The 72,089-nt window shown below is 41.2% G+C and overlaps 1 protein-coding gene across 3 annotated transcripts; it reads left to right on the top strand.

The window, feature by feature from the left end:
• The first annotated feature begins 15,698 nt into the window (after positions 1 to 15,698).
• Positions 15,699 to 37,006, top strand: C1D (C1D nuclear receptor corepressor). 3 transcript variants are annotated; one of them, XM_054728119.1, is made up of 6 exons: positions 15,740 to 15,772; positions 27,411 to 27,523; positions 29,133 to 29,279; positions 29,992 to 30,058; positions 30,366 to 30,421; positions 33,584 to 37,006. In XM_054728119.1, exons 3-6 carry the CDS (start codon positions 29,142 to 29,144, stop codon positions 33,746 to 33,748), a joined length of 426 nt encoding a protein of 141 aa, XP_054584094.1. In that variant the 5' UTR covers positions 15,740 to 15,772; positions 27,411 to 27,523; positions 29,133 to 29,141; the 3' UTR covers positions 33,749 to 37,006. The 3 variants fall into 3 exon arrangements, with proteins under 3 accessions (XP_008145749.1, XP_054584094.1, XP_028010296.1); XM_008147527.3 differs by lacking the exon at positions 27,411 to 27,523 and having other exon boundaries at positions 15,699 to 15,772; XM_028154495.2 differs by lacking the exons at positions 15,740 to 15,772; positions 27,411 to 27,523 and adding an exon at positions 25,243 to 25,322.
• Positions 37,007 to 72,089: the final 35,083 nt, after the last annotated feature.

Here is a 72,089-nt window from a genome sequence, read left to right as displayed (position 1 = left end):
AGCGTCGCCGGGCCCCGCTCAGCAATGCGCCCTTTAAATGCAGCTTTAAAGGCGGCGGCATTGCGGGAGACTCGGATTAGAAATTGTGTCGCTTCATCCTGCCGTTTTCCTTTCCCCGGCGTTTCCCTGGGCCTCGCCCCGGAGCCTCCTCCCTTCCTTTCCGTGCCCCGTGCACACGCGGAGGTGGGCCACGCTTCACGCCTGCAGACTTGAGAAGAGCGGAGTCAAGGCGATGGGACCGACTGCACAGCCGCCGGCGCCCCTTGCTGTGGGGAGGAGAGCGTGCGCGGAAAACCCGCTGCCCCGCAGGGAGGGATCTGTCTCCGCTGTGATTGCTCCTTTTCACCCACCCTTGGGGCCCGACCGGAGCAGATTACGGAAGAGCTGGCCCCGCGGTGGGAAGCCCTCCCAGCAGCCGCCCTGCCCTTCGGTGGGCCCATCCCGGCCTCCTCGCTCTCGCCCAGGCCCCCCAGCGCAGGCTCCCTGGGTCTCCTCTCAATTCCCTGACCTCCCCTGAGGTTCTCCCTCGGCTCCAGCCCCTGGGCTCCTGGCGGCTGAAACAAAACCTCAAGTGTGGGGGGTATGGGAAGAGACTGGACAAAAATCATACACCTATGGATAAGGACAACGGGGGGGGGGGGGGAACCGGGTGATGGGGAGATATGGGGGGGAAAAAGGAGAAACAATTGTAATAATCTGAACAATAAAGATTTATTTAAAAAAAAAAAAAGAGAAATCGACTCAGCTCTCTGCACAGTGCTGAAAGCCCAACCCCCTCCGCTCCGGGCATGGGGCTGCTGGAGCCACCAGGCCCAGAATCCTGAGCTCATGGTCCTGGCGAACAGGAGGCCAAACTCTACATCCAGAAGGAAAGAGCAGGTTCAGGCCCAGCCCGAAGCCGCCTGTTTCCGGAGAGCAACCTCCCATCTCAGACTTCCCGGAGCGGTCCTGTTTGGAGCATTTGGGGATCTCTGAAGGGTCTCCTGCCGTTATTAGGGCACGTGTTCGAACTGTGGCAGGGGCTGGGGGGAGAGGTTGGGAAAGATGTAGGTCTAGGAGCTCACAGAAATCGAGGTCGCAGTTCATAGTGTGCCTGGGGAGCCCAACGCAACTGTTAGGTCACTGGGTGACTAAGAAGGACCGCGGGCTGGGACAGCTCTATGTGTTTAGTCCATTCCCAGTCTCGGCAATCACACAGAAACTGGGATGAAGCACGGCAGGATGTGGAGCTGGGAGCACTACTAGGGCCTCTGGTCGCATTGCATGGGGGCAATTCACAGGCAGAGGCTCTCCGGGGGGCCTGGGGGCCTGGGGGCCTGGGACAGAGGCTTAGAGGAAAGGGAGACCCAGCTAAAGGGAGGACTGGGACAAGCAGTGCCTGTCCCACTGTTTTGCTTAAGTCACCCTTAACCCCTGGGATTTAACTTTTCATCATGAATTAAAACTCTTACCAGAAACAAATGACCTCAGACTTTGATACCGATGATGTGACACGTTGCTAGGGCCACTGGTCAGTTCTTAGCAGTCTTACTGGCATGTGTGCTCAAAGATGAGAAGATACCACTGTGGTGTGCCCCAAAGGGTTTGGCAATCTGGCCCCAGTCCATCTTTTTTTAAAAAATACATATTTTATTGGTTTTTTTTACAGAGAGGAAGGGAGAGGGACAGAGAGTCAGAAACATCAATGCGAGAGAAACATTGATCAGCCAACTCCTGCACACCTCCTACTGGGGATGTGCCCGCAACCAAGGTACATGCCCTTGACTGGAATCGAACCGGGGACCTTTCAGTCCGCAGGCTGACGCTCTATCCACTGAGCCAAACCAGTTAGGGCCCCCGTCCATCTTTCCCAGTTCATCTTTCCCACCTTCCCATCAACCCCTTGCTCTTTTTTTTTTAAATTGTTTTTTATTGATTTCATAGAGGAAGGGAGAGGGATAGAGATAGAAACATCAACGACAAGAGAGAATCATTGATTGGCTGCCTCCTGCACAGCCCCAGCCTGGGATGGAGCCCTACAACCTGGACATGTGCCCTGACCTGGAATTGAACCGTGACCTCCTGGTTCATAGGTTGATGCTCAACCACTGAGCCACGCCAGCAGGACAACCCTTTGCTCTTGTCCTTCCGAACTCTTCCTGGTTCCCATGCACACCTGCACTCACATTGCTGTGCTGAGGGCATTGTTGTGCCTGAGACAAGTCCCTCTCTCTCTACTCTGGAAATTTCTTATTATCTATTCTTCATGTTCCCCATCGAGGTCCTTCTATCATGATTTTTCTAACTCCCCAGACAAAATTAATCCAATCCTTCTCTGAACTTTCATTTTTATGCTACTTTAGCATATGCAGAACTATAATTATTCTTCATTGCTATTGTTCTGCTAGATCACGTATGCTTTAACCAGGGAGACTGGTTAAAGTTAAACTGAGTTGCCTTGTCCTTCATTAAACTAAATAAACAGTCTGAGATACACAAGTGTTCTCTCAGTATTTGGCAGGAGGGAGAGAAGGGGGGGTAGAGAAACTCTATCTCTGCTATCAAGGTTGCATGTTGGCATACACACATACTAATTTAAAAATATTTGTGTGTATACACACACACACATATATAGATGTATAGAGATATTTATTATGTACCATGTATGTGCTAAAACAATTTTCCAGGCATATTTTTATTTAATCCTCACAAGGCAGGAAATGGTACTGCCTCTATTTTAGAGGTGAGGACATAGAAACCATTAAGGATTTAAGTAATTTGACCAAAGTTATATAGACAGTGATAGATATAAATTCAAGTTCAGATAGTCTGGCTCCAGAGCCCAAGACTTAATCTGTTATTAATTACCTCCCTTAATCACACCTGTAATGGGCAGCTGTCATTTTCTTAGCTGCCTATCTCCTACTTTAGAAGTTGGAAAATCCTGACATTGTCACAGCTTCCCTTGCAGCTAGGGAGTAGGCACGTGGCTCAGGCTTGACTAAACAGATGTACCTGCTAGAGACTTTGGCTTGGGAGCTGGTGACATAAAGAGGCAGAGCCAGTGGGGAATCCAGAGGAACCAAGGTGATGGCAACAGGAGCAGCATCACCCCAAGTTCAGTGCCTGTGTTTGCTGGGCAACCTGCAGCATCCATTGTTCAGTGGTAGGGGCAGTGGTGGTGCTTCCCTCACTAGAGGGGTTAGGTGGTATGTTTTGGCTGGGTTCCACCTGCTGCCCAGCTTTCCTTCTAAGCTCTCTTTCCTAGCCTGGTCCCAAGAATGCTGAACTATTCAACAACAAACACTTTTTTTTTCTGCTTAATCAGCTGGACTATAAGGTGCTTGCAGCTAACAACCCCGGCTGCTGTAATGTTGAATACAGGTTGACCCTCACATACATCATTCCTACCTCGAAGAGAAAACACATATATACCCAGAATTTTATCAAAGTTCAACAGAGTGGAGGGTGAAGGTGGCAGATTGTGTATCACTGGGAACGCCTTCCAGCTCATCTATGTGACTACCTATTTATGACTTATATTGCTGTTTGCATGGATGATTATGAGACTTCTCAATATGTTGCAAAACTACTATCCAGACATGGATTTTCACCTTCCAAGTGGAATTTGATCTCCAAGTCTAGCTCTGGGCTTTGACATTTTTGTAATGAATTTGGCTTTTACTTTACTAAACCTTGCCTTCTCATTATAGGCAAAATGGCTTCCCCAAATTGTAGTATTTAAAATACTAAGATCACAGAGACAGTTGAATTGCTGAGTTATGTAATATAATCTGACTCATTAGAGCCTTGGCTTCTGAGATGGAAAAGATATGATAGCTTAAGTAAAGGTTATCGATCAATTCCAAGATGAAATTCACTTTGAAGAGAATGAAATGTGGTCAGCGGGGTAACTAATCTCTGTGGCCTAATGCAATGAGGGAATCAAGTTTACGGTTTGACCAAAGGTTTATAATTACAAGGCATCTCTAAACTTCTGGAAGAAGCTCCTGAATCAGATGGCCAAGTGGTCTACTGAGATGTCAGATAATAGATAGGAATAAACCTTACAGAAGCCAGGGGTTTGACCTTGGTAAGTCTAGACATGCTAACCTGATTATCATCACCCTAATTAGATTATGAAGTAAACACATACACTCTACAAAGCAAAGAAACTCATGAGGTTGTTATTTAGAAAATGATGACAAGCTGCTTTCTATCTCTGTTGAGGACACGGCGAGAAGGAATGGGGTGGTTTGCATCATAAGAAATTTTTTGGGCCAAAGCCGGTTTGGCTCAGTGGATGGAGCGTCGGCCTTCAGACTGAAGGGTCCCGGGTTCGGTTCCGGTCGGGGGCGTGTGCCTTGGTTGCGGGCGCATCCCCAGTGGGGGGGTGTGCAGGAGGCAGCTGATGGATGTTTCTCTCTCATCGATGTTTCTAACTCTCTGTCTCTCTCCCTTCCTCTCTGTAGAAAATCAATAAAATATATTTTTAAAAAAAAATGTTTGGTTAGATCAATGGCTCCCAACCAGGGATGATTTGGCAGTGACAGTGCGGGGTGGAAAGGGAGGGCACTAAACATCCTACAGGGGACAAACCCCCACAACAAAAAGTTATCTGGCATCCAAACTGTCTGGTTGAGAAATCTCAGGTTAGATGCAAGTAAGAAATTTCTGAATCTGAAGTTATATAAATGTCGAAATGGGTTTACAGGTCCAGGGCTAGGGTGAGGTGAGGAAAGCACTTGACTCAGGGTGCAAAATTTAAGAGTGCCCTGAACTTTAGGATTCCAGATAAATGATATTTTAACAAACCAAAGTCAATGCAAAAAAATCCCTTATGAACAACATATCAAAATTTTAAGCAAAGAGCATCCACAGAGATGGGGTTTGGGTAGAGGGAGTTAAAATATTCTTTATCTTGATTACTAAGGTTTGGGATATCTCCCCTCCACCTCCCCCCTACATTTTGTGCCAGGAGCAAGTGCCTCCATCCCCTCACCCGAGTCCTGGCCTGTTGGAGGATGAAGTATGGAATCGTTTTAGCTAAAAGGTGATTTCATGTGATTATTACTAAACGGGGGGTAATTAAACCTAGTGAAGGCAAATGAGGTCTTTTCCAGCTCTAGACTTTCAGATTTCTGTGACTGTGTTAAGGAAGTGACCCCGTGTTAACTGCATAGAATTTCCCTAACATGGATTTTTAACTTCTCTGATTTATAGCCTGACTTGATTAGCCAATAACATCGTCATTGTGAAGGGTAATATATGAATGGCTTCCCCAAGAAATATGTGGCTTTAACTGTGGTCTTTACAGCACCCTTCTATTGTAACTCATACTTCCAGAAAAAGAACCACCGTGTGACTTTTCCACTTTACTTCGCAAGTAAACTAGTCCCACTTCGTTGATATTGACATTATTCCACATGACTTGCCCCATTTGCCCCCCAAATGCCTTCAAGGGAGGTATGTTAAATATTTTTTCTTCTAATAGGGTTAGGGAAATTGTCTGTCTATATCTAATTACTAGGTTTATGCATGTGGAATACAGAGTACTTACAGCATAATGCTGACCCCTTCAGAAATGTCAGATGAAAGATTCAAAAATAATTTACTATCCAGGGCAGGGCAAGATAGACAGTTATAAAAAATTATAGCAATATTACTAATTAGGAGAAATGTGGTCTTGGATCCATATCAGAACAAACACTCTAGCTATTATAGATCGCCCTCCATTAATTTCCCGGTTTCCGTCTATGCAAGGCTAGCCCGTTAGAGGACCTGCATTTATTCAGCAAATGCACTTGTGCATAAAGTAACTGGATATGGGACCCACCACTTCCCCACATCCTGCCACTTAATCTGACATACATACAATTCTTTTTGATCTATGCTAACCATCTTTATCTCAATGCAGATCTCAGCTTTCTATCTGTTATTTTTAAAAATGCTTTAATCAGAGGGTAGTGACAAGTTGGGTTAAATTATAGGGTTTGGGTTTAGGATTTTTTTTTTTTAATCCTGTTAGAAACAAGGCAACATCAAACTTGGGCTCCTTCTTCCCAACCTCTTAGTCATTGCTATTTTGATGAGCTATTTTGTGTTTATTTATTTTTAAAAAAGAAAAAAAGAGAAGAAAGAAAAGAAAAAGGAGCTAAGGAACTAAGTGGTAGATGGGTGGGTAAAGAATAATTCTAATTTAATTTGAATTATCAAAGCTAGACATATCCAAATGATTTCTTCTCCTTTTTCCTTATTAATTTTCCTTTTTCTTCTCAGTCCAGAGGTGAATGGAAGTTCATGTATGTCTGCCCACTTACTGCTTGAGCAAAGGTTGCATGTAATTGCCTAGGATTTGCGACTCTGAGCTACTTGGATGTGCCCTTGACTGCACCAGGAGAGGGCAGTGCAGAGTACTGAGTGGAAAGACTTTGGGCAGAAGTTCCTTTAGGATAATGCATTTTGACTAAGGACACGTTATAGGATCTAAATTATATTTCCTATTCACAAAATGGTGATGAAAATGCTTAAAGGTTCTTCTATAATAAACTGTCTATGTGAATATTAGGTTTGTGGGCTGCCTACTGTTCCGTGGCAGGAAAGAAACTATAACCCCTGGAGAATTTTAGTGAGATTTTCAGAAAGATAAAAAAAAAAAAAAAAAAAAAAAGACAAATTGGGTGTTTGTTCTTGTTTTCTATATTCCTGTCCTCTAAACAGATGTTACTCCACCATTTTATACGATCGTATAAATATAGACTGAATAAATAAAGGAGCAAGTGAGTGAATCAGAGTTCCTTGCAAATAGTAAGTATTCTTTCATCAAACTGTGGTCTTGGTTATACATAAAGTATGGATCATAAAGTAATATGTGTTTCTTACTGTGGTTCGTGCTAACCACTACTGATAAGAGAGTATCGGACACCATTTTTAACAGAATCCTAGAACTACGGTTGTCCCTTAAATGACACAGGGGGTAGAAGTGCTGTGTCCCACACAGTAGAAAATCCATGTATAATTTTTCCCCTCAACTGAGGATATGTTTTTATGGATTTTAGAGAGAGATGGAGTGAGAGTGAGAGAGAGAGAGAGAGAGAGAGAGAAGGAGAGGAAGAGGGAGAGAGAGAGGGAGAGAGAGAGAGAGAGAGAGAGTGAGAGAGAATCATCGATCAGTTACTTCCTGTACACACCCCGACCAGGGATTGAACCTGAAACCTAGGTATGTGCCCTGACCAGGAATCGAACTCACAACCTTCTGGAATGATGCTCCAACCAACTCAGCCACCAGCTAAGGCACCACGTATAACTTTTGACTCTCCACTCTCAATCTACAAGTGATAGAAGAGTAGTGGTTGCCTAGGACCCCAGTAGGGAGATTAACTGGAAAGGGACATGAGTGAACTTTCCAAGAAATGCTTTATAGCTTGATTGGAATGGTCTCACATTTGCCAGAACTGACTGAATTGCACCGTTACAAAGAATACATTTCACTGTATTTAAATTATACCTCGATAAAGTTAATTGGGGAAAAAAAAATCTTGTGACCTAAAGTGCTTTTCCCCTTAGGTGCTCATAATATGTTCTCAGCTTTTGATACATTTCTGTGTGTGGGCAGGCATACACTGGTTTTAAGCCTAGACTTCCTGTTTGGGCCACCTCTGTAGCCTACGGAGCAAACTCATCGTATTCATTTCCCAGGGCTGTGCTAGCAACGTACCACAACCTGGGTGGCTTAAACAACAGAAATCTGTCTCAACTTCTGGGGCCAGACGTCCGAGAACCAGATGTTGGCGGGGTTGGCTGCTTCTGAGGCTGTGGGGGCGAATCCCGTCCATCCTCTTCCCTGCCCTCTGGTGACTTTCTGGCAGTCTTCAATGTTCCTTGGCTTCAGGTCCATCACTCTGATTTCTGCCTCGCCCCTGGCTGTCTCCGTGTCCATTTCCCCCCATTTTATAAGGACACCAGTCATAGTGGATCAGGGTCCACCCCAATGACCTCACCTTAGCTTGAGCATCTTTAAAAAAAATCTTATTATCAGATAAGGTCACATTCACCGGCACTGGGGGTTAGGACTTCAACATGCTTTGGGGGGTGGGGTGGGGTCGAAGGACACAATTCAAACTGTACCAACTGTTTAAAAATTAATGTAGAGATATGGGATGCGGTCTTATGACTGGTCATGTCAACTAGTTCACTTTCCCTTAAGCCACAGTCTTTGGAATCTTTGACTGTCTTTTCTGGCTATGACGTTATCTTGATCTAGGCCAAGTTCTACAATGTTAGCGTAATTGAATTGATTCGGTTTGAGGCAAACATTTAAACAGAGAAAAGGCAAACATAGGTACTCAATGCTCAACTATACTGTTCATTCATTGAGTGGTTTACATTAGGGCTTAAAGTAAATACCACCTAAGTCAGAAAACTTGCTTTATCTGAAATAGTATGGCTGCAGCTGCAGTTGCCCTTACCAAGTCTATTTTTGAGACCTCTGAAGCTGTAATATCCTGCATGCCACCCACTGGGGATTGAGCCTGCAACCCAGGCACGTGCCCTTGACTGGAATCAAACCCGGGACCCTTCAGTCCACAGGCTGATGCTCTATCCACTGAGCCAAACTGGCTAGGGCCCTTTATATTTCTTAATTTCAATGTAACAGAAAACTCTCACAGAATATTTGGGAAATAGAATAAAAAATTCACCTAAATGTCATTACATTATAGAACTAGATATTTTTTCTAAAGTTCTTTGCACATTACATTTATATGTACTTACTGAACAAAACATATTCTTTTCCTTCATAATGTGGATGTAGTTCTTCCTGCTAACAACTTTATTAGTATAACATTTCCACTCTATTTTTGTTCAAGGTGCGGAAAATGATGCCAGGTTTCTTTTTTTATACTAACCAGTTTACATCCTTCTTAGTCTTTTCTTTGTATAATAGCTGAAATGATCAAAATCTAATGGTCACAAAAATCTAACCGGTCAACAACCAGATGGGATTATAGTAATGTATCAGGTACTGAAAAAAGAGAGGCAGAAAGAGGTCACTGTCCTTAAGAACCCCAAATCTAGGTGAGGAGTTTACAAATGAAGCGCCAGATCTGAGCGCAGATCGAATTCCCTCCTGCGTTTATCTGCACATTATACTTTTATGCCACCTGCTCTCAGTTGCTATTAGATGGTTGCAGCGAGGGCCAAAGACACGGAGAAAAGTGAGAGTGAGAAGGAAGCAATCAAGGAGTCAGCCTGCGGTGGGGAGCAGGCTACCGTAGGAGACAGTCAGTGCCACTTGACCTTGTCAAGATTTTTTTCTCTGGAGACTAACAGGCACTTGGGGGAATGTAGTGAAAATAGTATTAATAAAGTAGTAAGATGCCATCTTATTACTTGATATGAAAGGGAAAAAATGCTATTGACATAAGATAGAAAAGCAGATATTCTGGCCCAGCCAGTGTGGCTCAGTGGTTGAGTGTTGATCTATGAACCAGGAGGTCATGGTTTGATTCCTGGTCAGGGCACATGCCCAGGTGGAGGGCTTGATCCTTAGTGGGGGCATTCAGGAGGCAGCCGATCAATGATTCTCTCATCATTGATGCTTCTCTCTCTCCTTTCCTCTCCCTTCCTCTCTGAAATCAATTAAAAAAACAAAACCCAAAACAGAGATTCTACCCCCATTTGGAATTAAAGAAGCAGGATGCTTGCTAGTGAAAATGAGAAATGTCCATTACTCATTCTGTAAAACAAAGCAAAACAAGCAAATAAAGTTACACACACCCTATCTGTCTTTCGCATTAAATACTTTGTGTCTGAATGTGGAGAGTTCATTATTTTGTTGATAAGATTGAGCCAGTTTTGGTAATTAGAATTTTCAAGACCATTATCTCTGGTATCCATATGCAAACATTTTACTCCACGGACAGGGATTTTATAGAAGATATATCAGAGAACGAGGCCCTCTTCATGGATAGCTATTTATTTTTTAATTAGCAAAAGTCATGACTTAGAGCAAGTCTGAAATAGTACAAATTACTTCAAATGCCTCTACTCAGACATTTCCAAGGTGAGGAAAATGATGGCAGGTTTCTTTCTTTATACTAACCAGTCTACACACTTCTTAGTCTTCTCCTTGTATAATAGCTAAAAGGATGAATCTAATGATCAACTAACCAATCAACAACTACATGGGATTATATAGTAATGTATCAGGTATTGAAAAAGATGTTAGAGAGGCAGGAAGAGGTCATTGTCCTTAAGAAACCATTGTCCTTAAGAACAAACATTGTTTGTTACCAGGATAATCATTTCTACATTTTAGTTTATTTTAGCATAAACAGGTTTTTGAGTTTATCTGGATACTGTTTTCTTTTCTTTTTAAAATATTTTATTGATTTTTTACAGAGAGGAAGGGAGAGGGATAGATAGTTAGAAACATTGATGAAAGAGAAACATCGATCAGCTGCCTCCAGCACACCCCCTATTGGGGATTTGCCCGAAACCAAGGTACATGCCCTTGATGGGAATCGAACCTGGGACCCTTCAGTCCGAAGACTGACGACGCTCTATCCACTGAGCCAAACCGGTTAGGGCTGGATAATTTTTCAACTTCAAAGTTTCTTGGCTTGTCCGGTACCAGCCTTTCTCTAGGAAAGGGCACAACTCAGCATCTCTTCAAATATTCATAGTAATTTATGATTCTACTAGAGGCCCAGTGCACGAAATTCGTGCACAGAGCGGGGAAGTCCCTCAGCCCAGCCTGTACCCTCTCCAATCTGGGACCCCTCAAGGGATGTCCGACTGCCCATTTAGGCCCGATCCCAGGGCAGTAGGACATCCCTCTCACAATCCAGGACTGCTGGCTCCCAACTGCTTGCCTGCCTGCCTTCCTGATTGCCCCTAACCACTTCTGCCTGCCAGCCTGATCACCCCCTAACCACTCTGCTGCCAGCCTGTTTGCCCCCAACTTCCCTCCTCTGCTGGCCTGGTTACCCCTAATTGCCCTCTCCTACAGGGTTGATCACCTCCAACTGCCCTCCCTTGCAGGCCTGGACCTTCTCAAATGCCCTCCCTTGCAGGCCGGGTGCCTCCCAACTGCCCTCTCCTGCTGGCCATCTTGTGGTGGCCATCCTGTGTCCACATGGGGGGCAGGATCTTTGACCACATGGGGGCAGCTATATTGTGTGTTGCAGTGATGATCAATCTGCATAGTACTCTTTTATTAGATAGGATAGAGGCCTGGTACAGGGGTGGGGGCCAGCTGGTTTGCCCTGAAGGGTGTCCCTGATCAGGGTGGGGTTCCCTTGGGGCGGGGACAGCCTGAGAGAGGGGCCTGTGGTGGTTTGCAGGCGGGCCACGCCCCCTGGCAACCCAAGCAGAGGCCCTGGTATCTGGAATTTATTTTCCTTCTACAATTGAAACTTTGTAGCCTGGAGCAGAGCCAAGCCTGGGGATCCTTATGAGGCCCACAGCTATTGTGTTGGGATTATAATTGAAACTTTGTTGCCTTAAGCGGGTGGGCCCGGCCAGGGTGTGTGGAAAGCTTTGCTTCCCCTGTTGCCGGCAGCAACCCTGGCCTGCTCTCTCAATCCATTCTGCCGCCGTTTGTTTGAATTTGTTTACCTTCTATAATTGAAACTTTGTAGCTTGAGTGGAGGCTTAGGCCTGCAACGGCTATGGAAAGCTTGGCTTACTCTGTTACCTGGGAAACCTTGCTCTCTGTGGCTGTAGCCATCTTGGTTTGGGTTAATTTGCATACTTGCTCTGATTGGATGGTGGGCGTGGTTTGTGGGCGTGGCTTGTGGGTGTGTCAGAGGTATGGCCAATTTGCATATTTGTCTATTATTAGATTAGATAAATTAATTTGCTCGATAAGGGCTACGGGGGCTTGAGTTTCCAGCAAGGGCACTCCAAGTTCCCAATATATTGAAGACATTTGTGTTGACCTGCAGTTTTCTCCTGCTTATTCCCCATGCCCAAGTTTTGGGGTGTGTGAGCTTTGCCCCGCTAAGAGGCTTTCTGTTTTTGTGGAAACTGGCAGATCACCCAACCCTCCCTTCCACATTAGCCCAGTTACTGAATCACAGTCATAATTAGCAACATACCCATTTTTCCATTTATTTTGAGGACCAGAAGTACTTTGTAATCATGAATTACTGAGCCAGGCCAGGTCCTGGTCTTGTTGTCCTATCACTGTTGCTAAAACTAAGGAGAGTTTTTAATACATATTATCGTTTGCAGATATCTTCGCCCAAACACTTATTGGTAAAGATGTATGTACTTCTATGTTCATTGCAGCATTATTCAAATAGCCAAGGCATGGGAACAATCTAATGTTCTTTGACAGATGATTGGTAAAAAAGATGTGATCAAGATGTAATGGCTTGATCACAGACAACAGGGGGAGGGGGGCTTGCGTGTGGGGGGGATTGGGAAGGGAATGGGGGAAGGGGGTTGATGACAAATATGTGATACCTTAATCAATAAAGTAATTAAAAAAAAAGATGTAATGGTGTCCTAGTCAGCCATAAAAAGATGAAATATTACCATTGGCAACAATATGGATGGATCATGAGGGTATCATGCTAAGTGAAATACATCAGATGGAAAAGGACAGGATAGTATGATTTCACTCATATGTGGGATGTAAAACAAAAAGCAACAAGCAAACACATAGATAAGAGACAACAGAATGGTGGTTACCAGAGGTGGTAACTGCTGACTACAGAAGGAAAAGGCAAAAACAGTGTTATCAGAGCTCCTTTCCACCTTTGAGGAAGAAAGTGATAAAGTAAGTGCAAGCGAATGCTGTCCAATGGGAAGGAATCTTAGCCCTGTGACCCTTTCGTCGGCTTCCCCTCCTTAGCATAGACTGGCTGAGTATGGAGCACTTAGGAGTCGGTAGTACCTTCCTCTCTTCGATTGTCTCATTTAATCCTGCTAACAACCCATGAGGAAGATGCCATTTCCATCCCCATTTACAGAGGAGGAAACTGAAGACACAGAGAGGGAAAATAATTTTCAGAAGGTCACACAGCTATTAAGTTCCGCGCCAGGGTTACAAGCCAGGAATTCTGATTTTATAGCTGTGCTTTGTGCCACTATACTATACTGCCTTTTCCTCTGCTACCTCTTTAAGCAATCTTTCTCATCTTGGGAATTAGCACTTGGCGAGCTTTTACCTTTTGGGATAATCTGAAAACAAAACAAAACAAAACAAAACAAAACAAAACAAAACAAAACAAAACAATGAACACAAGCCTGTTTGGGGGATCGAATTATACCTGGGTATGGGCCTGTGTTGAATTTCTATTTGCCTGTGTGAATTCCTGCCTTCTGTGGAGCCATAGCCTGGGAGAGACAGGGATTTGGTTATTGTTGTCATCTGCAGGAGCTGTGATCAGGGTCCTGGCCTGGGAAGAGCCTGCAACCAAGGTACGTGCCTGGACCAGAATCGAACCCGGGACACTTTGGTGAGAAGGCTCACACTCTAACCAAAGTGGCTAGAGCCCATTTTTTAAAAAAATGTAAATGATTTTATTTCTAACCCACAGTGAAGTGAAGATGAGTGCTGTGGTCTGAATGCTTGTGACTCCCACCATCCCCCAAATCCGTAAATTGAAATCCTATTGCTCCAGCTAATGGAATTAGGAGCTGGAGCTTTGGGAGGGGATTAGGTCCTGGGGTGGAGCCCTCCTGATGAGATTTGTGCCTTTATAAAGGAGCCCTGAGAGAGCTGCCTGCCCCCATTCTCCGAGTGAGAACGCAAGAAGTCAGAAGTCTGCAGTTGGAAGAGGGCCCGCACCGGCCATACAGGTACCATTGTAAGATACGATTTTTGCCTTCATAGTTCATAGTGAGTCCCATGTGGTGTGAACTGTTCTAGTCATGCACCTTGTAATATTTTAAAATTAGTTTGATTGCCCTAACTCAGTGGTCGGCAAACCTTGGCTCACGAGGCACATTCGGCTCTTTGGCCCCTTGAGTGTTCTAACGCCACTTCTTCAAAATAGACTCCCCCAGGCCGAAAACCGACTTCTGCGCTCGGGCCACAAAGTTTCAATCGCACTGTACATGCGTGTCCACACGTGGTATTTTGTGGAAGAGCCACATGTGGCTCGTGAGTCGCGGTTTGCCAACCACTGCCCTAACCGGTTTGGCTCAGTGGACAGAGCGTGGGCCTTCGGACTGAAGGGTCCCAGGTTCGATTCCAGTCAAGGGCATGTACCTTGGTTTCGGGCACATCCCCAGTAGTGGGTGTGCAGGAGGCAGCTGATCGATGTTTCTCTCTCATCGATGTTTCTCACTCTCTATCCCTCTCCCTTCCTCTCTGTAAAAAAATCAATGAAGTATATTAAAAAAATAAAATTAGTTTGATTGTGACACTAGCGTATAGAATCTTGAATTCATTGCTTTCATCAAAAGGCGATTTAATTTTAAAGGTAACTTTAAAAGATAATTGTTGAAATTGGCAACTGATGAAGGATCGAAAATGAATTGTGAAAATATGTCATTTGTTTCATTTTAGATAAAAGTTAAAAATGAATATTCTTAGCTTGCTGAAATTGCTTTATTCTTCTTCCAAATATTGTATTTCAACTGTAATTGAAAAAAATCCCCAAACTCTTCTTTCATTTGCATCCATTTATCTCTGTGAAACTGTTTTCTCTATTATAGATATAAAAACAAAACAGAGGAACAGTTCAGATACATTACCCTTTTTATTTCAGCTAGATTATAATAATGAACCAGGAGAAAATTCATTTGCAACTTTAAAAACTTCAGTTATTGAAATATGGGGTGTTTGTTCAAAGCTTCCTGTTCAATTATGATTATGGAATAAAGAGTTAGGATTGTAAAAAGAATGCTAAGCAGCTTATACTACACTTTCAATGAACAATATGTGCAGATTTTGTAACTACCTTTTTCCTTTTGTTTGTTCTAATTGTGTTTACTGAAATGAAATTTTATGAAGCTAATAATTAAAAATATGGGCTTGTATTTTGCTTCTTTCCCCTGTCTTTCAAGTCATTCATATGTACATTTTTTAAAGTACATTTTTATTGATTTCAGAGAAGGGAAAGAGAGAAACATCAATGATGAGAATCATTGATAAGTTGCCTCCTGCTTGCCCCCTACTGAGGATTGAGTCGGAAACTCAGGCACGTGTCCATGATCGTAATGGAACCTGGAACCCTTCAGTCCACAGGCTGACGCTCTATCCACTGAGCCAAACCAGCTAGGGCCATATATACATTTTGTAATGACCACCAAGACAGGTGTTCCGATCCGATGGGAAAGGGAACCGGCTCATTTTCCCCTGTATTTTACAAAAGTACCTCCTAGCGATGTATTGAAAAAAAAAAATAAAGAACTTGTCCTTCACCATGGATAATTTAGGAAGCTGCTTTTTCGAGACTCATTTTTTGCGGGATCTATGGGAGTGTAGCAGGTATCCCGGCCCTGGAATGAGTTTCAGTGAAAAGCAAAAAAAATGAACAAAGCTTTGGTAACGAACGTTTTTTTCTAGTTCAATACGCTCAACTTCTATTAGAGTTCCTGGCCGAATACAAATCTAGAAAAAGGTGCCCTGCACCCCACCCCAAATTCCTTCCACAAGGTTGGCCAGCAGCACTTCGGCACCCCTCTTTTGGGAGCACCGGGAAAGGGACGGGGGGCGGGGCAAGCAGCGTGAGGTCATCGCAGAGCGCCGCTGGCGCCGCAGGCAGAGCCGGCGCCGCGTTGACGTCATCGCCGCCCGACAGCTTTCCGGAAGACGGAGAGGAAGGCCAGTGAGGTATTATTGAAAGCGGGGGTTTGCGTTTTTTTCTCGTGCTCTACTTAAGCCGTCCTCTCTTGTCCTGGATTTCACCCTCCCGCTGGCTGTGAGGAGCGAGGCCGGGCCTCGCAGCCCCCCGCGAAGGCGAGCTCGCCCTCCGGAGCGTGGGGGGCAGTGTTGTTGCGGGGACTCCCACGTCGCTAGTCCTGGGGCTGCTGGCAGGTTCTGGCCTCCCTGGCCCCCTCGCGTCTCTTTCGGTCCAGCCTTTCGCTTTTTATACGCTTCTTAGCCCCGCCTCCCAGGTATTGGAAGGTGGAGGATTTCAGAACGCAGGACTTCACAGCTGATTTTCGGCTGCCTTCCATCCTCGTTTCAGGAAAGAAGGCAAAAGGGAGAGCTGTAGGGGAGAAGCTTTCCTGAGACGATAGGCTAACTTGGACCTTCAGTTGAAATCTGTAGTGGATACTCTCAAGGAAATAGTTGTACTTCGTGGCCCAGGAACGTTCGAAAAGACCTTTAACGTCGTCCTGTTTGTTGACTGATGTTCAGTTTGGTTGGATGAAGATGTATCTCCCAAGGAGGTGTTTGCTACCCACAGTGTAACCCGTTGGGACCGTCTGATAGTAGATTGAACCGAGACTTGACCGTATGTCGAGGCTGGATCTGAAAAATAGTTAGATAACCCCTATTGAAATTCAGAGAACCGTTTGTGATTGCTTGAAATGACAGATCTCATTGTTTTGTTGAAAGATAAAATAAGGACAGTGTGGAAAATGGTTTTTCAAAATAAAACAATTCTCAGTAAAAAGATGTTATAGCTGATTTTAAATAGCTGTGTTGTGTTACAGTTGAGAAGTGATGGCTTCTCATGACCTTTTACATGGCTCTTTTAAAAAATATATCTTTACTGATTTCAGAGAGGAAGAGAGAGAGAGAGAGAGGGAGAGAGAGAGAGAGAGACAGAGAGAAAAACATGAATGTGAGGGAAACATGGATAGGTAGCTTTCCGCTTGCACCCGAACCAGGAATGGAGCCTGCAACCCAGGAATCAAAACAGGCAACCTTTCAGTGCCCTGGAGGACGCTCAACCAACTGAGCCACACGGCCAGGGCATGATTATTTTAGAGATGAGAAAATGTAATAAGCAAATTTCATGGTTTTAGAAGGCAATTTTGCAGCTTTATAATTTTGAAAACACTTCAAATTAAACATTAGAATTAAACAATACAAGTAACTTCATTGTAATCTGATGTGATTATTCATCTCAATCTCCAGCAACCTCTTTATAATTTATTTCTTATTCTGTTGTCAGGCTTTGTGATAAATTTTTTAGAGGTTAACATATTTAAAAAAGACGAAGCCTATTTTTTTGCAGTAAAATCTTGCCAGGAGAATTACAGTTAACACTAACATGGACTGGCTGCCAAAGATAGCAATATTTATTGAGAGATTGTTGTATGTACATTGCACTATTATTTTCTAAGATAATGCAGTGCAAGAAAATCATTACAGTAATAGAATTCTGGTGCAACATCTGCAGAAATCTCTCTAGTTCCAAAAAAAAATTTAGATATTGGCTTTGGTCTCTCACTTAGTTCATAATTATGTGTAACTCTGCTTGGCAAAGGGATGGAAACAGACCCAGAATGTACATTATATTTTTTTCTTTTTGATCCATGTGGTAACTTGCTAATATTTATAAGTCCAAATTCAAATATGATACTAAGATTCTCCAAAATTTGGTTCCAGTTTACTTTCATTGGTTTTAGTCAGTTAACAAATAGTTACTAAATACCTAAGGTGTGGCATTAGTCATGTGGAGATACAAATACCATGCCACATGAATCCTGCCTTGAAGGAATAGGCTAGTGGGTAAATATCCAGTGGGAAGTTCTGAGCAGGGTGATAGGATCTGACTCAGGTTTTTAACAGGATCACTCTGGCTGTCTTAACAGATTGTTAGAGAGTAGGATAGGTGAAAGCCAGACTAATTAAGAAGGTGTAATAATTCAGATGAGATGATAATGGCTTCACAGGTGGAAAGAAGTGACTGGTGAGTGGCAGTTCAATATTGGATGCGTTTGTAGGTAAAACTAACAGATTTGGGTTGTAAGAGTAAGATGATTGTCAAGAGTTTGGGCTTGAGCAACTAGAAGGGTGGAATTGCCATTAATTGGGAAGTGGAAAATATGGGAGCATCAGGTTTGTGGGGGAAAGATTAGGAGTTCAGTTATGGCATATTAAGTTTGAGATGTTTGTTAGTCATCCAAGTGGAGATGTTAAGTAGGTAGTTAAGTCTGTAGTCCAGTGGGGAGGTCATTGCCAGAAAAGAACATTGGGCGTTACTAGTATTTAAAATTGTGAAACTGGAGACAATCACCAAAGGCATGAATGTAAATAGAAAAGAGAAGTAGTAGAAGACCCGAGTCCTTAGGCATTTTAGACTCCATAGGTTTGATATGAACTAGCAAATGAGACATAATGAACAGCTAGTGAGGGACAAGGACCATTTTGAGAGTCCAGTGTTGTGGAATTCAGGGTGAAGTGTTTAGTTTGTCAAGTTCAGCTGATGGATCAAGTGAAATAAGGATCTGGGTTTATCAAGAAACATGAGTATTGTTTATGGATCCATATGATAGCTAAGTCTGGATAACCTTGGGAGCAAAGAGGAAGAAGAGACTACTTTTACTGATTTCAGAGCAGAAGGAAGAGGGAGAGGGAGATAGAAACATCAATAATGAGAGAGAATCATTGATCGGTTGCCTCCTGCACGCCCCACAATGAGGATTGAGCTGCATCCTAGGCATATACCCTGATTGGAATCGAACTGTGACCTCCTGGTTCATAGGTCGACGCTTACTGAGCTACGCTGGTTAGGTGAGACTACTTTTCTTTGGGAGATAAGGAAACCTTTATAGAGGAGCATGCATTTGATTGGGTTTTAAAGGATTAACAGGTTTTACTAAGCCCAGAAGATAGGGGAGGGGATATTCCAAGCAGAGGAAAAAGCCTCACTTCTCTCCCTTCAAGACCATTACCTCCCAGTCAGCTGTTTTAAAGGTTCTTTTGTACTTCCTTAGCTTTCCTCTGTGCCTACTATCCAACTCCTCATTCTGGGCAACCATTCTTCTTCTAGGCCTATTGAACATGGCTAAAGAAATTCACAATTAATACTGTTTAGCCTTAACTGAGTCATCTCAGTTGCCTGACCTCACCTGGGTCCTCTCTCAGTTTCCTGACAAATTCCTTTATTTACCCCGGTTCTTTTCTATCTGTGAAGAAGGCTGATAGCAAAAAATTGATTCATTTGAAATATGGGATTGGAAGAGAGTTCTACAAATACCTTGGATCATTAGAAAGACAAGCCGGTCCTAGAGCAAATTAAGCCTGGAACATGACTGGAGCCAAAAATGACAAAATTGAAACTGTCCTACTTTGAACACGTCTTGAGAAGGCAAGATTCTTTGGAAAAGACAGTAATGTTGGAAAAATTGGAGGTAGCAGGAAAAGAGGAAGATCAAACATGCGATGGATTGACTCCATAAAAGAAGCCATAGGCATGAGTCGATAGGAACTGAGAAGGACAATTGAGGACAGGACATTGTGGACATCACCCATTCATAGGGTCCCCAGGAGTTAGAGCATTGAGAAAACTTACATGCATATTCAAGTATGCTTCCACACCTACATTTTTTTCCTTAAAGATAAATATATATCTTATTCTTCAATTTTTGTTCACTTTAATATATCTTAGGACTCTGAGTTCTACTTCATACTTTTTCAGTGCTGCAGAGTTTCTATTGAATGAATATATCACAATTTATTCAACTAGTTCTTGTTAATGGACACATAGGTTGTTCCCTGCTTTAAAGTCTTTTAAAAAGTGTTGCAGTGGATGTCCTTGGACATTATCTTGTGTGAAAAAATATATTTTGAGAAGTAAAATTGTGGGGGTCAAAGAATTTGTATATATATAATTTGGAAGCATAGTGCCAAATTGCCTCACAGAAACGCTCAGTTTACACTCCAATTAATAGTGAACGAGTGGCTGTTTCTCCTCACCTCTGCCCATATTAGGTACTATCAATCTTTTTAATTTTTGCTTGTTTGACATGAAAAATAGCATCTTGTTTTGTTGATTTATGCCTCTTTAATTAGGAGTAAGATTGAATAACTTCATGCTTATTAGTCATCTGGATTCCTTTATTTGTGAACTGCAGGTTTTCTTTGTTCATTTTTCTTTTGGGTTGTAGGGGTATGTGTGTGTGTGTATGTGTGTTTGTTAAATTGATTTGTAGAGGCTCCTTTTATCTCTATGCTGCAAATATTTTTCCCTAGTTTTTCATTTGACTAAACTTCGTCGGTCTATTTATTTTCTAATGCATACATTTTTATAAGAGCTAGGTAAAGATATAAGACATTAGGATTTCTTTCAGGACGAAATTTGTGACATAATTATTATATAATAATTAAAATAATTATAGACACCCTGAAATGTCAGCTTTTGTTGGGAATGTTGGCAACACAAACCTCATTTGAAGCCACAGGCTCTGTCTTGTTTTAATGAGTTTTATTTAGCAACTGTTACAGATCTGGTAGTAACCCACCTTCCCCTCACCTTCAGTTATATTTGGAATTGAGATGAGATGTAACAGAGCTGCTTAGTATTCTAGAGCAGCGGTCGCCAATCTTTCGGACCTCATGGACCACAGGTGGTCCGCGGACCACTGGTTGGCGACCGCTGTTCTAGAGTATACTTCAGATTTAGGTTTCCCCCAATTTCTGAACTGAATTGTATTCTAAAAGTTAATTTGTGAGTTAGCTATCTAATTTCACTATAGATATAATGTACATAGGTTTGTTATTCTTGTTCTCAAAGTGTAATTACTCCATGAAGACTAGCTTTTTTAAAAATTATTTTTAAGCAAATTCAAGATGTTATGCTATTTTACCCAGGGACATTTATATATATTATTGATTTCAGAGAGGAATGGAGAGGGAGAGAAAGAAAGAAACATCAATGATGAGAGAGAATCATAGATTGGCTGCCTCCTACACGCCCCATACTGGGGATCGAGCCCACAACCTGGGCATGTGTCCCTACTGGGAATCGAACCCTGACCTCCTGGTTCATAGGTCGATGCTCAACCACTGAGCACCACCGGCTGAGCAACCCAGGGACATTTTTCTGACAAACTATAATGCTATTTTCATAGATGACAAAATTATCAGTAATTTCTTGGTGTCATCTAATGCCCAATCTATGTTCATATTTCTTTCTCTCAAAAATAACTTTTGCACTTAGTTTATTTGAATTAAGATCCAAACAATATCTATAAATTCCCTTTGGTTGTTATATCTCCCAAGTTTCTTTTATCTTTTCTTTATCTACCACTCTTCCCTTTTCTTTCTTTATTTTTTTTCTTCATGCCATTTACTTGTTACAGAAACCAGGTCAGTTTTTCTACAGTGCATTTCTCATTTCAGATTTGTCTTTTTGCTTTCTGGTGGTAACTTATTTTCCTGTCCTCCATATTTCTTGTAAATGGAAGTTAGCTCTAAAGGCTCAATTAAATTCAGATTCAACTCTTTTGGGGAGTTTGAAATGAAACATAGATGATGCTGTGTACATCATAGTCACATCAGGAGGTTCATAATATGTGTTTGTCAAACTTTTAGTAAAGTGAGGCTCGATCTATGTGTTTTGGTAGTGTTAGTCTCACCCCTGTGTTGTAAACTTCCTCATCATCCTTTTATTTGTTGGTGATCTTTGCCTGAATCTATCATTTCATTAGGGGTTGCAAAATGGTATTTTGAAAAAAAAAAAGTTGTCATTTCTTTCACATTTGTTAGCCGGAATTTGAAATCTAGTTTTATTACCCAGGAGCCTGACAATCAAGAATAACAAAGGTGTTATGGGGAAATGCCGTCAGAACAGCACCTTGAGATGCCAGGAGTATACCTTTCTTTGCTGTAGTTCTGGTGGCTTAAAGGAGTATGGTGGTCTTGCTGTGTTAGCGTGGCTGGGCAGCCGTCCCCAGATATTCAGTGAAACACCAATCTAGGTATTTGTAGATGTGATTAAAATCCACAATCAGTTGACTTTACATTAGGGAAGATTGTTCTAGATAATTAAACTGAATTGTTGAAAGGCTTTCGAAGCAGAGCTGAGACTTCCTGACAGAAGAGAAATTCCACCTGTGGACAGCAGCTCCAGCTTGTAGCTGAGAGTTCCAGCATGCCCTTCCTTGAAGGCCTGTCCTGCAGATTTTGACTTAGCCAGCCCCCACAATTACATAAAACAGTTTTTTGTAATAGATCTCTTCATATACGAGTATATCTCCAACTGGTTCCGCTGCTCTGGTTGAACCCTGCCTCATATCAGCAACTCTCCTGCCTTTTGTTCTCTGATAAAATGGGGTGGTAAGAATCAGAGGGTCTATTTAGGGTTACCATATAATGAATTGCTCAGATTGGGACCTTTGAGAGAGAGATGGGGAGCTGAGCATATGGCAGGCTGGACTGACCTCCCTGAAGTAGAGAGTCAAGGGAAAGGGAGGTGAGTGACTTCAGTTCTGTGTGTGATGCTATGCGCCCCTCCTTTTCTCCTGTGGGTGCTATGGCTTCCATAACCAGTGACAGGAGGGAAGGAGAAACAGCATTCCAGTACTCAGGAATGATCTATATAAGACTAGAGGCCTGGTGCACAAAATTCGTGCATGGGGTGTGTGTGTCCCTCAGCCCAGCCTGCACCCTCTCCAATCTGGGACATCCCTTGCACAATCCAGGACTGCTGGCTCCCAACCACTCGCTTGCCTGCCTGCCTGATTGCCCCTAACCACTTCTGCCTGCCAGCCTGATCACCCTCTAACCACTCCTCTGCCAGCCTGATCGACGCCTAACTGCTCCCCTGCTGGCCTGATTGCCCCTAACTCCCCTCCCCTGCTTGCCTCGTCACCCCTAACTGCCCTCCCCTGCTGGCCCGGTCGCCCCTAACTGCCCTCCCCTGCAGGCCTGGTCGCCCCTAACTGCCCTCCCCTGCAGGCCTGGTCGCCCCCAACTGCCCTCCCCTGCAGGCCTGGTCCCCTCCAACTACCCTCCTCTGCTGGCCTGGTCACCCCCAACTGCCCTTCCCTGCAGGCCTGGTCTCTCCAAACTGCCCTCCCCTGCAGGCCTGGTTGCCCCCAACTACCCTTCCCTGCTGGCCTGGTTACCCCCAACTACACTCCCCTGCAGGCCTGGTCCCCCCCCCAACTGCCCTCCCCTGCAGGCCTGGTTGCCCCCAACTGCCCTCCTCTGCCCGCCTAGTCACCTCTAACTTCCCTCTCCTGCAGGCCCGATCACCCCCAACTGCCCTCCAGGCCTGGTCGCCCCAACTGCCCTCTGCTGCTGGCCATCTTGTGGCGGCCATCTTGTGTCCACATGGGGGCGGCCATCTCATGTGTTCGAGTGATGGTCAATTTGCATATTACCTCTATTATATTATTATATACGATTATATAGGATGTTAGAAGAAATCATTTGAATTGGCAGAAAATTCTAATAGTAAAATAACCTTTTTTTTTAAAAGACTGTCTTGCCTTTTTTTTTTTTTTTTTGTTAGGTAAAAGGTAAGTGGTTCAGTTCAGATTTAATGAGGGTAATTATTCTTACTGCCTTGCTTTCAGTGTTCACCCTAACCCATTTTAACAATAAATAACTACATGTTTATTGGGGCTGAGGGACAGGGAATAATTACAGGAAAAATCTCCATTATTCTAGAGAGGGAAAATATTTTGTAATAGAAAAATTGGATGAAAAATGTACATTTAAATAAAGGCTTAAAAAAATATACTTGCAGTATTTGTTAAAAGCCAAAATACTTTATTAGAATATGCCTTTATTTAAATGTAATGATTATTTTTATTACAAATTTAATATGCTTTTTGAAATAACAAAACTTAAATAATGAAGAATGAAGAGTTAAAAGAATGAGCTTGCCTTGATCCTACTCCCTAATCCCTGCCCTTTCTCTGAGAGAATGTCTTTTTTTTGTGTCTCCTTCAAATCTTTTCCTGCATAACTACAGATACAGGTTTTGAAAAACAAATGGCACATACGTTATGTGTTATATAGAGTGTTCTATGACATTTTTTCACCACTTCTCATTATGTGTTACTACATAGAGATTTACTTCTTTCTTTTTTTTACTGTGAACAATATTTTTTTAGTCATTTTTGTTTACAACTGAAGCAATGGGAATTCAAAATTAACATCCTTGCCTGTGATATTCATATAGACATCAGAAAAAGTTTCAACCTTGTGCTTCACATTGTTCTGCTGGGCTTTATCCAAATGAACTTGCTTAATTATAATATTCTCTTGGATGGATGTGCTACAATTTAGTTAGCTGTTTCTGTATTGATGAATAGTTAGATTATTTCCAGGATTTTGTTATAGGTTATTTATTGAACACATGTTTATTGACTGTCAGGCTGTGCTAGTGAACAACGTTCCCCCCCCCCCCCCCCGCCCCAAATTCTGTTCTCATGTAATTACCTTTCTTTGAGATGGACCGACAATAAATGAATTAAATGTCAGATGTTAATTGAGGACTAAGGTAGAGGAGATAGGGAGTGTAGGGCCCAAGGGGTGGGGTGTAGTGAGCAGGGCATGCGTTTTAAAGAGGGTGTTCAAGAAAGGCTTACCAATAGGTGACATTTTAGTAAAGATCTGGCAGGTAAAGTAATAAGCTCTGAAGCTGTTGGTAGGGGAGGAGAGGAGGAACCGGACCTTCTAGGAAGGGGGGAAGAAGTACGAAGGCCCTGAGGTAGGGCCAGGCCTGCTGTGATGGGGAAGAGCAGTGGGGCCGTCCTGGCTAGAGTGGAATGAGCCAGGGCTAGAGTGGGAGGAGCCGAGGTCACAGAAGGCTGCAGAGAGGGAGATTGTGTTGGGCTTTTTAGGGCCTTGTACGGACTTTGTCTTTTACTGTGAGTGAGGTGGTAAGCCTTTGGAAGTTTCCAAGCAGAGATATGACATAGATTTCGAATGGCCACTCAGATTTGGAATTGACCACTCTGCTTTTTCTTGATGATAAACTACCGGGCTGCAAATAAAGAAGCCATTTAAGAGGTTATTGCAGCAGTCTAGACAAGGCATAACGATGGCTTAGACTGGCTTGGAACAGGTTGGTAGCAGTAGAGGTGGGAGGATGAGGTTAGATTCTGAATGTGCTTTAAAGGTAGGGTGAGAGAGGAAAGAGTCCAGGACTTCTAAAATATAGGGCTGAACAGTTGAAAAGGTGGAGTTACCATGAAATGAGGCAGGGAAGATTATAGTAGGCAAGATTAGGAATTTGGCTTTGGGTACATAAGAATCTATTAATATCCAACCAGGGATACTGAGTAAGAAGTTGGAAATGTGGGTTTAGAGTTCAAGAGGGAGGTCAGGGCTGGAGATACAAACTGACTGGGAGTCATCAGTTTATTAATGCAATTCAATCCAGGACAGTCCTTGGGCCACTTCAAGGTGAAGAGGCTGAGGATATGAGAAGGATACTGCAAAGGACACCAAGAAAGCAGCCAGAAAGGTAGGGGGAAACCAAGAAACTGTGATGCCCTTGGAAACCAAATGAAGGGAGTCAGTGAAGTCAAACGATGAGCACTGAGACTTGACCATTGAACTTAACAGTGTGGCTCTGGGTGATCTTGATGAGCAATTCTGAGTGAGAAGTAGAGGGCCTGTTTGTAGTAGATTCAAGAAAGCATGGAAGGAGAGGAATTAGACTGTTAATATGAGCAGCTCTTTTGAGGAGCCCTAAAAGGGAGATAGAAAATGGAACCTTAGCTGGAGTGGGATATGAAGTCAAAATGTTTTGTTTCTTGTATGAGATGGAGAAATAAAATATTTTAAGATTTATGGTTAATCATCCAGCAGAGGGAAAAACTGATGCAAGAGAAAGTGGGGAAATTCAGAGAAGAGTTTGAAGAGCCTGTTTTGCTAAATTTGTATGTATGTATACAAGGATTTCTGTAGGCTAGATTCTTAAGAGGATTTTCTGAATCAAAATTCAGTGTGCCAAAGTTGTGGGTTGGATCCCAGTCAGGGCACGCACAGGAGTCAACCAACGAATGCATTGATAGGTGGAGTAACTTGTTTCTCTCTCTCTCCTTTCCTTTCTCTGAAATCAATAAAAAAAAGTGTTTTTAAAAAGGAGTATGTGCATTTAAAAAATCTGTGCTAATTTATATTTTACTTTCCATATATACCCTTGCTAACATTGACCTTCGATAATCTTTAAAATTATTACCAATCTGATAGGTGATAAGATATCTTCATTATTATAATTTGTTTTAATGCTTTGTAGGAACTCAATGTAATCTAATTAATTCTTAGTTATATTTTGACAGATATTTTCTCCCAGGTTGTTTCTTTTAATATTGCTTATGCTGTACTTTTACCATAGAGATTTTTTTTCTTTTTAGTTTTTATGTAGTTACTAGTAAACCCATCATCCTTTTCCTTTTATAGCATTTGGGTTTCATTTGGAGTACATACATATTTTATATAATCTTATAATATGTTTATTCATTTACCTTTAGATTCATGTGGAATTTATTTTTGTGTATGTTATGGAAAAGGTGTGTAAGTTTTCCATCTTTTTCTACATTCTAACCAGTTAAGTACTAGAAGAATTAACTATTTCTTGAAAGTTTAGAAGAACTTACCTGTAATGTCTTGTAGGCTTGTATCCTTTTTGGAGAGCAGATCTTTGACTTCCTGTAAATTTTTCCTGTAAGGTTCATGATCTGTTTGTTTATATACTTTTTAAAAGATATATATATTTTATTGATTTTTTACAGAGAGGAAGAGAGAGGGATAGAGAGTTAGAAACATTGATGAGAGAGAAACATCGATCAGCTGCCTCTTGCACCCCCCTTACTGGGGATGTGCCCGCAACCAAGGTACATGCCCTTGACCGGAATCGAACCTGGGACCCTTGAGTCTGCAGGCCGACGCTCTATCCACTGAGCCAAACCGGTTTTCGGCTTATATACTTCTTTTAGGTTAGTTTTGGTAATTGATTTTTTCCCCTATCATCTCAATCTTTTTATTCACATTTTCAAATTTATTGGTTTAAGATTTTACATGAAGAGAAGAAATACTGAGTCCTCCCTATATTTGCAGTGTATCCCTTGTACTTATATCTTTATTTGGACAGCAGATGCTGGAGCCATACTTGGACAGTGATAGAGATTGGGGTAGCTGTTTTCAGCCCTTGTGGCCCAGCTCTTACTGCCCTTCGTCTTGAGGTTATTCCTAGATTCTCCCATTTGGTTTCTAAGGGATTGTAGGCTCCTTTTTTCTGTTTCCTATCAGTCTGATCCCATCCCATTTGCTCTTTAGCTTAAAAAATTTATACTGTTGGATTTGCTGATGGGCATGTGCCTCTTTTGGTTTCCAGCATTACTGTGGACTTACATTTATGTTTCTTCATTTTGGAGGGATTTTTTGGAGGTGTGAGAGGCAAGTATGTGTTTTCAGTTAGCCTTTTGAAATAGGAAGTCACAAGTTTTTCCCCAGTGTTTTTCTTTTACCATAGTTCTTTGTTTATGTTTATTTTATATATTTTATTTTGTTAATCTTCACCCGAGGATATTTTTCCATTGATTTTTAGGGAGAGTGGAAGAGACAGGGAAAGACAGACAGAAACAGCGATGTGAGAGAAACATCATTTGGTTGCCTCCTGCACAAACCTGGACCCAGGCTGGGGAGGAGTCTGCAACCAAGGTACTTGCCCTTGACCGGAATCGAATCCGGGACATTTTGGTCTGTTGGCCAGTGCTCTACCCACTGAGCCAAACTGGCCAGGGCAGTTCTTTGTTAAATCCTGGTTGCATAGTAGTTAGATATAACTTTACAGCATAAGAAGTGATAGTCAGGTGGACTTCACTTTTTTTTTTTTTTTAATGAATGCAGATATCTCAGTAGCATAAACTAGTATACTTGTTGAATAGAAATGTTGATATATTATGACTAAATATTCAAATAGCACTTTTTAAACTTAAATGACATAGTCATAACATTTAGAACTATAAGGGTCCTTTACAGATCATTAGACCATTTTATGGATGAGGTATTTGAGGCCTAGAGAGATTCAGTAATTTATCTAAGGTGACAGAGTTAGTGATCAAGCAAGATGGAAAGCCCAAGTCTTTGTACTTCAATTCTGCAATGCTATGTGCTATTTTACCACATTCTTGCTGTTCTCTTTAGCTATGTAATGAATGAGGTATTTTCAGCCAATAAAAAATTATTTTAAAACATAAGAGATATGTATGGCTTAGAATTGCTTCCGAAATTTGACCTTAGATAACCATATGAAATACATTGATGTGGATTTTTCATTTTCTCACATAGATATTAAGTATTGTGATACAAATGTGAATTTTAAAAGAATGGGCTGTCAAGGTATGCTCTAGCCTAAATGAAAACCATATAGTTTATTTCTCTCAAGTTTCCTCTTTTCTGTTTTATGTGATTTATGGGCTCTTTGAGTTTCTTCTTAATATTTTAAAGAAGCTTAAGGAATATATACATATATATAGGCTTGAAAATGGTTTTAGTGATAAATAATCTTAAGATATTTCAGACTTAGCATTTCTCATTTTTTAGTTTAATATACCATGCTGCTAGATCAACACCTAGGTTTGGAAGGACTAAAATATGTATTTTTGGAAAAAAAAAAGAGCTTATTATTTTTTTCAGCAAGTGTTAGGGGATATACTTATCACACTTTCATTGCTTTGCTTGGTCTTTAACTTCAACAGGAAATTTTTTTTATTTTTATATATTTTATTGATTTTTCACAGAGAGGAAGAGAGAGGGATAGAGAGTTAGAAACATCGATGATAGAGAAACATCAATCAGCTGCCTCTTGCACACCTCCTACTGGGGATGTGCCCGCATCCAAGGTACATGCCCTTGACCGGAATCGAACCTGGAACCTTTCAGTCCACAGGCCGAGGCTCTATCCACTGAGCCAAACCGGTTTCGGCAAGGAAATTTTTTAAATGTAGGATTTTGATTATTGATATTCTGTGTTTGGTAGTCATGTCTTTAGTTCTTGAAAAGCATTCAGAGTTTGATGTGTAGCATTAGTGAACTTGGGTGGGTCTGTCCCCTGCTCTCCACTCCATCCCCCTTCCCAACCAACTTAAGAAGAGGGGAAGTTTGTAGTTGCTCTAGAATTATATTCTAAGATTTGTTTAATTATCTTTAGGTTTTAACTCTTAGCACTTTTGAAGTACATGGTATGACCTATTAATTTTTTTTTTAACCTAAAGAACAATCTCTGTCTCTACTGTGAATTCTAAGAATTTACTTTTTTTTTTCCCAGTAGGTCATAATGGCAGAAGAAGAAATTAATGAAGACTATCCAGCAGAAATCCATGAGTATTTATCAGCGTTTGAGAATTCCATTGGTGCTGTAGATGACATGCTGAAGACCATGATGTCTGTTTCTAGAAATGAGTTGTTGCAGAAGGTACTTTAAAAGTGTAATTCAGAAAACAGTGTTGTGCTAAGAAATAGATTAATGATATGTGCATGCTCCTTTCCTCCTTTATTTCAATTTTATAAGTGTTTGGATGTTTTTAGGGGATAAAAACAAAACTCCAACCTTAGGAAATGCCTCTTAACTATATTTTTATTTTGACTTGGTTTTGGAAACCAAAAGGAACACTCACAGCATTCTTTTCCACAGACTCCATCTTTGACCTTTTAAGTATTACAATGATGTTATCAGGGTTTCTGGAAACCCTATAGGACAAAAAGAGTAAATTGACTTTGACAGTCTAAAACAAATCTCATTATGTTTCTTCTGTCTTTGGTATTGCCTAAGCATTTTAGCCTGCTTCTTATACATAAATGCATCATGTACTGTGTTTATATTGATAAATTACTTTTGACATACAAAGCCCAGATCGTAACTCCTGAAATTAAAATAATTCAAAAGAATTTTTCTTGGATTATACACATTCCTTGTCTAACTAAAGATGATACTCTGAATTGAAAATTTTTGGGCAAAAATCTCTGGTTAACAAACCTTTTTCTTTTTGCAAATTATTTCCAGATCATTTGGTTATTGGATTATAAAACGTGAAAAAAATATTTCTTTGAAACATTGTGCTAGGCAAAAATTTAAAATATGTGATGGTTCTCAAAGTTTGAATTTATTTTCTCTCTCTTTCTAATAGTTGGACCCACTTGAACAAGCAAAAGTGGATTTAGTTTCTGCTTACACATTAAATTCAATGTTTTGGGGTATGTATATTACTTTGGAGTTAATTACAAGACAAATTATTTATTGAGTCAAGGGTGATTTATTTTTTAAATGCTAGCACTTTATATGTAATTATACTTTATGACATTTTTAATAGTCAGATACAGTATTTATTTCCTTTAAATAAAAATGCCATATGCTCGTGAGCCACACACATATTTATTATTACATAGAGGTTGAATAATTTAAGATTTAGTCAGTCATTTGTGTGACATTTCTTTGTTTCTTTAATTAATGCTCTTCATTAATATATACACCATGTTATTTCATGAAATCTTTCTCTTGCAGTTTATTTGGCAACTCAGGGCGTTAATCCTAAGGAACACCCAGTAAAGCAGGAATTGGTAAGATTGCAGAGGATTTCTTTTTTCTTTACATGGCTGTTTGTTGTAGTATTCCTGAAGTTAAAGTCATAGTACCTTTATCACATTAATTGCAGAGAATAAAATTATTCAGAGTTGAAATTATGAAAGTTAGTCCAGATTTCAGCATGTCTTTAGGTTTTCCTTTTCTTACCTTTGTCAGGGAATTGGTGCTCCATATATATTATATATATCTCTGGATGAGAAAAATATGTTATGATTCTAGTAATTATTTATAACTTCATATTATTTTGCCTATAAATTCTTGAAATCTTGTTCATCTCTACAACTGCCTTTTTTTTTTTAAACTCTTACACAATTCTTAAAAGTATATTCTAGTTGATTTACTAGCAAAGACGGGAAAGTTTCTCCCCCACCTTTTCAATTCTTCCATTAATTCATTTTCTCAGCAGTAAAGAATCCAGTTCAGCAACAAAGCTAAAAGCTTTTTTGGCACCAGTTGTATGTGTACTGTCCAGTAATTCTGCATTAGTGACATATTTACAACCTGTAATAAATCTTCTAGGTTTGTCTTTGTATTCCATTTAGATGTATAAGTACTGTATATAAGGTCTGGTATCTTAGAGGTTTTGCTGACTTCAAAAATTAAATCATTCAATTTAAAAGAGAAAAATCAGAAATCAAACTATGGTTACCTTCTTGACTTCGTTTTATGAATAAGAATATTAATTTATTCTTTGTGTTTATAAAATATAAGGTAAATATAAATGTGAATACACTTGACACTATATGATTGTCCTTATTTCTTATGGTAGTTGATATATATGTTATATACAACTTAGTAAAGCATATATAACAGTAAAGTACATGGTCATTTACTTTTAAAAAATGAATAAACCAGATATGTTGTCTTCATTTTGTTAATGTGTGGACTAAGATATTTTCTTCTTTTAAAGTTCTTGAGGGAAAATAAATTTATTTTTAAATACAGAAATTGTTAAAAACTTAAAGCAAAATATAAAGCAATATGATACACAGATCTTGATCTGAGCAGTAATATTATTGGCTTTAAAAAGAAGTATGGCCCTAACCGGTTTGGCTCAGTGGATAGAGTGTCGGCCTGCGGATTGAAGGGTCCCAGGTTCGGTTCCGGTCAAGGGCATGTACCTTGGTTGCGGGCACATACCCAGTAGGGGGTGTGCAGGAGGCAGCTGATCAATGTTTCTCTCTCGTCGATGTTTCTAACTCTTTATCCCTCTCCCTTCCTCTCTGTAAGAAAAATCAATAAAATATATATTTTTTAAAAAAAAGTATGCATTTTACCATCTGTTTTCAACCCTCTACAATGGATTGCACCTTTATAAAATTTCTCTTTTTCTTTTAACACAAAGTTATTTGGAGTATTTTAATACTTGGTTCTGTCATTGGAAAAGTATAAAATCATCTGTCTTCTTTTTCTCTCAGAACCCACTTTTTGGAGGAGTACATTCATATTTTGGACAAGGGCTGACAAATAGAAAATATATAACCTTTTTTCCTATGGCCTTGTGACAGACATCACTAATTGATCATAGAGTTAGTGTGTGTGAGTTATATCATGAATGGGAAAGGCATTGAAGCTGGTGAATTTATTCATTCAACAAATATTTGAGTGCCTGGGAGGAGCCAGGTATTATTTTTTTTTTTTTTTTTTTTTTTTTATATATTTTATTGATTTTTTACAGAGAGGAAGGGAGAGGGATAGAGAGTTAGAAACATCGATGAGAGAGAAACATCGATCAGCTGCCTCCTGCACACCCCCTACCGGGATGTGCCCGCAACCAAGGTACATGCCCTTGACCGGAATCGAACCTGGGACCCTTGAGTCCGCAGGCCAACGCTCTATCCACTGAGCCAAACCGGTTTCGGCGAGCCAGGTATTATTTTTAAGTGAGGTGATTCCTCAGTGAATAAAGCTCATGAATATCCTTTTTTTTTTTTAAAATATATTTTATTGATTTTTTACAGAGAGGAAGAGAGAGGGATAGAGAGTTAGAAACATCGATCAGCTGCCTCCTGCACACCCCCTACTGGGGATGTGCCCGCAACCAAGGTACATGCCCTTGACCGGAATCAAACCTGGGACCCTTGAGTCCGCAGGCCAACGCTCTATCCACTGAGCCAAACCGGTTTCGGCGTGAATATCCTTATCTTGTGGCAGATGTCAGCCTATGGAGTGGAAAGAGACAAACAATTAACATAATAACACAAACAAGCAAATATTAAATATATGTTAATACATGGTATGTTAGGGGATATATAATGGGAAGAAATTAAAAATAGCACCAGGCTAGACTTTGTCTTTTATTCTGAGAGAAATAGGGGCCATGAGAGGGTTGTGAGCAGAGTTGTCAGTCTTTTTCAAAAAATTCCATGGTTCTGCATTTTTCTGTGTCAGAAAAACAGAACTCCAACTTATGTCACTATTTTGATTATTTTCATGAAACGTGCTTTTAAGCAGTGATTAATCATTACCTCTGCTATTTTATGACTCTTGTACCTTCATTTCTCCATTTGAAATATAGAATAGACCTTCATTCTGATTAATGATCTCAGAATATTTTAATGCTATGGCAACGTATTGTGTTTCTCACCTTGTTAAGTCTGATTAGAACTAGATATGTCATTAGAAAATATGTGCTTATCAATCAAAACTATGAAATTGAATAAAAGATCTTGTATTTTCATTCTGCTTATTTTAATTGTGACACTCCAAGGTAACATTAAAAAAAGAAATCAATCCTGCCTTACCCATTTTCTGCTTGGAAAAATTTTAGGAGAGTTTAGTTTGTATGTTGCAAGTATATGAGGTCTCTATTTTAGATTATAGACTTCAGGTAAATAAGATCTAATATGTGGACTTAGGTTAATGCTAAATCTAAGACGTATGACTACATATAAACACCTCAGTGTTTATCTCTGGAGTGATGTCAGTATAGTTTCTCCTCTTTTGAAACGACTCTGTAATGCCTGTGTTTCCAGGAGAGCAGGGCATGTTTCTCCTGTCCACATGCACTTGCTAGCTCCACCTCATAGGCGATAAATACATGGCTATTGAATGTCACTGAGGTGCAGTATAAAAACCTACTGGTAGTGAACAGCTTGGTAAATCTGTTGCCTTTCTCTCTCTTTTTTATCTTTAAGGAAAGAATCAGAGTATACATGAACAGAGTCAAGGAAATAACTGACAAGAAGAAGGCTGCCAAGCTGGACAAAGGCGCAGCTTCAAGATTTGTGAAAAATGCCCTCTGGGAACCAAAACCTAAAAATGCATCCAAAGTTGCCAGTAAAGGAAAAAGTAAAAAATAACCTTCTGGTTTTGATGTACACATGTTCAAAAAGTACATCATTTTTATTGTTTAACACAAAATAGATGGTGATTATGTGGCAATGCAAGGTTTTAATGTATTCCTTATTGAATTCATATATAAAATTTACATTTGAATTTGTAATGCTAAATACATTTCCCCCCAGAAAGATGAAGTTATCTTTATTGATTTTCCTATAGCGTACTGTGAGGTTTTTAACATTGTGGTATATTTTATATTTATAGTTTACCATCTCTCTTGACAGGACTCTTGTTTCCTTGTATAGGTCAACCTTTCAAGTACTATTTTATAAGCAACTATGAAATTTAAGTTAAATGTTCTCTGTAAACATTTGTCTATTTTAAATGAATAATGACTTTATGAAGTATGCTTTCTGAAGTCTGAAGTTATAAATACATCTGTTTTCACTATATACAAGAAAAAGTGAAATGACTTAAATGTGTTTTTTTTATGTGTAGTTATTTCATCATGTTTTCATGATTATGGGAATTGCTTCTTTTGATATTTGAAGTGTGAATTTAAGACTTTAAGGTTATACTTTAACTTTTGGCACTCTGCCTATATGTCCCATTTGAAGTAAAATATATTCTCATTAATTGTGGATGGGAAATGAAGTTGTAATTGATGGCTGAATTTGGGCATAATGGCTACATCCTATCAATAAAGGCTGTAAGTGTTGTGTAGCTGACCTGTTTATTCTTCTCTTTTGAGTAAATTTGCCCTTGAAAGTGGGAAAATAGGTTTTAGAAATCATTAGGAATAGAGAGATTCATGAGTTTTGTTCCTGATGTATAGTGCCCACAGTTCTATCGGTCTCACTTTTCATGTTTGATTACATGTTTTTGAGGCCATGTCAAGTACATACAAGCATTTTGGAACAACTTTCTATGTTAACTTCCACTTAAGCAGAGGAGAAAGCTAAAATGATATTTTATTGTGTTTATATTCTGATTTATTGAAATATTTGTTATAGATAATTCTAATATTAAAATTATTTTTATGGCTAAGCCTATGAATTTTAATTATATTCCCTTAATGTTTTCAGTCTTTGAATCCACATCATGTGTAGGAATGCCAAATACAGTAAAGTACTTTAATTTTTGTAAAAGAAGTTGTTAAAATTTTCTGTGTGATTAATTTTCCATAAGTAACCTTGAATAAATGGATTTCTTGATTTATGGTAGCAGATATTGGAAATGGTCTTAAAAACTAATGGATTTTGTAAAGCATGTTGAACTCTTTCTGTGACATGAAGAGGAAGTCTCTGATAGATACAGAGAGTCTTCTGGCTCAGATGTCAGACAATTTTTGAAGTGGGAGAACATTTATAGTTATTTCATTTTTTCCTCTTTCATTCACATTTTTGGCTTATTTTTAAAATGCTTTATGAAAGATATGTGTTATTAAAATTAAGTGCAGTGTACATGCCTTATTTATTGCAAAGAAACTTATAACTTGCATTTCTGTATGTTTCTAATTTCATAAAGAAAAAAAAATTGTAGAAAATCATTAGCCAAATTATAGGTTTGTAAATGTCCAACTTTATATTGTTAAATTGGAGATTCTTAGGTGAATAATTTTTTTCAGTGTTTACTAGTAGAAATAAAAAACAGTTTGAGTTTTGCCCAGTGTGGCTCAGTTGGTTGGAGCATTGTTCCATACACAAAAGGTCACGGGGTTCAATTTCAGGTCAGGGCACATACCTAGGTATCAGGTTTGATCCTTGGTCAGGGTGCTTACGAGAGTGTGTATGGGAGGTAACTGATCCATGGTTTTTTCTTTTACATCAATATTTCTCTCCCTCTCCTTCCCCCTCTCTCTAAAACCAATAAAAACATCCTCAGGTGAGGATTAAAGAAAAACAGTTTGAGTGTATCTCACTTTATTTTATATAATTTTAAATACTTCACACATAAAAAGGAGCTGAATAATAGGAGTGCATTGGGTTGCTTATTTGTTTATTCATTTCACATATACGTAATGATATTTCCATTGCCAAACACTGCTGGGTCCTAAATAAGACGATTTCAGCCTTTGTTCTATTTTTATAAAGTGTTTGAAAAAAGTAGTCTTTTTGTTCAATTCAGATTTTCAGTTACTGGAAAATAATGACAAATTGTGCTCATTAACCTTAGTCAGAACCATAAAGGGTGAGGGGTTGATCTCTTTGACTCTGGTACTGTTACTGTTAACACGGTTTGTTCCAAATGGCAGTCTGCTCTAAGTTTAGATGTTAATTACACCTTTTATTAATCTCCTTGGGAATTAATAAGTCGGGGAGGTTATAGCTATAGATATTTTTAAGGCTAGAATTATAGACTATTAATCTAATACTAAATAATGAGATTTTGTCTTTTAATATTATTTTAAGTACAATTTTCTTGTTCATAGTTGCAGGATGAGAATTCATTTTAGTAAAGTAGAATACGTTAAGAGGAAAATCGAAGCTTGAATTATGGTTTACATTCCTGGAATTAGGAGGTTATGGCAAATTGATTGGTTTTTAAAATACCCTATAGATTAAAAAATTGTTCTACTTAGCTGTTAGGAGTGGGTTGGCATTATTTCTAAATAAGACTTTGAAAATTAGCTACAAATGTAGCCGGAAATGCTTCAAAACAGCCATGCATTGAAGACAGATACCGTTTCCTTTTTTAAAAAATATATTTTTATTGATTTCAGAGAGGAAGGGAGAGAGGGAGAGATAAAGGAACATCAATGATGAGAGAGAATCATTGATTGGTTGCCTCCTGCACACCCCACAGTGGACTGAGCCCACAACTCGGACATGTATCCTGACTGGGAATCGAACTGTGACCTCCTGGTTCGTGGGTTGATGCTCAACCACTGAGCCTTGCTGGCTGGACCAGATACTGTTTTCTTAAGTAGGTCATTGGAATAAAAGATGTTTTAGGAATCACTCAGTTATGATACAGTTAAACTGTAATTTTATGCAAAAATAATCAAATTTTGGCTTTACAAAGTGATATTAACTAAGATTTGAACAGTGATTCTGATCCTTATGTAATAGCTAAGTTTGATGTATAAAGGGAAGGAAAAAAGCACTGTCATCTCATTTCCCCCCTCCTTAGCATACTTACTAAACTTGTTCAGATAAATTCAGTGGCTCTTGGACCAAATGAGCTTGATAGCATCCACAGTTGTTTTTTTCCTCACTTGCAGTCTCATTTATATAAATGTGGTGTGCTTTCCTAATAAAAACATTTCCTTTCCCCTATATCCTCGTCTAAAAGTCTTTCATTTTAGAAATACAAACCATATTTTGTTTATATTAATATTTCACAGTTGTCTTTCACAATTATGGGGAAAGGTGGACAGGTTTTATTATAGAATTCTACAGACTTGTTCTTCATTAATTCGCTATATATTGCTTGTGAGCAGTAGTTCAAGGAAATGCTTAGAATGTGTTCAGTTTGCAGATTTGTTCTCTTACCAGAGTGAGCTGTCATAGACCCGCCACTCCATGTGCCTTTTTAAAGTGTTTATTTTATTGCATAATTTTTAATATAACCTGGAAGATAGTACAGCTATCCAGAAAAGGAGACAGTTATAGTGATATCTATTACCAATTGAGGCTTAATTTTAATTCCTCCTCACAAAGGCCCAAACCCAAACTATCCTGACTGTATTACTCCTCTGTTCACAAAGGGTTGAAAAAATGCCAGTTCCCACCACCCACCTCCCCCATCCTCGAATTGAGCAAATGTACCACGGCAGAATAACTGCATGCAAGTTGTCTATTTTGTAAAGTGATATATTTCAGACAGTATACAAAATTTGATGGTGGGAAAAATAAGCTTTTATAAATGAAACATTTAAGAGACTCTTTATTACTTGCTTTCAGTTTAGTGTTGCCTTTAAGGCATACCATTTCAGTTTGGCAGCTACAATAAATGACTGAGGGAAATTGGAGATGATAATTCAACATTTCAAGATGCTTCTGCTGAAATGAATGTAGACCTACCCAGGGCTTGAATTTAAAGTTGATAGTAATACAGTATTTTAAAGCCAAGCACCCAGGAAATTCATGGTGATAAGATCTGAATGAGATGTTTAGGAGAAATAGAGAAGAATACCTTCAGTTCCTTGTTTTGTAGGGATCATCTATTGAGGCTATGTTGAAAAATGTTGGGTTAAAAGAATAGAGGCTTGTTATAGTACACAATTTGCTATAGTATACTATAACAAGGAATCACCTCTGATGTAGTGCTATAGTGTGGACTACCTATAGATCATGTCGTAATGTATCTGGCTAATATTGTCTCATTTAGTGATCTTGACTCTCTCAATAATGCATTTCTTAACTTACTTAAACTGAATTCATTTGATACCCTATTTCTGATACTGTATTATTTTTCCCTTAAGAAATAAATTATTATTAAAAGAATATACCTGTATAATAGTTTCTGAGCTGACATTTGTGAGTTATCACATTTATGAGTTATCACATGGACCTTAGAGATTCATGGGGCATATAGTGTTTTGTAACTTTGCCATGGCACATGTTAATTCCTGCTAAATTCCATGCCGGACGGCATTGCTCAGCTCATGAGTTAGCTGAGCTCAACTCTGAGCATCCACACTTGTTGTTTTTTTCTCTCACTTGCAATCTCATTTATTCACTCATTCAGTCAAAAAGTGTTTATTGAGCTCCTCCTGTATTCCAGGAGGCATGGCAAATCCAGCTTATTCAAACAATATGCAGTGATTGGAAAATATCAAGCTTTATCATGTGAAAAATGGCCGCTATGGGTTGAATTGTTCCCCTCTCCAAAAATACATATGTTGAAGTCCTAACACTCAATGCCTTGTAATGTAACCCTATTTAGAAGTAGGGTCTTGGCAGATGTAGTTAGTGAAGGTGAGATCTTTAGGGGGGCCCTAATCCAATATGACACGTGTCCCTTATAAAAAGAGGGCATCTGAACATACACAAGCACAGAGGGAGAACGTTATATGAAGGTGAAGACAGATTGGTAATGCTTTAAGCCAAGGGATGCCGAAAATTAAGCTAGGGGAAAGGCATGGAACAGATTCGGTCTCAAAGCCCTCAAGGAGGAACCAGCCCTGCCAACACGGTGATGTTAGCCTTCTGCTCTCCAGAACTGTGAGACAATCCCTTTCCATTGTGTAAGCCACCCGTTTTGTGGTACTTCGTTTTGGCTGATCCAGTGGCCATTAAATGAGAGGAGCTAAAAAGAAGAATAACTTGGGTGTGGAAGTATGTATAAGAAACTTTACAACACAAGATAAGAATGGAATTCTAAAGAAAACCAGAAACTTGTGTGAACTTATCCAGGAGTAGTTTTGAATTTGGGCAAAGATCTCAAGACTTAGACCTTGAGATGTCAAGGGTCTGTTTTTTTTTTTTTTTTAAAAATATATTTTATTGATTTTTAAATATATTTTATTGATTTTTTACAGAGTGGAAGAGAGAGGGATAGAGAGTTAGAAACGTCGATGAGAGAGAAACATCGATCAGCTGCCTCTTGAACACCCCCTACTGGGGATGTGCCTGCAACCAAGGTACATGCCCTTGACCGGAATCGAACCTGGGACCCTTGAGTCTGCAGGCCGACGCTCTATCCACTGAGCCAAACCGGTTTCGGCAAGGGTCTGTTCTTTTTAAGATGAAACATTTGGACCTCTAGCAGACATTGTCAGTGACGATGGAGGGTGCCCACTTTTAAGCTTCGTTTTCTGGGTTTGAAGAAACCAATTTCCCGGAAAGAAAGAAAACCCTGTCAAGTTTCCAAGAAGAGTAGCTTTTCCCCAAGCCTATATTATGTGCTATGAGTTCTTTTCCTAATAAAATGCAGCAGTCAAGTTCAAATAATGGAAATAAATACGTAAAGTATTTGACATAAGTTGTATGTAATTTATGCTCTTGGATGAGGCCATACCACTTAAAAAAATCTCATATTGAATTCATCTGGATAGATTTAAAAAATATCTTATTTTTTTCAAATTCTTTATAGTGTGCTATTCAGTTTTCTTTTATTTATTTTTAAAAATGTTTTTATTGATTACAGAGAGGAAGGGAGAGATGGAAATATCAATGATGAGAGAGAATCATTGATTGGCTGGCTGCCTCCTGCACACCCCACACGGGATTGAGCCTGCAACCCAAGCATGTGCCCTGACTGGAAATCGAACCATGACCTCCTGGTTCACAGGTGGATGCTTAACCACTGAGCCACACCAGCTGGGCCAGTTTCCTTCTTTTAAAGTTATGTATCAGAGAACTCAGAAGTGGGTTTCTCACTGTTAATGATTTAGGCCCAGTGTAATTTTCTCTTCTAAAGGTTGCTTATTGGTTTTTGGCTTTTAGAATCCACCAGTGGATTACACTGAATATGAGAATGTAAACAAAATTAACCTTGACAATGTAAAGAGCAGGGGGCATTCTCAGAGGGTGAAAAATGCAGACACCACACAACATTGGTGGATGGATATGGTCATAAGTTTAAGTTGTAAAGGTAATAGCTATATTATTCTTTTTAAATCTTCCATCAAAAGCTGGAAGGGGGATTAGTATAAATAAAACCCTCATTTTTAGGGTGAGGAGTCACAGTGAAATATCAATGTCGGTATGCGTTGAAGTAACCATCAGAATTAAAGACAGAAATGATGTAAAAGTGATAATCCCTCACATGAGCAGTGGTTAAGTGGGATCACCGTTTTTTTGTTTTGTCATGCATGTAATTTCTTTAGTAAAAAATAAGAAATTTGTTCAGCCCTAACCGGTTTGGCTCAGTGGATAGAGCGTCGGTCTGCGGACTGAAAGGTCCCAGGTTCGATTCCAGTCAAGGGCATGTACCTTGGTTGTGGGCACATCCCCAGTAGTGGGGTGTGCAGGAGGCAGCTGATCGATGTTTCTCTCTCATTGATGTTTCTAATTCTCTATCCCTCTCCCTTCCTCTCTGTGAAAAAATCAATAAAATATATTTTAAAAAAAATAAGAAATTTGTTCAGCCCTAACCGGTTTGGCTCAGTGGACAGAGCGTCGGCCTGTGGACTGAAAGGTCCCAGGTTCGATTCCAGTCAAAGGCATATACCTTGGTTGCGGGCACATCCCCAGTAGGGGGTGTGCAGGAGGCAGCTGGTTGATGTTTCTAACTCTATCCCTCTCCTTTCCTCTCTGTAAAAAAATCAATAAAATATATATTTAAAAAAAAAAATTTGTTCAAAGCAACAGTATGACACCCAGATAACCCAGTGAATGCCAGTTATTTAGTTTTTGAAATGCTAGGTAAAAAAAATACTTCAGTGATGGGGAAATAACATAAAAATGCTAAGTCTAGTAGCAAATATGTCATTGTCTAAAAAATACTATGTAAAAATGTCTGTAGGCATTTAATCATTTTCCTAAATTTGGGCCCAGTTTACTTTTTCATTTTAATTTTAGACAAGTTACATTCCAGAGATCGCCAGAAAATGAGAATTCTTATTTGGAAGTGGCTCTCTTTCTAATCTGCTTTCCATGCTTTTTAGCTCTGGCTGGGCAGCTCATCAGTCGGCTAGAGCGTCATCCTGACACCAAGGTTTCAGGTTCCATCTCGGGTCAGGGCACATACAAGAAGCAAGCAGTGAATGCATAAATAAGTGGAACAACAAATCTCTCTCCTTCCTTTCCCTCTCTAAATAAAAAAAAAAAATAATTTTTTTTTAACTTCCTAATGTTATTTAAGACTAGAGGCCCAGTGCATGATTGAATCATGCACGTGTAGGGTCCCCTACACACTTTTGCTTTTCGCGGGGGAGCTGGGTGCCTGTCCGCTGGTGCACCAGGCCTTTCAGAAGCCTCCTGCTCGGCGGAGGCTTCTGAAAGGCCTAGTGCCGGAGCAGAGAGGCACCCAGCTCCCCCACTTTTGATGATCCACGGCCGCTGAGGGAGGCTACCCTGCTGTTGAGAGGTGCAGGGGGCGGGACTCCCGCCCCCTGTGCCTCTCAATGGCCGCTGAGGGGGGCTGCCGCGACACCTGGCTACCCTGCTATTGAGAGGCGCAGCTGGGTGTCCGCGGCAGGCCCCCTCAGCAGCCAGGGATCTGGCTGTTGAGAGGCACAGGGGGAGGGAGTCCCACCCCCTGTGCCTCTCAACAGCAGGGTAGCTCCCCTCAGTGGCAGCGGATCCGTGCCTCTCAATGGCCAGATAGGCCACCCTGAGTCCCGCCCCCCAGCCTCCCGCTGCCCAATCATGGGCATAGCGGAGTGATGGTAATTTACATGTTACTCTATTATTAGATAGGATAAGGTTAGACATTGTAATAGGGTTATATGTAAGTGATAGTGTGTGTGATCTTTGCTTGAATGTCTTAAAACTGAATTGGAGGAGGGATTTTATTGTACCTACTTCTCACAAAAAGAGGCTCGTTCATAGCAAACATGCTTATATATTTTTTCAAGATCAGTTTTCTCACTGCTATCTGACTAGACTATAATGGAAATGGATTGTTCAGTATCAGAAATTATATACTTCAGAAGTGTAGCAAAATGTAAAATCTTTAGAATTTGTCCTGAGAACAATTAAAATTAGGGTTTAAGGTGTTGGAATTCCTAGATTTTTATCTATCAGCTTTTTAACTTGTAGAGAACACTAGTAAAGACTAAACTAATGGTGTTTTCTTAATTATGGACACTAAAATTTTTATTTTAACGCAAGTTGTTATTTGAAGTTACCCAGCTGCACTCTGTTGCCTAAATGCATATCATTGGAAATCAGTTGCCTTCTGGATGTGCCCTGACTGGGAATGGAACCAGCAACCTTGTGGTGCACAGGATGACATTCAACCAACTGAGCTACTCCAGGTGGGCCCCTTACATGTAATTTTAAATAAATTAATATATATTTTTTAAGAGCAGTTTTAGATTCCCAGTAGAAAGTACAGAGTTCCTGGACAGGCCCCTGCCCGCCCCCCCCTCCCCCCCCCCGCCGCCCCCGACACACACATAACCTCTGCCACTAGCAACATCACTCTCCAGAGTAACATGCACAATTGATGGACCTGCATTGACACATCATTATCGCCCAGAGTCCATAGTTTACACTTTTTTTTTTAAGTTGAAGTATAATTGATGTAGGGTTCACTCTTGGTGTTTGTTGTACACTCTATGGGTTTGGACAAATTTCTCCATCATTATAGTGTCATACAGAATAGTTTCACTAACCCCCAAATCCTCTTTCTTATGCCTGTTCATCCTTCCTGCCTCCAAACCCTGGCAACCACCGTCTCCAGAGTTTTTGCCTTTTCCAGAACGTGCATATAGCCTTTTCAGATTGGCGTTTGTTCACTTAGCAGTATGCATTTAAGGTTCCTTCATGACTTTTCACGGCTTTGCTAGCTCATTTCTTTTTAGCGCTGAATAATCTTCCATTTCTGGATGTACCACAGTTTATTTATCCACTCACCTACTGAAGGGCATCTTAGTTACTTCCAAGTTTGGGTAGTTATGGATACATCTGCTATACACATCTGTGTGCAGGTTTTTGTGTGGGCGTAAGTTTTCAGTTCATTTGATAAATACCAAGGGGTGTGATTGCTGGATAGAGAATACTTAGTTTTATAAGGAACCACCAAACTGTTTTCCAAAGCGGCTGTACCTGTTTGTATCTTCACCAGCAACGGGTGAGAGTTCTTGTTTTACATTCTTGCCAGCATTTGGTGGTAATATGATTTATTTTAAAAGCTTTTATTTGTAGTTCTGCCATATGTTTTTCATAGAAGTTTAAAGTAAAAATGATTTAAGTGACCAAAGGAGATACAGAAAGAATTTCTTAGTGATAAAATTGGTGTGGAACTAGGAACTGCACCTGAGAAACTAGCAACTCGAACACTTGATTCAGAATAAGACATGGGCTTCCGTTGAAAATGCATCTTCACATTCCTTAGATTCCCATGCATATTGGAAGACATCTTCAATACATTCACAGTTCTACAAGGCCAAGTATTGGAATCATTTTTCACAAATATATATTTTTGTCAGAGATAAATAAGAAATGTTTGTGCATATGTGAGTTGAGAAGCACAATTGAATGTATTCAGGCATTGTTTTAATGCTCTCCTTCCCAATTGTTTTAAATGTGTTTGCCTTTTCGCAAGATAAAGTTGACTAAAGTGGAATACGTAATATCTTAATAGTCCCACTGGATTGTCATTTTTATAGCTGGAATCCAGGCTTAATGTTACTCTTTTTATCCCCTTGTACTAGTATTTTCGAGCCTAGATTATTCTATTTAAAATATCATTTACTGCTGAATAAAAAGATTCTGCAGTCATCCCTCCCTCTCCGCATGGCAGTTGCTTTTGTGTGTGTGTATTAATGTCAGGCACTGACTGTGTGTGAGGGTGTGTGCATTTACGGCAGCTGACACCAAGTCCTAACCGGGACTGAGCCAGGCCTTGTGTAACCTCAGTTGTGATCTACAGGAGCGGAGGGAGGTGGGCACTTACTGTTTTCGTTTTAAGGTGACCGTGGCTCGGGGAGGTTAGGCCTCGTGGGGATGACACAGGGAGGCTGGGACGATCCGAGTCCGTCCTGGAGACCGCTCCTTCATCGCCGGCTTCGCGCTCAGCCTCTCTCGAGCCCAGAGACGGAGCAGGCTTCGCCGAAGGGGAGGATGGGGCAGCCCGGATGCTGCGTGCCATTGGCCAGCCTGCCCCGAACTCGCACATCCTGCAGCTGCGTTCAGTTTTGGTTTGGGTGGTGTCAGTGGACACTGTGCACCGACACCGAAGCGCGGTTTGGAGCCGCATCCCATTCCCGATGGGCTGCTCTATTGCTGGGGCCGGCCGTGGGCAAGGCATCCTGGCCATCCGGATCAGGTTGGACAAGTTACCCTGCAACTCGGACCATCTTAAAGCTCTGTAAGAAGCCTGCTGTTGATACACCCAGGTATATTCCTCAAAAAGAATTCTTTCCTCAAGTTACGTGATTGAACTTATCGATTACTCTTCCTCCTGGCCACGTAAGACACGCTCTTTCTAGGAAATGAGGAGAAGAAACTCGCCCCACCTGGTGATAGCTCACTAATATTTAAAATACGCTCTTTTAGCCTAGGATCGACCCACTTATATGCTCAACAGCAAATACATTGTTTGTATTGCTTCTCTTGGTTATAAGAGGCATTTTAATGCAACAGTTTGAAGATAGAGTTGGTTGAAATGAACAAGTGTTTACTGAGTGCCTACTATGTGCTGATCCCCAGCCAGCCTCTGAGACTATGAAAAGTGAAGTGCTCCCATTCTTGCTTGAATTGTGTTTTGTGGTGGGGGTGGGCGAATGGGCATCTTTGTTCAGTATTTACCAAAACAAAGTAAACCTTTAGAGTATAACTACTCCCTTAAAATTGATCACTTTTAATAGTTTGAATTTTCATACAGTGGATTTTCTTAAAGGTATGCTCATGTCTCTTCCATGTTAGATTTGTCACTATTGCATTTACTAATTTGAACCACTGGGTGGCAGCAAAAGAACATAGAAGCTTTCCTAGGTTTGCTTTTGTGTATACAAAAAAGTGAAAGCTATTCTAGATTTAATGGGTGATGGGGAGAAAAAAAAAAAGATAGCGATTAAAGCTTGACATTTAACTAAAGCAGATGAGACCCCAACACAACTCATCACTAAGTGTATGTTACCCTAGTGTAAAAATTAAATTTATGCTTTACTATTACCAAAACCATATTGTAAAGTTCGCTCTCAGTTTCTTTTAGTCACAGTTTCTTTTAGTTCAGTTTCTTTAGTCAAGATTCCTATCAATTATTTCCTATTTATAAAGGTTACAAAAAAAAGGACCCAAGACAGATACTAAGAAAACCTTGTTTAGTAAGGAACTTGTGAACAGAGATTTTAAATGTCATGGAACAATGGAAAGGAGTCGTCCTTTTGATAGCCTGTTTCAAAGAGCATTCTTAGGGAAAAATTGAGTTTGGAGATCTTGTTCATAGACAAGAGTTTGTTTTCCTTTTTCTTTTAAAAGATCACTTGCAAGCAGATTTTAAGTAATGTGAGTCTCTTTGAAGATTTCATCCCATTCCTATAAAGTTACAATGGCTTAGTTCCAAGCTACATACTTTATGTGATACACAGCTCCAACTAAAAATGTGAAATAATCACGAGGTAGTGATTTGGTAACAAACATTCGTTACTTTATTATTTTGTACAGATATTTGAAATCTGCTTAGGAGAAAATACAGTTTCCCCTTTCTCTCAAATATGTTTCAACATAATAGTTAAAAATATTTTCTTTTGATTTTTAGACAAAAATATATTTAGCCTATCTGGAAACTTCTAAAGGTTGCTGTTTTTTTTTTTTAAGATTTTTTTTTTTCTGGACTGAGGAAGGGAGAGGGAGAGAGAGAGAAACATTGATGACTGGCAATCTTTCTGTGTTCTGGACGACGCCCTACCCACTGAACCACACTGGGAAGGTTGCTTTTGCCCAGAGTGCGGAGTGTTAGGCAAAGCCAGGATCTTGTTCTTATTCCTGGAGGGTTATTCTTATGGAAGAACCGCAGTTGTGTTTCTTTCCCTGTTGAGCTGGGGACCTCCCAGTTGTACTTGGAGCCTCAGCCCTTCTTGATTTTATTTATTTATTTATTTACTTATTTATTATTTTTAATATTTTTATGGATTTCAGAGAGGAAGTGAGAGGGAAAGAGACATAGAAACATCACTCATGAGAGAGAATCACTGATCGGCTGCCTCCTGCATGCTCCCTACTGGGGATCCACGAGAATTGACCCGTGACCTCCTGGTTCATAGGTCGATGCTCAACCACTGAGCCACACCAGCCAGGCTTGATTTTATTTCTTGTTGGCAACATTATCATTGCTTTTAGATATATGTGTGAACCTTACGTTACTTGACTCTTAGTGGAAATGAATGTTTTGGAAATAGGGAAGTTTTTTTGCTCGTAACGAGGTGTATGGCCAGCTTCCTTTAACAGCACGCAAATAAGATGTGCCAGGGGTACTGATAGGAACTGAGACCTGGAACACGGCTGATAACCTTCCTGCGCTTGGCCTCTGGCTGCCAGTGTCTGCTGTAAATGAAGAACAAGGAGAGAGAAATTATTCCCACTATTCCTTCCCTTTGAAACATTTTTTTTGGGGGTGAGGGGAAGCGTTTTTGTTGTTCCAATGCAAGGGAGATTTGTGTGAGATGTATTTAGTTTCTTCTTTAAAACTATGTAGCCAGCATGGCTCAACGGTTAAGCATCAACCTATGAACCTTAAACATTTCTTTTATTCTCAGTCAACTTTAGTTTCCTCATTTATAAAAAGGGGTTGCATCTCTGTCTTTAATACTATGATCCTCATTCAGTATCATTCCTGCTGTAGAGATTTGAAGTTCCAATTAGTCCTAGACCTGCTTTAGAAAAATTCTGGCCCCAGGTGATAATTTTTACTGGGTGAATAAAAACGAATGTTGATGTCATTTACTATCAATTGCATTATCCGTTTTTTTATGAAGAAGATAATGCAGATATTGAGTGAAATTTCAAGGATGTCTTTTTAAAAAAACATATTTTATTAATTTTTTACAGAGAGAAAGGGAGAGGGATAGAGTTAGAAACATCGATGAGAGAGAAACATCGATCAGCTGCCTCCTGCACACTCCCTACTGGGTATGTGCCCACAACCAAGGTACATGCCCTTGACCGGAATCGAACCTGGGACCCTTGAGTAAGCAGGCCAATGCTCTATCCACTGAGCCAAACTGGCCAGGGCTCAAGGATGTCTTAGAAAGACACATTACACGGAGAGCTGGGAAATATCCTTTTCACTGATTATGTTGTAGACACTAATGTTTAATATGACATATAATTCAGCAAACTGCATGAACAAGAGTCTGTCATATTCTTAAAAGGAACCTAGCAATATACTTATGTGTTTGACATATAGTTGGTGCTTAACAAAAGTTTGTTAAACGGTGAATAGATTTAAAAGGTTCAAAAGCAGTTTCTCAGTCTCAAATGCTAATTTAAAGAGGTTCAAAAAAGCAGTATTTTTTTGGTCAATATATATATTTCATTTATTTTGTGTTTTTTTAAAATATATTTTTCTTTTAGATTGAATTTCTTTAAATGTTTAAAATTTGAGTCCAGTAAAAATGGAAAAATTATCATGGGAGAAAAATGACAATTTTTATTTAGATAGTGCTTGGGCTGATAAACTTACATAATCATTTTGAAAAGTTTAAAAAAGTTATAGCAAGCTTTGAAATATTTTTAACCCATTTTAAAAAACTCTTTAACCCATTTAAAAAAATCATAATCTCAATGAAAAAACTACAAGGGTGTACATCTATAGTTATAGCAACTATGATAATCTTTGTGGCTATGAAACACAGTTTTAAGATTTTGAAGAATATGGAAGTTATAGTCTGATATAACCATTTAGTAGTACCCAAATCAACATTTTTAAAAGACACTATTTTGGTCAAATGAGTATTTTGTTACTTTAGATTAGTTAATTATAAATTGAGAAACCACTTGGAAATCGAAGGAATTAGAAAACTTTTTGTTTTCCTAATTTTTCTTATTTAAGATTGAAAAGAAAGGAGGAAATTATATTTGTCTTCTGCTTTTAATAATGGTAGACAGAGTCACTTGGACTGTCCCTCTTGCTGAGTCCAACTTGAAGAGCTGAACCAAAACTAGCAAACAAATAGTCAAGAATGCTTTAAAGATTCTAGAAAGTGAACAAAGTAGTAATGAACTCCAAGGCTTGGATTTATAGATAAAGCAAGGCTCAGAGAGGTGATCCTGGATCTGAGGTTGCTTTTTCCTTTTCTTGGAGATAAAGTCTGGGGTGTCAAGTGATCATGCATTCATTGGTTGATTTTTGTATGTGCCCTGACCGGGGATCGAACCCACAACCTTAGTGTATCTGGACGATGCTCTAACCCACTGAGCTACCCGCCAGGACCTCATGCAATATTTTTTAAAAAATATATATATATTTTATTGATTTTTTACCGGGAGAAATGGAGAGGGATAGAGAGTCAGAAACATCAGTGAGAGAGAAACATCGATCAGCTGCCTCCTGCACACTTCCTACTGGGTATGTGCCTGCAACCAACGTACACGCCCTTGACCAGAATCGAACCTGGGACCCTTGAGTCCACAGGCCGACGCTCTATCCACTGAACCAGACCGGTTAGGGCTCATGCAATAGTTTTGATGCTTCATGAAACTAACACAACAGGGATTGTTGTCCAGGGCCCACCACGGTGGAGAAGAGTTCTAGTACTTCACCCCCCCACTTTGAGTTGGGACTCCAAAGGGTTGCAGTGTGGGTGCAGAGAAAGGTGGATGGGAAGTGGATCCAGAGTGCTGGTATTTCTAGGCACCCAGTGAAAAAAACATAAATCCCCTCTGTAGAAACATCATTATGCAAGGCCTCAAATTACCTCTACAAGGAATTTTGCAAATATAATATTTAGGGCATAATAAAAAATATCCAGACAGGAGACATGAATGAAAGCCAACAGAAACAACACATTGGAAATAGACTCACAGGGCTCCAGATGTTAGAATTATCAGCTGTAGAATTCAAAGCAAACATATTTACTTTGGTAAAGGTGGTAAAGGGCAAGATAGAGAAATTTGGCCAATGTGGAAACTAAAACAAAAACCAAATAGAAATCTGGAACAGGACATTTAATGATGACATTGGAAGATCTCAGTAGTTGGGTTTAACGGCAGATTGACACAGCTGTTGTGAGAATTAGTAAACTGCCTTCTGGGTTAAAGAAAATATCCAGAATGAAACATGGAGAAACAAAAAGGATAATCAGAATAGAGGGCAAAAGACAGGAAAGGTGAAGTGAAAAGCTCTAACTGATGTGTAATTGAAGTTCTATAAGGAGAGAAGAAAGAATGAAATTCATCAAGTCCCAAAGAATACCTACAAATCTGAAACAAGATAAATATAAATAAAATTAGAGGCCCGGTGCATGAAATTCTTGCCCTCAGGGGGGTGGAGGGGGAGTCCCTCAGCCCGGCCTGCACCCTCTTGCAGTCTGGGAGCCCTCAGGGGATATCTGACTGACGGCTTAGGCCTGCTCCCCAGGCCTAAGCCAGCAGTCGGACATCCTTAGTGCTGCCGTGGAGGCGGGACTCCGCTGCGCTTGCCAACCATGAGCCCAGCTTCTGGCTGAGTGGCACTCCCCCTGTGGGAGTGCACTGACCATCAGGGGGCAGCTCCTGCATTGAGCATCTGCCCCTTGGTGGTCAGTGCACATGATAGCAACTGGACATTCCGCCATTCAGTTGACTTGCATATTAGCCTTTTATGCTGTGGGATTGGGCCGAAACTGGCTCTCCGACATCCCCCAAGGGGGTCCCGGATTGCAAGAGGGCACAGGCCCACTGGTGCATGATTGGGCTGGCCAGATGGGGAGGGACCGCGGGAGGGCTCCAGAGCATGTCCGGCCCATCTTGCTCAGTCCTGACTGGCTGGACCCCAGCAGCAAGCTAACCTATTGGTCAGAGTGTCTGCCCTCTGGTGGTCAGTGCACATCATAGCGACTGGTCGACTGGTCAACTGTCTGCCCCCTGGTGATCAGTGCACATCACAGCAGGCAGTTGAGGGACCTTAGCATATCATTAGCATATTATGCTTTGATTGTTTGAACGGACCACCAGACACTTAGCATATTAGGCTTTTATTATATAGGATTATATTTAGGCACATTATGGCAATATTACTGAAATTAAGGTTAAAAAAAAACCAGGCTTAAAAAAATGATAGATTGCCTTCAAAGAAGTAACAATTAAACTGACAACTGACAGAAATGTTATAACTAGAAAGCAATGGAATCATATTTTAAAGTCCTGAATAAAGATCATTACCAACCTAGAATTCTAAGCTTGTTGAAATACCCTTCAGGAATGAAGATAAAGACATTTTGGGCAAGCACTAAATTTAGAAAATTTGTCATTAGCAGACTCCCACAGAACGAAATTCTAAAGGATTTTCTTTACACAAAAGGAAAATGAATCCAGATGTAAGTCTGGAGATGAAGGGAAGAACAAAGACCTTCTCCCCATCCCCAAAGAAACTATATGAGTAAATGTAAGTTAATATTCATTATGTAAAACAACAATAATAACAATAATGCATTGTGAGGTTTTTTAAAAATAGTTTTTAATGTTTAGAGAGAAAGAAAGGGAGAGGGAGAGAGAAACACTGATGTGAGAGCAAAACATTGATCAGCTGCCCCCAACCAGGACTGAGCTCAAAACCTGGGCATATGCCCCCACCAGGAATTGAACTGTCATCCCCTCGGTGCATGGGACAATACCCAACGAACTGAGCCATAATAGCCAGAGCTGTCTTGTGAGGTTTTAAATGAATGAATAAATGAGTGAATGAATGAATAAAATATGTAAAATACATGACAAAATGTCACATACATTGTTAGGGACAGATACATGCAGTTAAACTGTTCTGCCCAGCCGGTAGTTGGTTGAGCATCATTTCATGTTCCAAGAGGTCCCCAGTTTGATTCCTGGGCCAGAGCACATGACCGGGTTGCAGGCTTGATCCCCCATAAAGGGCGTGCGGGCGGCTGCTGGTCAATGTTTCTCGCTCATCAATGTTTCCTCTCCCATCTTCTCTCTCTAAAACTAATAAAAACATTTTAAAAAAGTATTTTAAGGCCTTTTGTTCATCAGAGAATAATTTTGATAGGTGTTGCTATCCAAAGTCACTGCTAAAAGAGTACATAACTTCTAATGGGAGAGAAACATAAATGGTGTTTCAATCAAATCAGAAAGGTAGGAAAGAAAAGAACCATAGCATAGGCAGGACAGGTAAAGCGTACTGGGTATGACAGTAGACTTTAAAAAAAATCAGGCATTAGGTAAACTATAAATGGACTAAAATTGTCAATTGTATGAAAATTTCATGAGATTCATCTAAAACATAAGGATACAGAAAAGTTGACAGTAAAAGGATGATAAAGGGTTTGATACACAGGAAGATGTGACAATTCTACTTTTGTATGTAATAACATAATCTCAAATGTATAAAGCAAAATTGACAGAAATTAAAAGTAATAGAGAAATGGACACTCTTAGTTGCTATTGACACACCTCTCTCAGTAAGTGATAGAACAAGCAGAAAAACAATTGCAACGGTGGTTGTAATTTTGAGTAACATAATTAATAAACTTGACATAATTGACATAGAATTCTGCACCAAATGCCTGTGGAATTCTTTTCAACCACATATGGGAAAATATTTTTTTAAAATTAATAGTGGGCCATAAAAGCTAATTTCAGGTACTTGAAATGAAACAGAAGACATTCTCTTATCACAACTACAGAGATTACCAGATAATTAACTACAGAGATTACCAGATAATTATCTACAGAGATTACCAGAAAATTTCCGTATATTTGGAAATTAAGAAATGTATTCCTAAATAATCCATGAGACAAGGAAGAAATAACAATAAAAATCGGAAAATATTTTCAACTGAATGACAGCCTTTAGGGTAGACCTAAATAAATGGAGTAGCACAATAGTTCATGGATTGAAGGATAATAATTTCTGTCAAAGTGATCTACGAAAGTACTTCTTAAACTTTACTTTGTGCACAAGTTACCAAGGGGTCTTGTTCAGGGCAGTTTCTGAATTGAGGAGGTTTGGTGTGCGGCCTGAGATTCCACATTTGTAACAAGCAGGCAGGTGATCCTGATGCTGCTTGTCCTTGAACTACACTGACTACCTACGGTGGGTAGATTCAGTGAAAGCCCCCTTGTGTCTGAGCAGTCTTCCCCCTCCCCCATCTCTCTATATCAACTAGTGATGTAACTTCTGCAGTTCTCAGCATCTGATCTGTCTCATTTCCTCTATTACCCCTTCTCCCTCCCAATGGATTATTTTGAAGTAAAATTAGACATTGCACAATTTCATCAGTAAATACTTTATTTAGTAGGGACCTTTTTCAAGCATAAGCACTACATCTCAAAACCATCAAATATATTAAAAGTTTTGACATTTCCCTTCCTGTTTTCTTACAATTTGTTTATCAAGAAAACTGATGTACTGAAAAGCTTCTCTTTTTCTCCATGATATGGTTTAATATGTTTTTTCACCTCCTTTATTATCTGTAAAATGGGGATAGATTTGATATGATTTTCCGAGATTTGGGTTTGATTTTTTGTTTTTGGCAAGAACGCTTCATAGGTGGGAATTTTCCCTCTTCAATGATTGTTACCTTGAGGTACAGTTTGTATAGGAATAGCTGAGTAAGTACTTGACTTTCTTTTGTTTTCCAGCCTTCAGAATAATGAGTTGGGTTCTTTAGCATTCTCAAAATGTGACTAAACTTGCTAAGTATTATTTTTTTAGTATTTTAAAATTATCTTTTCATTAATTTAATTCATAATTTAAAAATGTTTTTATATTAACTCTGTGTTTCAAATTTTGTAGATATTATGTTTTTGGATGTCCTAATTGTCCCATCTTTGGCCAGTGGGGGCCTTTTCAAGTTGTTGGGGGCATTACTTCTGACACCACCCCAATGGATCTGCAGCTGCAGTCCAGTTCACTGCTTCTCATTTATGTTCTTTTCTGGTCTATGGAGATTTTTATCTGGTTTTTGAGCCCAAGCTTTTATTTTTGCTTTTCTGTCTTTAGCTTTACTATTGCTTTCTTTATGGGGCAGGGTGTTGAGTCAAAGCATTGCCTCACTGTACCACCTTGAATGAAAAGGCTAAAAGAATCTACACTAATAAAAGAGTAAGATGCAAATTGACCATACCTTAGCGACACCCACCAGCCAATCAGGAGTGAGTATGCAAATTAACACAACAAAGATGGCTGGTTAGTTTGCATATGCAGGTGCTGAGTGGCGGGGGGCATTCTACACCGCCCCAGCTGCTCCGGGCCTCTGGGCAGTGTGGGAAGGTGGAAAGGCAGCTCCAGCCAGAGTGAAGGTGGTGCTGGCAGCCAGGGTAAGGAAGGCCCATTCTTATACAAATCTTTATGCACCTGGCTTCTAGTTTTTGAAATAATCATCTATTTGTAAGATGTTTTAAACAAACTGACATTTCAGTGATGATGACAAAGGACAAAAGTTTCATGATCATGAGACACACGTAAGGAGACTAAGTGCCCAGATAGGGTCGGGCTGTGATCTTGACCACAGCGGAGGAGGAACTGGCTGTCAGAACTCCATGCTGGCTGTGTGCCTTTCTCCCCAGGTCAGCTGGAGAAGATGTGTATCGTTCTCATTCTACAATGTGAGTTAGCTCCTCTCACAGTTATTTTGCTTTCTTTACGTTTTGGCTTGAAAGACTCTCCAGGTAATGCCCATAGATTCTTGGATGGGGTGACCTGTACATCTGGTGTTGGGAACAAGCAGAAGCAAGTAGAGTGCTTCCAAATTGTCTTATGAAGCTTGATTTTGCTGAAATCTGCTTTACTTTGTAATGACATACCCAGAATTTTAAGTTCTCCAGTTGATGTAGAAATAATATATGCGTGTTCTATTTTTTAATAGAACACATTTTATTATTTAGCTTCCATGAATTATTGAATAGTTAATATTTCAAAAGGATGTGTGTTTCTAGTTAAAATGATACATATTTTATGCTGAATGAAAGTGTCTGAAATGTATTTATTAATTTAAAAAGATGTGTGGGTGTGTGCTTAAAGTATTATTTTGAATTTTAGGACTACCATCCTTATCTGGCATCACAAAAAACTCCATATTTTCTCCTTCTCAGATCTTCATGATTCATCTTTTATTTATTTATTTTTCACCTTTTAAATTGAGGCTAAATAGAAAATAAACAAATAGATACATCAATAAATATTATTTTCTGAGGTACTTTTGAAATCTGAAAAATTTCTTTAAATTGAATTTAAGTTGTTTTTTTTATTAAGTTTAGAATAACTGAAAACTTCCTTTTGGTAAGAAAGATGCTAAAATTAATCCTAGATGGATATTACATTTTTCTGAATAGTGCTGTAATTTAAATCAATTCAATCAATTCAACTTGTGTTAGTTAATGCAATTGAAACAAGTTGTTAGTTAAAAAAAAATACTTTTATTGATTTCAGAGAGGAAGGGAGAGGGAGAAACAAAAACATCCCACACTAGGGATCGAGCCCGCAACCCGGGTATGTGCTCTGACTGGGAATTGAACCAGTGCATGGGCCAACCTTTGAGCAATACCAGCTGGACAGAATATCAATCTTTTATAAAATTATTGGACTGTCATGAAAATAAGCTACTGTAGCCTCCGCTTCATGGTCTACACTAGCGATTCTTAGCATGTGGTTCCAAATCTAGCAGCAGCAGCTGGAAACTAGTTAGAAATGCAAATTCTTGGGCCCATCCCAGCCTGGCTGAACCCAAGACTCTGGAGGTGGACCCTGCAACCTGTGGTTTAACAAGCCCTCCAGGTGATTCTGGATTATACTCAAGTTCTCCATGTTACAGAAGAAAAGACAAATGAGGATGTGATGTCTAATCACAGGCTCCTGCCTGGATTCTTGTACCAGAGAGGGCCCTAATCTTTCCCTGGTTGCCAGAGAGGCCCTGATGCCAGGCTTGGAGGAAGAATGCCCCTCGAAGTACCCCAGACCTCTGAGCGCGGGTTCCTGAGACCAGGGAGCAAGGCCCCAGCTACCTCCCGGTGAAAGCTAAAAACTTCCTTGTTAGAAATATTGCCACTGCCTGCCAAGCACAGCTCTGGGTGGTTCTGGCCTGTGGAAACACTTCCTCTGCCCACTCCCTACAACCAGTAAGCATGATGGCCCTCGCTGGTGAGTTCCAGTGATGTGCCCAGCACCCTGCCCCACAAGCCCAGCAGGGATCCATTTCACTTACTCATCACAGCTCTCTGTGTAAGTACTTGTTATGGTCTGGATGTTTGTGCTGCCCTCAAATTCATACACTGAAACCCTAAGCCCCAGTGTGATGGCATTGGAAGGGGGGCCTTTGGGAGGTGATTAGGTTTAAAGAAGGCTGGTCACCAGCCAGGGAGCCCCTGGATGGGATTATTGCTCTCTTAGAAGAGGAAGAGACTGGATGGAGCTCCCTCTCCACTATGTGAGGACAAAGCCAGCGGCTACATGCCAGGAAGAGGTCCTGGACCAGAACCTGAGGTGCTGGCAACCTGATATGACTCCAGCCTCCAAGACTGTGAGAAGAGAAACCAAGATGGCGGCATAAGGTGAACACCTAATTGTTGCCTACCACAACCATTTTGGAACTACAACTGAAAAACAGAGCGGACATTGTCCAGAACCACCAGAAAGCTGGCTGAGCGGAAGTTATACAACTAGAAAAAAAGAGAAAAGGATGCTGAGCCTCAGGAGCTGTGGAGGTGCGGAGATCCGTGAGCGCGGAAAGGGCGAGCGGCTGAATACGCGGCTGGCTTGCTCGCAGCGCGCGGAGAGGGTGGGCAGCAGGCGCGTGGCTGGCTTTCTCGTTAGGGAGGAAAACAAAACCTCCCGACTGCACTGATATCCAGCTCCGGTCAGGGAGAAACTGGTCTGTCTGGCAGTGGGCGAAACTCGAGAGCAGCCTTCTCTCAGAGGTGCACAGCCATTGTTTTGGGACACGGAGAAACCGGCCCTCTTAGGGAGGGGCTGATGGGAAACCAAAGCTTGTCTGCACCACCCTGAGACTCCGCCCCATCCAAGCTGAGCACAGAAGCCCTCCCAGTGGCTAGCTTTCTCATTCGGGAGAAAAACAAAACCTCCCGACTGCACTGATATCCAGCTCCAGTCAGGGAGAAACTGGTCTGTCTGGCAGCGGGCGAAACTCAAGAGCAGCCTTCTCTCAGAGGTGCGTGCAGCCATTGTTGTGGGACACAGAGAACAGGGCCCTCTTAGGGCAGGGCAGACGGGAAACCAAAGCTTGTCTGCATCACCCTGAGACTCCGCCCCATCCAAGCTGAGCACAGAAGCCCTCCCAGCGGAGACACTGCTGATCCTCACAGCCAACTGGCTTGGAGATCAACTCCCCACAGTGATACCAACAACAAGCAAGGCTTAACTACAACAAGACTGCACATACAGCCCACAAAGGGGTGCATCAAGAGGGTCCACCACAGGTAACTGGGGAGGCTGAGCTACTGGGCCCTGCTAGGACACCTAACACACAAAGTAACTCCATCAACTCAGGGAAGCAGCTAAAATGCGGAGACAAAGAGGCAGGCCACAATTGAAAGAAATGGAGGAAAGCAAACGACTGGATATAGAGTTCAAAACCACGGTTATAAGGTTTTTCAAGAATTTCCTAGAAAAGGCCGATAAATTAAACGAGACCTTCAAGGATATGAAAAAGGATCAACTAGAAATTAAGCATACACTGACTGAAATAAAAAATATTACTCAGAGACCTAAAAGTAGACTAGAGGTTCGCAAGAATCAAGTCAAAGATTTGGAATACCAAGAAGCAAAAAACACTCCTCCAGAAAAGCAAAAAGCAAAAAGAATCCAAAAAGTTGAAGATAGTGTAAGAAGCCTCTGGGACAACTTCAAGTGTACCAACATAAGAATTATGGGAGTCCCAGAAGAAGAGAGAGAGCAAGATACTGAAAACCTATTTGAAGAAATAGTGACAGAAAACTTCCCCCACCTGGTGAAAGAAATAAACTTACAAGTCCAGGAAGCACACAGAACCCCAAACAAAAGGAACCCAAAGAGGACCACACCAAGACACATCATAATTAAAATGCCAAGAGCAAAAGACAAAGAGAGAATATTAAAAGCAGCAAGAGAAAAACAGTTAGTTACCTATAAGGGAGCACCCATATGATTGTCAGCTAATTTCTCAACAGAAACTATGCAGGCCAGACGGGAATGGCAAGGAATATTCAAAGTGATGAATAGCAAGAGCCTACAACCAAGATTACTCTACCCAGCAAAGCTATCATTCAGAATTGAAGGCCAGCTAAAGAGCTTCACAGATAAGAAAAAGCTAAAGGAGTTCATCACCGCCAAACCAGAATTATATGAAATGTTGAAAGGTATTCTTTAAGAAGAGGAAGACAAAGAAAAAGATAAAAATTTTGAACAACAAATACGTAACTATCAACAAGTGAATCTAAAAACCAAGGGACTAAAAAATCTGATTAACAGTATTAACTGGTGAATATAATAGAATCAGGGGCATAGAAAGGGAGCAGACTGACAATTCTCAGGGGAAAAGGGGAGTGGGGGTGCGGGAAGAGACTGAACAAAAATCGTACACCTATGGAGGAGGACAGCGGCGGGGGGAGGGGGGGACGGGGGTAAGGGCAGAGGGTGGGGTAGGAACCTGGTGGAGGGGAGCTATGGGAGGAAAACAGAGGAACAATTGTAATAATCTGAACAATAAAGATTTATTAAATTAAAAAAAATCTTTCTAATGCGGAAAAAAAAAAGACTGTGAGAAGTCAATTTCTGTTGCTTAAGCCACTGGCCAATGTTATTTTGTGACGGCAGCCAGAGCTAATTAGTACGATGATTATCCCATTTTATAAATGAGTCAACAGGCTCAGAAAGGCCGGAGAAGCTGTCCTGGGCCACCCAACTAGTGAGCTGCAGAGTCAGTATGGCCTGTAGATATGGCCCGTGTGATTCTATCCTTGTCTACCTGCAGGCCTTAGATTTCCTGGGCGGCTGAGGGGTTAAATCCCAGCTGTGGGCTGGAACCTTAGTGAAACGATCCAGGGCTCAGCGTTCCTGGACGCTGCCTCCAGAAAGTCGTCAATCTAGGGAGGAGCTATGTTACCCTGCTCAGCTTGCACAAGCCTCCATTCCCTCCTTCTTTCTTGCCGCTGCCCCATGAACCCACTCTCCTCATGACTCGCTCAGGCGCCACATCGCAAACCCTGCTCTAAGAAGGAAGTTCTCTCTACCTTTCAAGACCATGTGTTCTCTGGCCTCGAGGCTGCTCTTACTCAGTCTATGGAGACGGGGGCCACCTGTAGGTCCCTTAAAAGGTGGGCTGCCGGTTTTTTGCATGTGTGTAGCTTGTGTTAGAACTGCTTCTCTGGTGTGCTTGTCCCCTTTAAGAGCGAGGACAACACTAGAACTGCTGAGTAGTGCCATTCAGTGGGGCTGCAGCGGGATTCTGGGGAGGAGGACAGTGTTGTGAGAGAGGGCAGGCTGGGAGTGTGTGTGGAGGGTGATGGCTGCTTGTGGGCAGAGGGAATGCTGCTTTTCGGGACGCATCTGTGTTTGTGTTGACAGTTCCTGTTCGCAAAACTCACAGCTTGATGTGCTGATCTAATAAAATCATCATGGGAATGACATAAAAATACCCAGATCCGTGGACAGGAGAGCCGACTGTGGGAGAGGCCCCAGAAATCTCTGCTTGTCATGAGAGCATTGCTAGAAGAGAAAAAAAAACACCCCAAAAAAACAGTCAAGGGAAAAGGCCCAGCGGGCAATGGGGTGACGGCAGCCGCTCTGAGTTTGCCTTGAGTCTTTAATGATGGGCTTTTACCCTATTAAAGCTGATTGACACAGAACTTATTAACAAATTAAGAAGTGTTTATTTCTTGAAATATTTTCGACATTATACCAACTTTCTCCAGCGGTTGTTGAAAGGACTCAATTATGTCAGGTTGGCTCAGAACCCAGGAAGTGAGCTGGCACTCTTGGAAGTTAATAGCACATCGTTTGTCATAGGGTTTGCAGGTGTGACTCAGTTCCTGCTCTGAGGTGTACAGTAGGAGCCCAGGGCTGAGGAGCCAGCCGTCTGCCAAGCCCAGTGAGCCTCCTGTACCTGACATGCTCCGAGCCCACCTAGCCCACCACTAGGTTTCGTAAATAAAGTTTTTTTGGAACACAGCAGAGCCCGATTCTTTAGGAACTGTCTGTGGCTGCTTGAATCTCCGGTGTGCTGCCCAGGCCTGAGTGTGCTGTTTTGTCTGTGAGGACCAGGCCGCTCACCCTCACGTCCCCTGAGCCCAGGGCAGGGAACCTCCTGCGGTTTCCTGGGCCAGTTGGAGGTCATTCTGCAGGTGTGCTTCCGCACAGTGTGACTTCCGTCTTTATGAAGAGGGGAATTTTGTTGATTTCATTTGTTCGTCCATCCGGTTGGGCTCGTGGCTGTGGCAGTGGCCTTGGCTGCCAAACCCTGAGTCTTTTTCTAGATGAAGTGGATTCCGCAGGTGACTGGGGGTGTCCAAGTGGAGTGCTGTTGTGCTCACCTTCCCAAACCACCAGTCGACTATGGGACCTGTCGCACCGGGAGCCAGAGCAGGCTTATGGCCCCTGGGTGAAGGGTCCCCACCCCGACTAGCTCCCCTGGCCTTTCCCGAGGTCTGAAGTTCCGTGTGAAGATGATGAAGTGTTCATCCTGCAGGGAGAACAGGGGTTTTCAGTCTTCTTTGGTTGCAGGTCCCATTTAGAGTTACTAGTATAAATTAATGCGGACTCCGAAGAGCTATTGTTCCAGTTGGTTACATCAATATCTATTGTATGAGGTAGAAGAGGGCAAACAATGGCCCGTGGGCCAAACCTAGCCCAGCACTTGGTTTCGTAAATAAAGTTGTTTGGAACACAGCAGAGCCCATTTTTTAGGTATTGTCTGTGGCTACTTGAACGCTACAATGGCAGAACTAGTTAGGAGAGACCATATGACCCGTGAAGCCCAAAATATTTATTATCTGTACCTTTACAGAAAAGTTGGCCAATCCCAGATATAAAAATTAAAATGAAAAACGTTTAAAATATCTATTAATTTATTAAAAATATCAATAATAAAGCCAGCACAAGAAAAACAGATTGCATTCTTTAATTGCAAAAAAATATTTTTTCTATGCTTTCCCAAACAACAAAAATATTAGTGAGACTCGGAGTGGCATTGCTGTACACTTTTGCAAATGTCTTTGATGTCTCGCTTAATAGGAGCAGCTGGATTCTCCCCTGCTTCGGCATGTAATCGGTGGTGGAATGTCGCTTTGTTTGAAGTAGGTGAAGAAAAATGCAGCCCCATAGAGGTATGCAGTTAGAAAAGGGAGGAGAATTTCAATAGTCATCTCAGATATTTATGGATATTCTTCTTTGGCACTACAACAAATCTTGACAACTGGTAATTTCTAGGAGGTCGCATGTAGAATCCGAAACCATAGCAATGAAAATTTCATACTCTGTTACATTAAACTCCACTGGTCTAAATTGTACATTGGATGGATCTTATCCCCATGGAAGATTTTGTAACATCATGCATTAATTATTTGGAAAATATTAGTTCACTGAGTTATTCAGCTCTCCCAAGTGTTGACATATTTCATTTTGTATCATATCAAAATATCACATTTGTTAATATCAGCATTGAGCTCATTAAGAGTCTTTAAGCTGTCAAGCTCATGGCGGTGCATCCACAAGTTTCCCAAAATTCTAAGTCTTGCTTTGAAAGCTCAAATTTTATAATTGACATCAAACTCTGTCGGTTGTTTTCCTTGTCAAGATCCGCTCATTTCATTCATTTTCAAGAAAAGGCCTGCCAAGCACCCAAATCTGTATAACCAGAGTCTGTCTGTCAGTCAAGTAAAATGGCGCCCCATTGAGAAAAGGGCCAGTCTAGCTGCAACTCCAACGACTGTGCAGGAGCACGTCCCAGCGACAGCCACAGCCCTCAGTGCCCAGTGGGCCTGCTTTCACATAGTTCTCACTTACACAGCGTGTTTAAAACATTCCTATTCAAAAGTTGTGACTTCATCAAGTTAATGCCTTTTCAGCTTCATCAAGGACATTAAGTAAAACTGACTTTTCTTTTTTGAAAGTGTATGACAGTAAAGGGTACAATGACCATCAGCACAATGTTTGTTGCTGCTGTTGTTAATCCTCACCCGAGGATATTTTTTTTCCCATTGATTTTTTAGAGAGAGTGGAAGGGAAGGGGAGAGAGAGATAGAGAAATATCGATGTGAGAGAGACACATCAATGGGTTGCCTCCTGCACGCGCCCCACCCAGGACTGGGGATCGAGCCTGCAACCAAGGTATGTGCCCTTGACCAGAATCGAACCTGGGACCCGTCAGTACATGGGCCTATGCTCGAACCACGGAGGCAAAGCGATTAGGGTGCAATTAGCACAGTTGGAGGCCACTGCCTTGACATAGGCTGAGGCAGCTGCAGATTGACCCTCCCCCTCCACGTTATTGTATCATTAGTGTGAATGTCAACACAGTGACAAGCCACAGTAATGGCTTACTGTTTTATGAACACTGATTTGACCTTGTGGCTGCTTGAAAGTGGGTCCATGGACTTTGAGAATGCCTGGAGGTAGAGAGGGAACAGACTGAATTAAATCCCCTTGTTTCTAGGACATGCCACTGGGGTAAAGGGTTCCGTGATCAAGTCATGCTGGGAAAGACAATACACTGTATCACGTTGTTGGAATTTTCCAGTACTCATCAGATTCAAAAGGCTCTGAGAAGTCCTCAAAGAAAATGTCTTTTAAGTTTGGATTTCCCAAACCCATTTGGGCCAAACATCCTTTTCCTTTTTTGATACATCTTTTGGGAAACCGTGGACCTTTGGGCATAAATATGGCTCTTGGGATCCCTCCTGAAAGCAGGCTTTGATGGGCTGGGAGGTGGTGTGTCAAAGGGGGTAGCCTGGGGCCCTCCGAGACTGACCCCTGGCCTGAGGCCACTTCCTGTGGCCTCGTTGCCCTTCTCCTTCCTTTCTGGGCTGGAAACAAAGCCAGTGGCTGAGCCATGGGGAGAGAATGAGACGGCCTGAATCCTTCTGTCTAGCGTGGGGGCCCTGCTGCCCTCCCTGTAGAGAATGCCAGCAGATCTGCATTTTTTTCGCATTGCTGGGTGGGTTTTGAAGAGCTGAACTAGGCAGAAAAGGCACAGACATCTGCCCTGAAAGGGCGCGGTGTGCGGGGAGGGATCCACAGGGAGCACTTGGCAGCAAGGGGGTAGCTTCTGGCTTCCAGGCCCTGTTTGTGTTTGTGGGTCTAGAACCTCACCAGCCTGGCCCTGGGATACTTGTGCTAATCGTGAGCCCTCCCACGCCCCCCCCCCCCCCCGCCCCATCAGTTATGACAGGCTGGTCCTGGGAACCTCTGAGGCAGGCAGGCCCTCCCAGGGACTATTCTCCAAGGATCTACTCTGACTTGCTCATCCTCAGAGAAGAAAATACTGGAGGAAAAATACTGAGTGAGATGGTTTTGTTCTCAGTGAAGTTGAACTTCAAAAGCATGTTCCTGAGCCCCCCTGCACCCTCTCCTGATAAATACCTCCTGCTAATTTATACACCTCCCTCCCCCTTGGATGTGGCTTCCCCAGAGTGTCCCAAGGCTCTAAGCCTGCATGGTTTAAGTGGGCTCGTGTCCTGGTTTTTCCTACAGACAATGACAAATCTCAGAAAGGAAGTGTGCGGACTGTTCATGAAGTCTTTCCAAATGCTTCCCACCTGGACCCAGGTATTCCGTCCCCTCTGGTGATGATGCCACAATGCCAGGGTGCGAGATGGGCAGACACTTCCAGAGCCTTTTGAGGAGCATCTGCTGTGGGCGAGGTGCTGCCCTAAGGCGTGAGTGTGTGTGGGCAAAACAAAGCCAATCAAACCACCCAGCATGGGTCGGTGAGGTGTTCCCAGGTGTGGAGAGCTCTCTCCGAAAACTGGCTGGTGAGCGTGTAAACGGGTATGTTGAAAATTACACTCAACCAGGCAGGAGACCTGGGTTCTACTTCTAATTCTGCTTGCCACTCCCTAGCCCTGGGCCTGGGGCCATTCTTGAAGACTATCTTGTTCTTGGTTGAATATTCGGTGACATCAGGGAGTCCTTTTAAGGCCGCGTTTCCCTGGGCCATGGAGGATTTAGGAAGATCACAGTGAGTCCGGACTCCCCTGCAGGCTGTAGAGGAATACATAATGAGTTGCACAATTGCAATTATTTTTCAGATGTATGTAGAAGTGGTTGACATACAATGCAGGTTCATTTAAAAGTGTTATTGAATTCATAGTGGCTACTAAGGCAAACATAATAAAAACGAATGACATATTAAATACTTCCTAGATGTGAATTATAGCAAGTGCTTGTCTCAGGTTCTATTTCCAGATCTGGAGAAGAGGATTTGTATGCAGGGGACTTGTGTGGGATTTCTCCCAGGAATTGGAAGAAGCAGAACAGAGAGGAAGCAACTGAGCAAGGGTGTAATTTCGGTGAAGTTCCTAGCATCAGTCTGACTGCAGGGGGTGCTCAGGAGTGTAAACTACATCATGACATTTGTGCTCCTCTTGGCCACTCCCAGCTTTCATACTTCTATCTCTGACTAAGGGCCACACCAGCCGGTGATGGTGATAATCTCAATTTATGTTGGGAGACATACCCCCAGGTATTTCTGGCTCTTTATGCCTCATCACAAAGCATCTTCAGTAGCCTTCAAACAGTTCTCTGATGAGAGTTCCAGGCAATTAGCAAAAGAGGAAGACCGACAACAACAAAATCAAACCAGTCCTAACACAGGAGCTGGGGGCAGGTACATAGAAACTGTGCAAACGCCCAAGGGGGTGTGGGGAGAGTAGACAGTACCTGCTACATTGCCCTAGCTCGTCCAGCCTTCACAACAGCTACAGGAGGCACATATCAGCTCCACTTTACAGAGGAGGAACCTGAAGCACAGAGAGGTTAACTATCTTGCCTGTGGTCACACAGCTAGTGGTAAGCAGCAGACTCAAGATTCAAAGCAAGAAGCCCGTGCTTCTACCACCATCCTGCATAGTGCTCACTGCTGCCCCAAATCCAACAGCTATCATGTGTGCAATCAAGGGAGTTCTGGGAACGAGTGGACAAGATATTGGAGGGCCTGTGCGGTGGTCTAACATTTGATGACATCATAATCTCTTGCCAGTGTTGTGCTCTGATTTCAAAGCAATTTCAAGGGCAATTTGGATTTCAGTTATTTTCTGTCTTAACAATTATTCTGACTTGAGCAATTTTAATCAAAATCAAAAGATCTGACTGTAGTCTGTTAATAGCTAAGAAAACAATGGCCAAAGGTAAAATATTTCTAAAGAACTACAAGGCACTTCTGTTGGCAGAATAATTGAGAAACAGCTATTTGGGTGGAAAACAATGTAATTTGGATTTATAATTCAGCAAAATTACTTAATTGGCAACACATGCTTTCTAATCACCGTAGGAGGTGGGAGGGTGATGTTTTAGGCTGGTACATATGGGAGGGTGCAAGATGGCAAAGGGAAAGGTTTCCTTCTATTCAATGTTAAATTCTTGTCATTAATTCTTTGTTTTTATTTTATTTATTTATTTTTAAAATGTATTTTAATGATTTTTTTACAGAGAGGAAGGGAGAGGGATAGAGAGTCAGAAACATCGATGAGAGAGAAACATTGATCAACTGCCTCCTGCACACCTCCCACTGGGGATGTGCCCACAACCAAGGCATATGCCCTTGACCTGGAATCGAACCTGGGACCCTTGAGTCTGCAGGCCGACGCTCTATCCACTGAGCCAAACTGGTCATGGCTCTTGTCATTAATTCTTTTAGTCCCTCTGTCATCCTGTGATCATGAGGCTAGTGTAAGGTGACCAGATTTTAACATTGGTAAAGTGGGACACCATTGACCGAGGGGGGTGAGGGGTTCTTTATTTTTTTTAAAAATATATATTTTATTGAATTTTTACAGAGAGGAAGAGAGAGGGATAGAGAGTTAGAAACATCCATCAGCTGCCTCTTGCACACCCCCTACTGGGGATGTGCCCGCAACCAAGGTACATGCCCTTGACCGGAATCGAACCTGGGACCCTTGAGTCCCCAGGCCGATGCTCTATCCACTGAGCCAAACTGGTTTCAGCCCGGGGGGGGGGGGGGGGCGGGGGGCGGGGTTCTTGATTAAAAATTTGGTCTATATTGTAATCGCTTTTGGTTTTTTTAATAAAAGGAAATTCACTTCTTAGATCATCGTTGAATTTGCATCCTCTTTTCTTACTCATGTTAAAAATCTAAAAAAAATAATTTAAAATTATATTATAAATTATTATATACATATTGCTTAAAAACACAGTAAGTAGGTACATAATTACATGAACATATTTTATTGTTAGTTTATAAATTAAATTAATTTTATTGTTATAAAGTAACTATTTTAAAAATTATTTTAATCCTATATTTCTTTCTAAATGATAACAATACTAACTTGTATTATTTTTCCTCTGAATTTGCCGTAACGTAAGTCGTAAGTGTCACTTTCAAGGCCGGCGCTAGACTTTTTGCCGCCACTATAAGATATAAATAATACGAGTACTGTCTGCTAAATTCAAGAAAATGTATGTATTTATGAAATAAATAAATAAATAAATAACTTACCTAAATTATCTGAATAGCTGATTTGTAATGACATCACTTGTTTAACTAGCTTACTAGCACGCAGTACGATGTGTATCGTCTGAGAGACAGTTACAAAATGTTTTCGTCGTTGCCAATCCCAAAAAATGCCATTGTTCATTAAGTCCAAACAATGGTGGTCGAATTCTAACAACTGATCAACAATGCGAACTTTGAGAAGCAGTTCTCGATAATCAGTTCTCAACAATTATTTGTTATTATTAAATTTTAACATTATAAAATTAACAAAAATAATATAAAACTCATATCCTGGCTAAATAGCCACATGGCCGCTGAAAACCATATATTCCCTTCCCGTTCTCCCGCCGTTCCCTAGCTTGTCTTGCATTCTTTCCAAAAATCGGGACTTTTTTAAAACGCCGAGGGACGCGGGACAAATTGTTAAAAATCGGGACTGTCCCGCCAAAAGCGGGACGTCTGATCACCTTAGGCTAGTGACACACACCTCCCATCCAGGGCTGCTTTAGAATCGCATGGGCTACCAGGCGCTACAACTGTGCCCTGTCCACTACATGACTGAGGGCACTGGGCGGGCCTTGGCCTAGACGCACAGTGGTTCTCAGTCAGGGACAGTGTCCTTCCCTTCTCCAAAGGTTTTTAGAAATATGGGGCTGGGGAGGGAACTTCTGTTGTCACAGTGAATAGGCTGTCACAAGGTGGTCCTCAAGTATGGGGGCTACTGGAATTTAGTTCCCAGGGGGCCAGGGATGCTAAGTATCCTGTAATACACAGGACACTCCCACCTGAGGAAGAAGTCTCACTCTGAATGACAATGAGCATGTAGAGTGAGACTCCTTACCAACACTGGGAAATGGGGAGGAAAAGTGACTTGAGAAAGATAATCATCTTCAAGTAGGAGACACAATGGCCTCTGAAAGGACTTACACCTATGTCAGGTACCACTGGAAAACCACATGCGAAATTAGAAGGAGGCGGAGCATCTCAGCAGTTAAGGCTGCTCAGAATGGAGTTGCCATGTCTTTGGTACTGAGTTCCCCATCAGTGGAGTTATTAAAGAAGAGGCAAGGATCCCAGGTGAGATTTGGGAAGAAAGGACTTAAAACAGCTCTTGCCCAGCCGGTATGGCTCAGTGGTTGAATGTCGACCTTTAAACCAGGAGTTCACATTTCAATTCCGGGTCAGGACACATGCTGAGGTTGCAGGCTCGATTCCCAGTACGGGGCGTGCAGGAGGTAGCCAATCAATGATTTTCTCTCATCATTGATGTTTTTCTCTTTCTCCCTCTCTCTTTCTCTCTGAAATAAATCCTATATAATAAAGAGCTAATATGCTAATTAGACCGAACAGCTGAACGACCTTCTGGACATCCTTCCAGATGACCTTCCAGACAAAGCTGGGTCTTTGAGGGCCAGCTGAGTCTGCCAGGGCCGGCCAGGGCTGCAAGGGGCTTTGAGGACTGAGCCCCTTGCATGAATTATGTGCATTGGGCCTCTAGTATATATATAAACCACCGAAAAGAAAATCCCCCAAACAAATAACAAAAACAAAACAAAAAACCCACAAAAATTGAGCTCTCACCAGAACTCAACCGTGCTGGCATCCTATTCTCAGACTTTCAGCCTCCAGGGCGGTGAGGAAGTAAACTTCTGGTTGGTTAAGCCACCCAGGCTATGGTATTCTGTTATGGCAGCCTGAGCACTCTAATACATCCTGGAGTAAGTGAACTGCTCTGTGGTTGTGGTCAGAGGGCCACGTGGCAGGAATAGCAGGTCTCTAGAAGCAGAGGGCCTCAGTTCCACAGCTGGGAGGATCTGAATTCTGCCAACAGTGAGTTTGCAAGAGAACCCTGAGCTCCAGATGGACATGCTGCCTTGTGAGACCCTTGTGAGACTCAGCCGAGTGATGCCCAGGGTCCTGACCCATGGGAACTGTCAGATAATAAGTGGCTGTTGTTTTAAGCCACCAAGTTTGCGGTAATTCATTACACAGCATAGAACACAAATTTGTAGTGCTTGCTGGGGGTCTGCCTTTGCTCAGGTACAAGATAAGATTGGGAGAGGGGGGTAACCACTTTCCCCTTACTTTCCTCAGCTGAATTTTTGCACCTGTCTGGTTCACATTATATTGATCTCAGGCAAAGCAAGGAGACCCTGTGCGCTGGCTCCATCATTAAAAGCCCAGCCAAGTTGTGTACTCCCGGTGTGGTGGCATCTGGGTGGTGAAGCACTTTTCATGTTTTCCTGGGAAGGTAGCCTGGGGTGGGTTTAATTAGGACTCACAAAGCAAAGAGGATGAGGAGCTTTTACTAGCCACAGCTTAAAGTTAAAGAAGCAGTGCCATAAGAGACCAACAATTCCTTTCCGGATACTATTTCCACATCTTCTCTCCCGTTGCTGACAGTTGCTCTATATTTGTTTTCAAGCAAATTTGACCAGTTGGCCTGGAGCTGGAAGTGTGCTTGGTCACCAGGAGGTCATCTGCCCTGCTCTCCTCTGGGGAGTTGAAAAAGCTAGGGATACACCCTGTTAGTCTCAAGTTTCCAGATGCAGCATTAGCCTGAAAGAAAGTTGAGTTTTGTTAATACAAAAAAAAAAAAAAAATCTCTCTGACTCTCCCTCCTTTCAGATTAGAAAAACAAAATGCTTTCACAAAACTGGGGCCACGGTGGGTGTGAATTCTGTAGTTTCCAGGAAACTTGACCTTGTGTCTCCCACATTGTGTTGCACTTGATTAAGGATTGTTTCATCCTTCGGAAGGAGTCTCGTTCCCTCATCACTCAGGTCCACTTCACAATCCTCTGAAAGCCTTTTCATTCGGTGGTCATCATTATTTCTCTGTTGAGTGCATAACCTAACACCTCTCCACGCACAGTGCCAAGGTTCGAAACCATCATAAGCTGAATGCTCACCTTCAAGGCCATTATCTCAATCATCAGAACACAGTCTATTCCTCGAGAGGACATTAACATTTGAAAACGTGTCAACCAGAGTAAGTCATTCATCATGATCATGGACCACCTGCCAGCTGATTAAAATGCAATGTTCTGATTTTCCCAGATTTCAGACGCATCTAACATCTGACACCGGTTTACGTTTTTTCAGTTGTCTTAGTTCAGTTCCTGGTAAATTGCTGCGAAGGCAAGAGGAGTTTAATTTTTGAACAAGAAGCTAGAAAAGAAATGCAGCCAGAAGAGGGCGAAGGGATCCACTGAGAGCATCAAGGCTGATGGGAGAGATTGCCCTTCCCCCCTCCCCCTCCAAATGAAGCTATTTCCATCCTAGCGGGACTCTAAGCTGGCAATGGTTTCTGCATTTGGGTACCTATAATTCTGAGCTAAAATGAGTCTGGTTGCTGTGCTGAATTTCTTGGAAGACTTTAATGAGATCATCTCTGCAGTTCAATTGGTAAAGAGTCAAGGACAAATGTTCCACTTGTGTCTAACAAAAAGCCACATTTCATCATTAATACCATTGAAACCATTAGTTGAAACCATCTAGAAAAAAAAAAGTGTGGGTTGGAAAGTAAAATATAAATTCCCGGAAGCTGGAATGTGGGGGTTAATATTATGTCAACTCAGAGAGTTTCTGGATGTTTTTTTTCACGAAGGTAACACTACTTATTTCTAAAGCTCAGAGAGGGAACCAGGAAAGTATGATGGTGCAATTATCCACACCTCTTCCAGTTATCTAATGCTGCCTACCAAACAATCCAAAGCTTAGTGGCTTGAAACAGTAACGTGGACTTTGCTTATGCATGTGCAATTCGGGCAGGACTCAGTGGGAACAGTGGGGAAATCAGCCGGAGTGGCTTGAAGGCTGGGGTTGAAATCACCTGAAGGCTCATTCACGTACATATCTGGGGGGTTAATCCTGGAGAGATTAAAACACTGGGGCTAGCACAATCAGGGTTCCTTGGGCATCTTTCTATTTCTATATGGTCCCGTGGTCTCTTTAGGATAGCCAGACTTCTTACCTGTCAGCTCAGGCCTCCCAAGAAATACATTCCAAGAAAGAACTAAGCCTATAGTGAAAAGTACTATATTGTATTCTTATTTCTCTCAGAAGGTAAGTGTTCTTACCACAATAAAGTAAAGTAAAATAAAATAGTACAAGGCAGAAGCTATATCACCATTTAAGACTCAGTCTTGGAAGATAGGCTGTATCATCTCCATTGCATTTTATTTGTTAGATACGAGTCACTCAGCTGGCCCGCATCCAAGGGCAATGGAATTTGATTCCAGTTTTGATAGTGTCAAATAATTTATAGACATTTTTAAATGCACTGAAATGCAAGGCACCCATGCAGGTGCTGTTGGGGTTAAAGAGACATGAGCTGTGGCTCCCCGCTGTCATCTAAGAGCTTGTAGTCTAGACATGTGAAACATATAAAATGACAAGAGTGAAATAACAATAAAATACATATAGGATCATGATCTCTAAAAGTGATTAATTGTTGAACAAAATCAAAGACAGAACTGTGAAATCTGAGGATCTTGAAATGACTCCTCACTGGCTAAGGAAGTGAATGTACTTTGAACAAAAGCTTGAAAGCTGCAAACAGTATGTTTACAAGGCACTTTCACATGGCGGGTAGTCACATGATTAGTGCATTTAATTTATATGCCAGCTGTCAACCCAACCCCCTCATAGGGTGAACCCCATAGCCCAGGGCATGAGAGGAAGGTCTGGGATACCTGTCAGGAAAGGGGGCTTGGAAAGACAGGAAGTGGGTGGACACATTCTTCTCTACTGCTTTTCAAAAATCAATGTGCTCATGGGTCTGACCAAGCCACGTACAGATTCAAAGCCATAAAATACATACATTTTTAAAATATACTTTTATTGATTTCCGAGAGGAAGGGAGAGGGAGAGAGAGATAGAAACATCAATGATGAGAGAAAATCATTGATGGGTTCCCTCCTGCACGCCCCACACTGGGAATAGAGCCCCCAATCCAAGTATATGCCCTGACCTGGAATTGAACCATGACCTCCTGGTTCATAGGTTGATGCTCAACCACTGAGCCATGCTGGCTGGGCCAAAGCCAGCAAATATTTATCCAAGTTCCTTGCCCTGTGCTAGACGTTTTTGCATACATTATATCATTTAATCCTGAGACTCAAAAAATGATGTATTAACAGCTAATAAGGTTTCAGAGACTTAATATTAAAGAAGAATGAAATAAATACTGCAGTTGAACAGGAAAAATTTTCAAAAACCTAGTTTCTACTTACCCTAGAGCGGAGGTTCTCAGTTCTCAATTGGGATGATTTTGTACTCTCTCCAGGAGACATTTGGCAATATCTGGAGACATTTTTGGTTTTCATACCTGTGGGAGGTGGGGCAGGGGGACTAATAGGGAGATTTCTATGGGTGTCTGGTGAGTAGAGGCTGTGGATGCTGCTAACCATTCCACAGTGCACAGGACAATACCCTGCAACAAAGAATTAACTGGTCCCAAATGCCAATAGAATAAGAAAACCTGCCCTAGAGACTTGATAGTATCTGAAAACAGAATACCGTATTTTCCGGCGTATAAGACAACTGGGCATATAAGATTTTCCTGGGTTAAAAAGTCGTCTTATATGCCAGAAAATACGGTACTATAAATGCTCATGAAGACTCCTACATCCACATCTAGACTTTGCATTTATTTCTTTAGATGTAGCTCATGTTTTTCAAATGTTACTGTGCAAAGAATAATTGTTCAAAGCTATATACATAAGATCATGTGTAACATGCTCAATGAATGTTTTAAAGTTTTTCTTGAGGGTGTTTTTTCTCTGTGGGGTTTTTGCCTTATGTGTTGATGAGAACCTTGCTTGATATTTACAACAGAGTGCAGTATTTCCATTTCATTGATAAAGAAATTGGGACTCAGAGGAAAAAATGACTTGTTTAAGATTATGACAGCTAGGAAATAGCTCAGCCCGTGCCTCCAACCCCAATCTGCTTTTCACTTCAGCATTCTTTCAACTCATCTTG

The sequence above is a fragment of the Eptesicus fuscus genome, chromosome 16, assembly GCF_027574615.1.
Source record: "Eptesicus fuscus isolate TK198812 chromosome 16, DD_ASM_mEF_20220401, whole genome shotgun sequence".
In the NCBI taxonomy this organism is placed as follows: Eukaryota; Metazoa; Chordata; class Mammalia; order Chiroptera; family Vespertilionidae; genus Eptesicus; species Eptesicus fuscus.
Note: the sequence above shows the minus strand (reverse complement) of the source record. Positions and strands in the feature narration are given on the sequence as shown.

Coding starts and splice junctions, on each gene's coding strand:
- C1D (XM_008147527.3), top strand. CDS start 29,142: ATGGCAGAAGAAGAAATTAATGAAGACTATCCAGCAGAAATCCATGAG. Junction 30,059..30,365: donor ATTAAATTCAATGTTTTGGG/GTATGTATATTA, acceptor TTTCTCTTGCAG/TTTATTTGGCAACTCAGGGC. Junction 30,422..33,583: donor ACCCAGTAAAGCAGGAATTG/GTAAGATTGCAG, acceptor TTTATCTTTAAG/GAAAGAATCAGAGTATACAT.